At 41.0% G+C, this 50,941-nt stretch overlaps 1 protein-coding gene across 1 annotated transcript; it reads right to left on the bottom strand.

Moving 5' to 3' along the window:
* Nucleotides 1-1,809: 1,809 nt before the first annotated feature.
* Nucleotides 1,810-48,468, bottom strand: GTF2A1L (general transcription factor IIA subunit 1 like; the record flags this gene model as incomplete). Its single annotated transcript, XM_080913701.1, has 9 exons — nt 48,429-48,468; nt 46,207-46,308; nt 45,878-46,004; nt 29,831-29,886; nt 27,442-27,526; nt 20,666-21,207; nt 4,453-4,713; nt 3,743-3,832; nt 1,810-1,917 (listed from the first exon to the last, which is right to left on the bottom strand). Exons 1-9 carry the CDS (start codon nt 48,447-48,449, stop codon nt 1,810-1,812), a joined length of 1,392 nt encoding a protein of 463 aa, XP_080769827.1. The 5' UTR covers nt 48,450-48,468.
* Between the last annotated feature and the right edge of the window lie 2,473 nt (nt 48,469-50,941).

Below are 50,941 nucleotides of genomic sequence, written 5' to 3'. Positions count from 1 at the left end.
TTTTAATATAATATCCACATATAAGAGAAAGCATGCGGTGTTTGTATTTCTGGATCTGGACCACCTCACTCACAATAATTATCCCCAGTTCTACTCCTTTACCTGAAAATTTCATAATTCTATCCTTACAATGAAGTTTTAATAATTTATGAAGAAGAAAGTTGATTTGATGATAGATTAGTGGTAACTAAAGCTTGGGTCGAGCAGAGCAGGGTGGTAAAAGGAAGGTCGTATTTGATGCCTGCCTGCAGTAAATGTGTAGAAGATTATCCTACCAAACCATGGTAATATTATTAATGAATGGGATGTTAATCAAAAATAATGTAGGAAAGAAAAATATGAATACACTTGCTGGGAAATGGATCATATGAATAAAATATCACACCCGAAAGTTATGAGCATCGGCCTGACAGCTGGGTTCATGTCTTGTGTATGCTTGAATCACCTGAGTCACCTGAGAGGAAGCAACTTCGATTGAGAAAATGCTTCGGAAGATCCGGCTGTGAGCAGAAAAGTTTATAGAATAGTTTTCCAATTACTGATTGATGGGGGCGGGCCCAGCCCACTGTGGGTGAGGACACCCCAGGGCTGGTGGTCCTGGGTTCTATAAGTCAGTAGACTGAGCTGCCATGAGGAACGAGCCAGTAGGCAGCACTTGTCAATAGCCTCTGAATCAGCTCCTGCCTCCAGTTTCCTGTCCTAACTGTCTTCAAATGTTAAGCTGTAACATGGAAGTACAAGCAAAATCAATCCTTTTGTCTCCAAGCTGTTCTTGCAGTAAAAACACTAAAACATTCAGCATGTTTAAAAACAATAGATCTTAACCCACTAACCCAAACTGGAAAGATAGCTCAGCAGTTAAACAAAAACTGCCTGCTCTTCTTGGGGGCCCAAAATCAATTCCCAGCACCCACATGACAGCTAACCACTATCCATACCTCCAGATTCAGGAGATAGAGTGGTGTCTTCTGGGCTTTGTGGGTACTGCAGAAATGTTATACACAGACATGCATTCAAAAATATCTATACGCATAAAGTTAAAAAAAATCTTACTTTTAAAAAAGTGTAATCTGTCACAAAGTAGAATGAACTTTATGACCCCAAATTATATAACTTTTAATGAGACAGCATGAAGTCATATAGAGAATGCAGAAGGCCACCATGCTGAAAGCAAGTGTGATTTCTGACATACTTGCTAAACTTGTGTTGTGTGTGTTCATATATATTCAAAGAGAGATTTCACCTTCAAAGTATGTTCTGCAATGCGGATCCTGGCCAACAACCTTGAAAACCACCACCTCCAGTAATTTCACAAGAGCCTGGGCCCTCAGGCCCATGTGAGACTGGAGAGAGAGCACCAAGCTCACGATAATTTGGAGAACACTTACCTTTGTCTGTAGTCACCCCCGTCCCACCAACAGGAACACGGGCAACAGTGGTGCACTTTATCTTCTTGCTTCAGTTTACATTGACTTTGTTGGCACTTTTAAAAAATGAGGGGTGTGAGGGCAGGTGGGTGGGGCTATGGTTACAAGTGTGACACAGCTGAGTACTGTCACACCCAGTGCAATTGTGCTTTGCAGAAAAAGAAGAATGATGGGGGTGACAGCTAAAATGGAAAACAAACTAAACGGAACACTGTAAATGTGAATCTGCATTTGAACTATACTTTTATTTAATTCCATATAGTGAATTAAAAAAGTTAATCAACTCTTTGATGGACCACATATAAAGTAAGGATGTGGGTCACACATACAACATAGTAGTCCCACGTAGGTTCACAGAGGTGATGTACCGAGTCTCTGGCGCTTACCACTCGGCTTCACCAATGGCTTTTGCAAACACATAGTCTCTCCCTCCAAAGCACATGACACCGTCTTTCAAGTAGAATTTCCATCTGTTCTTGCTCCGATGAATCTGGCAAGGGAAAGATGCTCTAAGTCCATAAGCTAAATGATCACTTATATTCTTTAAAATAGCAAATAGGATTACGCTGAGCCTAAATGTAAGACCTTTCTCAGGATAAAGGTCTCACTCTTTAGCAAACATTTGAGTTCCCATAAGTCAAACACTAGCATAAGCTCTGGAGTAAGGGCTACAATCCGTATACTCACTGTGAGGACCGACTTTCTGTGTCAGAGCGTCAGTGAGTGGCTCCGCTGCCACTCTGACTCAGGTCTCTGGACTGTTCAAATCCAGTAAAAATGTAAAAACATTATACAAATGTTTTTGTGTGTATGTACAATCTATGTACATCCTCCTGGAAGATTTATATAATGTCTAGGTTTGTTGGAGCAGCCAATGCAATGTGAATGATTTTAAGTAGCAGTAGTACTGAATTGTTGAAAATAGTGACCAAAAATGAATCCGCATGCGTTCGGTAAACATGTAGTTTTTCAAATGTTTTTAATCTACTTGGTGGAATCCACAGAGAAAACTGCAGATATAGAGAGATGTCTGTAGACTTTAGTGTATGATGGGTGTAAAAACAACTCTTGACTTTGAAGAGTTTATATTTTAATGGAAAAGGGAGACCAAAGCCTGATCATTATCTTTTTTCTATCTATATAGCATGTTGGAAAGAACGAGACGACTTTGTAGAGAAATGGCACTTTATGCCAATTAAACACATCGTCTTCTGTTTCCTTCATGTACATCAAATCATGATTAAAAATACCAACATATCAACATTCACTTCATGCAGGCTAGGTTGCCAAGGATCTGAATGTCACATGACAGGCAGTGGCAGAGATGTGGGTGTCCCATGCATGTCCCTCACCCCTTACTCCTCTGCCTGCCTCCGGTCCCTACCGCTGCCATACAGATCATGAAGCCCCATGACCAAGGCCTGCAGCACCCATGGTGGGTCTCCTTGTATTTTCTTGCTACTCAGGCCCTCGCTATCGGCCACATCGCTGAGAGATTGAGTCCTGTGTTGCCAGCATCTGTGTTACCTGTCACACTGTTCTCACACCTGGGTTGCCTGCCATCTTGTCATGTGTGACTTTTTTTTATTCTGTAAGAAATACTGTGTTTGACTAAGACTGTTACCTCCTTAAGACAAAGATGATCATTTAGGGGCTGGGGTGCAGAGCCTAATGGGGTTTAGGAGTGTGACCTAATTCCTTTGCGCAAAGCACTTGCCCATCATCCGAGGTTCAATCCCCAGAGCCCGCTGAGAAGGGGGAGGGGAAGATGATCATTTTCATCTATCCCACACGGCATAGTAGAAGACCCAAAGTACACCCTCAAAACTTTACAGAATTGGGCTGTAGAGGTGGCTCGGTGGGTAACAGTGTTTGTTGTACGAGCATGAGGACCTGACTTTGAGACCCAAATCCACATCAGGAGAAGCTAAGCAGAGTGGTGCACACTTGTCAGCCCAGTGAGAGGAAGGCAAGCACGGGCGTGATCACGGCGTGATCACTGGGATCCAGCCAGCCTAGACCACTTGCTTAGCTACAGGCCAATGAAAAGGCCCTGTCTCTTAAAGGAAGGTATATAGTTCCTAAGAAATAATAGCAGAGGTTACCCTCTGATCTCTGTGCACATGGGCTTGCACACTGATACACACACGTGCACCCACACAAATGTGCACACACACAAAGAAATTCTTTACAGAATTAAACATCGGTTCCACGAGTCACCTGACTGCAAACTGGAGAACTCACCATCATATTTTCTCAACCTTCCAGCATAAGTTCAATTAATAAACTCACAGTCCAAAGTGCAGGCACAGTACCTTATCATACTGACAGACAATTACATTATCTGTGTCAAACAGGTCTGCCACATCCTGCTCACTGACATCATCTCCAGAATTTAGGGGATCCTAAAGATGAAAGATGATCACATTAAGAGATTTCATGATGCTTCAATTTTTTTTTAAAGATAGAAAGATATAGAAGTAAAGGGACCTGAAGAGACAGAATAGTTCTTCTGCTTTAAAGTCAAATAACCTAGCTTTGAATTCCAGCTTGACCACTTGATAATTACATGGCTGACCTTGGGCAAATTCTCCAATTCCCCATCTCTCAGATTCCTCATCTCTGAAGGTGACAAGTGCAATGAGACCGTAAAGATGGTAACTCAGATAAGATGTTACCACAGGCAGCCACAAGTGCACGAGCCCTCACAAATGTGATTGCCTCACTTTACCCAAATGTCATCACATTTATTAGACAAAGGACAAAGACTTATATTTCCCAAGCCTTCTACCAAAACTACTTAAAAAGCAACAAACATAAATCCAATCCCTAAATACTTAATACCCACTGAAATTACAATTTAAAGTTGAAATGTTAAAGGCCCTGCATACAAATCACCCTAATTTTAAAAGACCAGAGACAAGGTTGATCTTGATTAGAAATGTATTTGGCTGTGCAGTGCATGAAGGCACCAATCCTATTAGTTAATAAGCTAAGACTCAGCTCAGAGAAGCACCCGCCTCACCTCTTCTAGGACATCTATTTGATGGTCCTCGTTGTCACTGCTGTTTGCAGCTGAATCTCCATTTGATACGCTGTCCACTTCTTCCTCAAGCACCTTGAGGTCACCTGTGTCAATGATCCCCGGGAATTCATTTTCATCTGCATCCCTTATACTTCCCATCTCTTCAGTAGAGGAGTTATCGCCGGTTCCATCTATTTGAATTATTTCATTAATATCATCATCGGGTACCTGAACATTCAGATCCCTCTCAGAAGTACAGTTCTGCAAACAGAAGAGGCATGGTCAAGTTCTTAAGCTAAATGAGGCATTAGAACACTGAATCTGGAGTTTAAATGTCTAGTAAATACCACACGAGTAATCATTTAAACTTCTCTCTGCCTTCTGAGACCAATCTCTTAATGTGGGATTCTGGGATAGCTTTAGCATTTCTAACAACAACAACAACAACCAAAAAAAAGATTGCTTGATTTCAAGTTAAGTAAACGTACCACCAGACACCAGCAACAAATGAGCTCACTGCTTTCACCCCATGCTTGCCAGCTTTTATACATATGCCTTTAGACGGGGTGTACCTGCTGAACCTTAACTACTATACTCAATCACAATGGCAACTGAATGATGTAGAAAAGAACTGCTTCGTTCTTTTATTTAACCTGAGGTGCCTATTGTAGAACTGTTCATAAAGACAAAAGTAAAACTAAGACCGCCAAGTCATAGGAAGAGGAGCCTGGGAGTATTAGTGTCTTGGGGTTTCTGTTGCTGTAAGACAGTTTGGACACAGCAACTGCTATAAAAGAAAACATTTATTGGGGCTAGCTTACAGCTCAGAGGTTTTGTCTGTTATCAGCATGGAGGGAACCATAGTAGCACACGGGCAGACATGATGCTAGAGAGGTAGCTGAGAGTTCTACCCGCTCAGCAGGCAGCAGAAAGACATAAATCACTGGACCTGGTTTGAGCATTTGAGACCTCGAAGCCTAGCCCCAGTGACACACATCCTCCAACACCACCACACCTCCTAAAAGTGTCACTCCCTAATGGCCTATGGGAGGCATTTTCATTCAAACCACAGGTGTCATCTAATGTTTCTCCTTCAGATGAAGGAAACCTGAAAATGGATAGTGATGGTAGATGAACCCAGGTTACACAGGTAACTGTTACCTTTATCATTGTCTTTGAAACAGAGCTTACAAGCATCTGATAAATATTTTATATGCATTTTCTAATTTAAATCTAATTGCAACACCCTGAGATAAGACACTATGGTTCACAAGATCACAAAGGCAGCAAAGAAGGAGATGGAATTAAAGCCCAAGTTTGATTACAGAGACTTCACCTCAAGGGCAGCATATGTCTTCCTATTAGTCTGTCACAGGTGGCCTAGAGCTACCTAAAGTTTCAAGCTTCTTAACTAGAAGAGGTACTTTATGTAACCACAAATACTACAGAATTTGCAGCAGAATTCTCATGCTTTTTGACAAAATCAGGCCCTTAAACTAATCAAAATGTATACATATAAATAAGGAATTTGCATTACAGGCACGGCTTAAAAGGTATTTTAAAACCTGTGTTAGTGTAGGGAAATGAGCTAAGTGACAGAGGTATGCATTCAGCCAAGGCCTCTCGATGTGTAATATGTTTACAAGGGACTTATGCCCAATATAATTTGAACCAAGTTCCAAATGAGAAGTGATTTCTCAAAACTCATTTCTGTTAAGGAGATAATTAACACATACCTTCATTTTTTATGATGATTTTGTGGTTTTAATAATTTATTTGAATGAGTAAAAATGAAAATAATCTTAAAACTAATGGAGGTCCACACCTCAAATCTCAGCACTCTTGAGCCTGAGGTAGAAGGATCTCATGAGCTCAAAGCCAGTGTCTCACACAGAAGCCTTGATAATGAACAGCAGGTGTTGTAAGGCAGCCCGTGGACAGGAGGACACATCTTATCCAACAATGGACCACTTCGGCTCTCAGGGCTAAGTGCACAGGTACAAATTAAGGGCTCAGAAAGGACAGCCTGCACGTATCAACCTAAGAAATTTTGGGAATCTCCAAGGGCACTGAAAAAAGAAAGACTTCTAACAGGGCCTAAGACACTTTATTGTGATTGAGCAAAGGCACTTTCTCTGAGATGTACAGGTAACACAACTCTACATCTTAGTACATCCATTTATGATAAGACTTTAGCACAGATCCAGTAAAAGTATCTAAAGAGAGGACTGGTGAGATGCTCAATGGAAAAGGGGCCTGCTGCCAAGCCTGACAAACTGAGTCTGACCCTGGGACCCACATGGTAGAAAGAAGGAACCTACCTGTGTCTCTAACCCCACACAAACACTGAGACACATACCCACTCACATCATACATAGACACAAAATAATTTAAGTGTGAAAATATTTATGTAATCCTCCATTGCTGGTGGGATTACACTCTGGAAATCTGTCTGACCATTCCTCAGAAAATCGGAAATAGTACTACCTGACAACTCAAATATACCACTCCTGGGCATACACCCAAAAGATACTCTAACATATAACAAGGACACGTGCTCCACTATGTTCATAGAAGCCTTATTTATAATAGCCAGAAGATGGAAACAACCCAGATGTCCTTCAGTAGAGGAATGGATACAGAAAGTGTGGTACATTTACACAATGAAATGCTACTCAGCTATTAGAAACAATGACTTCATGAAATCCACAGGCAAACAGATGGAACTAGAAAATATCATCTTGAGTGAGGTAACTCAATCACAAAAGAACATACATGGTATGTACTCACTGATAAGTGGATATTAGGCAAAGAGCATGAAATACCCATGATACAACTCATAGACCACATAAACTCAAGAGGAAGGAAGATGAAAGAGATGCTTCAGTTCTATTTAGAAAGGGGAACAAAATAATCAAGGGAAGTAGAGGCAGAGAGAGACTCAGGAGGAACGGATGGGGGAGTGCAGAGTCAGGGTATGGGAGGAGATGGAGGAACTGTACAAAGGGTCAGGAAATTGAACAGAGGTGTGTATCAATGAGGGATGAGGAACTGGGAATAGCAACCAAAAATTTCCAGATACCAGGAAAGCAAGAGCCTCCCAGGACCCCACGAGGATGACATTAGCTGAAATACCCACAAACGAAAGGGTGACCTGTTGAGACCATATCCAGAGGTTAGGCAATGAGGGATGGGGCCAACTATCCATCTACAAAATTTTAACCCAGAATAACTCCTGTCTAAAGGAAATACAGAGACAAAGAGTGGAGCAGAGACTGAAGGAAAGGCCATCCAGAGACTGCCCACATGGGGATCCATTCCACATGCACACACCAAACCTAGACATTATTGCTGATGCCAAGAAGTGCTTAATGACAGGAGTCTTGATAAAGCTGTCTCCTGAGAGGCTCTGACAGATGTTGTCCAATACATATGAAGATGCTCAAAGCCAAACATCAGACTGATCACAGGGACCTCAATGAAGGAGTTAGGGGAAGGACTGAAGGAACTGAAGGGGCCTTATCTAGCATCAATGGGAAGGGAAGCCTTTGGTCCTGTGAAGGCCTGATGCCCCAGTGTAGAGGAATGCCAAGGCAGTGAGGTGGGAGAGGGTAAACGGATGAGCAGCCTCACAGAAGCGGGGTAAGGAGTGATGGCATAGGGGCTTTGCAGAGGGGAAACAAAGTGGATAACATTTGAAATATAAATAAATAAAGTATCCAATTTTTTAAAAAAATCTCAGTAAGAAGAGACAATCAGTGCCTTGCAAACACTAATCAAAGTAAGACTGAAAGGATGGTATTTGTGTTAGAACGCAGAATGTTACAAAAGATAAATAAGAATATTATCTAACAACAGAGGGTCAGTTTGACAGGCGTGCAATAATCCTAAATCTCTGTGCCTCTATCATTACTATTACTATTGTCTCAAGAATATTGACCAGAGACAGGGGTGGGTGTAGCCCAGCAGTGGTGCTATATTTATTATGCACTAAAGCACTGGGTTCCCCACAAACAAAATGAAAATAACTAAAGTTAAAGAAGTAGGTAAATTCACAATTGCAAGGCTTCCCAGCAAACAACAGAAACATTTATAATAACTATAAGAAACAGTACAGAAGACCAATGCATGCAGTCTATACAACCTAATCAGCATGTATAGAATATTCTATCCAAAAACAATCAAACAGCTTTTTATTAAGAACACCTAAGAATGTGAGAAAAGGCTCAGCACTGATTCCCAGAACCTGTGTCAGATGGCTCACAGCTACCTGTGACTCTGGCCTCTGTGGGTACCTGTATCTGCACACATGCACACACAAACCGGTGATTATAAAAAATAATAACAAAGCCTCTTTTCAAAAACTTCACATGACATTTACATAAAGATAATCTACATTCTAGCTCAAAATAATCCTTTCAAATACAGAACATAAAATGTATATCCTCTAGCAATAAAATCTAAAACTGAACATTATAATGAAAAATGGAAAAGAATTTTAGATACTTAAAAATTAATTAAGATAACTATGAGTCTCCCTGAGTAAAAGAATTTTAAAGAGTCGTATAAAACAACTTCTACTGAATCCAAATGAAAATAGGACAAAACTTACATACCTAAAACAGTGCCTGCTAGCGTTCCTTCTAGTCTCTACCGGGTATTCCTGACTCACTATAAAAGGAGCTGTTTGCCCCCCTCCTCATATCTTACTCTCCTTCTCTCTTCCTTCTCTCCCATTCCCCTTTCCCTCCCCCTCCTTTCCCTCCCTCCCTCCCCTTCCCATGCCCTAAGTAAACTCCATTCTATACTGTATCCATCCTATGGCTGGTACCTCAGGGGGAAGGGATGTCACAGCATGGGTTCCATAGAGGCACCCCCTTCCATCTCACCATGCCTTGCTCTACCAAACATAATCCTGGTTCTTTCTTTTTTATAAAACATAACATGGTTGCTGAGACTTGGATTTAGAAAGTTGCAGGCTCACTGCGGCTGACACATGGATTTTGCAGCCATTGAATCAATTGGTAAAAGCTCCCTACTCCGGCTGGTCAGTGTAAACATCCCCTGGTCCCAAAGCGGGGGTGTTGAGCTTACAGCCACCCTGTGTACGGACACGAGCAGCTGTCGTTCAATGCCTTCAATACTTATCCACCAACACAGTGAGAGGCAGAGTGGAGCTGAGAGAAGGCTCGGCAGCTAAAAGCATGCACCGCTCTTTTCACGTCCCAGTGCCCATGCTGGGCAGCTCAGGCGCCCATAACTCCAATGCCAAGGAACCTGAAACCCTCTTCTGGCCTCCACAGGTACCTGCAGTCATGTGCATAGACACACACAAACACATACAGAATATTGCAAATAAATCTTTAGGGAAAGTAGATGAAGTAGACAAATCCATGGACACCCAGACCCTACCCAGATGGAACTGTGAGGAAGCAGACACTCTGAGCAGACTGGTTATCAGTTCTTCCCTTGCATATCTATAGATCAACACAACCCAAAGAAACCCCAGAAACTAGGTTTCAATTTTGTTGTTGTTGTTGTCCATTTGTTTTGGGGTTAACAGTCTTGTCATGTGGAAATACAGAGAGGAATTAGAAGATTCCGAATGGTTTTGAAAAACAACAAATATGAAAGATTCCTCTGATAGCTGCTTAAACCTCCACAATAAAGACAATGCAGCACTGTCGACAAGCCAACAGACATGAGCTAAGTAGGGAAGAGTGCCCAGGAAGAAGCCAACACAGGACAATTCTCACTGAAAATGAACTGTTCCAGAGAACCAGCATGCTGTACATGGGGCTTTTTAGATGCTTCCACTCAGGGCCCCTTCATGACAGAACAATGTTTATTCAACCCCCACTATACAGATTCCAAAACTATTCATCAACCTGAATGCCCAACTGGTAAACCAGGATACAATCATACAGTGTATGTATTTGGATTTGTTGCTGGATGCATAGCACAGGGTAATCTCAAGCATGCTAAGAAACCTACTGCAATGGCTTGAATATGCTCAGCCCAGGGAGTGGCACTATTAGAAGGTGTATCTGTGTTAGAGTAGGTATGTCACCCTGGGCATGGCCTGGACACCATTCTTCCACTAGCAGCCTTCAGATGAAGATGTAGAACTCTCAGCTCCTCCTACTTCATGACTGCCTGGATGCTGCCATGCTTTCACCTTGATGACAATGGACTGAACCTCTGAACCTGTAAGCCAGCCCCAATTAAATGTTCTTTATAAGACTTGCCTTGGTCATGGTGTCTGTTCACAGCAGTAAAGCCCTAACTGAGACACATGCATACTGCAGAACTGCAGGTGACTGGCTTTCTGGAAAAGCAACTCCATCCTGAAAGAACATAGATATAGTGGAGGACTTTAGGGATTGACTACAAGTGGGCAAAGGGAGGCCTGGTCATAACTCAAGCCCAGATGACCTTGTTTTGTATAACTGCCTATGTTTGTCAGATTTCACTGTGTACCTAAAAACTGTACAAAACGTGAATTTTATTATGTTTAAATTATACGTCAAAAAATTTGACTTTTTTAGAGGAATTTATTAAGTCAGTCCTAGTCCTGACTCACATGCCAAAAGAGGCGTTTTGTACAAAATTAATTAAAGCTCCTCCAGGACTTAGTCAACTGAGAATGAGCTGGTTAAGTAATACAACAAACTCCAGGACTCCATTGGGAAACTGGGTTGGTGTAAAGGAACACTTGCTGCTAAAGCAAGAGGATCTGAGTTCATCTGTCAGCACCTTCTCAAGCTGTGGCTGCCCAAGCCTGTAACCCCAAGCTGAGGGAGGCCTAGTTCACTGGTTAGTCAGCTAGCTGAAAAATGGTAAGCTCATAGTTCAATGAGACCCTGTTTCAAGGGACAAGTGATTGAACTAGACACAGATGTCTTCCCCTTCTGGCCTTCCCATGGGTGTCTGCATCATCCACACCACCCTCCTCCCTGAACTCCCCTTCGAGCTTCTCCCGTCTTCTCTTTCTCTCCCTTTCTGTCGTCTCTCCAGGACAGTCCCAACTGAATTAAAATAGGATTGTTTTGTTAAACTAGGGAAGCTTTTTGTATTCTGAGAAAAAAAAAAGAATATTATAAACTCAAATTTATTACTAATAAACAGCCTTTTTTTTCATTTTTAACTTCTGTCTTCAGAAATAAACATTAGAAAGTTCACACAGCTGCTGACTCTGATGTCCTGCGTAGACAACCAAAATAGCCAGTAATGTTCAGCTGTGTTTACAGTGAATGCTGAAGAACAATGCACGGGACGATTCAAGTGTTCACATAGCCAAACATCTACCAACAAACCCTTCAAATAAAGTGTTATGAAGGGGCTTTCCATCCCTCCAAATAGAACAAACATCTACCCAGAGATTAAGCATTAGCTTCCAGAATGCTCTTTAGAAAGCTGGAAAAATTCAAAACTTAATACTTTGTCCACATTTTTTGATACATGTGTTGGAAAAAATAATTCAAAACCTTCATTTGAAAATCTATGAGCAGTGGTGCACTCTGGGATCCGGTCCTTTCCTGTCCAGAGAGAGGGCCACCAGGACTCAGGACCTGCCTGTAGACAGCTGAGTTCCCAGATCAGCCTCGCACTATCCAACCTGAACACACAAAGACAGAACAGAGGCACAGCCATCAGAACTCAATGAAGAGCCAAACACCCAAGAGCAAAATCCTTCCTGAGCCCATGAGCCCTCAGACCCTCAGGAGAGACAAACTGCAGACAGAGACAACAAGATCACAGATAACAAGATATCAAGAAAAAAGTAAAAGAACCTAAACTATGGAAAATAAAACAACCTGGCAACAGCAGAACCCAGCTTTGCCACCACAGCAAGCAGCAGATTTCCCAACACACCAGAAAAACAAGACTTAGACTTAAAATTATACTACATGATGATGATAGAGATCTTCTAGAAGTGCTTGAATAATTCCCTTAAACAATTACAGGAGAACACATGTAAACAAGTAAAAGCCCTTAAAAAGGAAAAAACAAAAATCACTCAGAGAACTACAAGAAAACACAACCAAACAGGTATAGGAACTGAAAACAGAAAGAGAAACAATAAAGTAATCACAAAAAGAAACAACTCTGAAGATAGAAAACCTAAGAAAGAAATCAGGAGTCATAGATGCAAGTATCACCAACAGACTACAAAAGATGGAATGTTGGGAGCCGTTGGTGCCTCACCAATAGATGGCACCGGCTTCCCGCCTATGACTCAGCTAACAGAGCTGTTGCCCAGCCCAAGAGACATAGTGCGCATATATCACAGACGTCACAGCCTGCTCTCAGGCATACTAATGAGTTACTGGAGAGTGCACCAATCAGGTAGCAACACAAGTCTCCGAGGCATATATAAGCAGTGCATTTTCCTTCCACGGGGCCCCCTGCTCAGAGTGCTGTACAATAAAGGTTGTTCGCAGAAGAATCCTGTTGTTGCACGCCATTCCTGCCGGTGGGACGTGGGGCGCGTGACAATGGAAGAAAGGTTCTCAGGCAGGGGCAGAAGACATTGACACAACAATAAAAGAAAATGAAAAAATCAAAAAGCTCCTAACCCAAAACATCCAGGTATCCAGGACACAATGAGAAGACCAAGCCTAAGGATAGTAGGGGTAGAAGACAAAAACTCCCAACTAAAAGGCACAGTAAATATCTTCAACAAAATCATAGAAAAAAACTTCTCCACCCTTAAGAACAAGATGACCATGAACATGCAAGAAGCCTACAGAACTCCAAATAGATTGGACCAGAAAAGGAAATCCTCCTGACACATAATAGCTGAAACACCAAATTTTCAAAACAAAGAAAGAATTCTAAAAGCAGTAACAGAAAAAGGACAAGTAACATATAAAGGCAGACCAATCAGAATTACTCCAGACTTCTCAACAGAGACTATGAAAGCTAGAAAATCCTAGACACAGGTCATACAGACCCTAAGAGAATACAAATGCCAGCCCAGATTACTATATCCAGCAAAACTCTCAATTACCATAGATGGGGAAACAGATATTCCAGGACAAAAGCCAAGTTACACAATATTTGTCCACAAATTCAGCCCTACAAAGGATAATAGATGAAAAAATCCAACACAAGGAAAGAAACTACACCCAAGGAAAAGAAAAAAAAAGTAATCATGCAAAAAAACCACACGAACAAAACTCTACCTCTAACAACAAAAATAACAGGAAACAACAATCACTATTCCTTAATATCTCTTAATGTCAATGAACTCAATTCCCCACTAGTAAGACATAGACTATCAGACTGGATACATAAATAGAATCCAGCATTTTGCAGCATATAGGAAACTCATCTCAGAGACAAAGACAGTACCTCAGAGTAAAAGTCTAGGAAAAAAACTTCCAAGCAAATGGTCCCAGGAAACAAGCTGGAGTAGCCATTCTAATATTGAATAAAATAGATTTTCAACCAAAAGTTATCAAAAAATATATAAGGAAGGACACTTTTTACTCATCACAGGAAAAATCTATCAAGATGAACTCTCAATCCTGAACATCTATACTCTAAATACAAGGGCACCCACATTCATAAAAGAAATCCTACTAGAATTCAAAGAATATATTGTACCAAACACAATTATAGTAATAGTGGGAGACTTCAGCACCCCACTCTCAGATCATGAAATGCACAGATCATGAAAGCAGAAACTGAACAGAGACACAGCAAAACTAGCAGAGATTATGAACCAACTGGAATTAACAGACATCTACAGAACATTTCATTCTAAAACAAAAGAATATACCTTCTTCTCAACACCTCACAGTACCTTCTCCAAAATTGACTATATAGTCAGTCACAAACCAGGCCTCAACAAATATAAGAAGATCAAAATACTCCCATGCATCCTATCAGATCACCATGGACTAAGGCAGGTCTTTAATAACAACAAAAACAAAAAGCCCACATACACATGGGAGCTGAACAATGCTCTGCTCAAGGATAACGTGGTCAAATGAGAAATAAAGAAAAACATAAGGATTTTTTTAAAAATTTAACAAAAATAAAAGTACAACATACCCAAACTTATGGGTTGCAATGAAAGCAGTACAAAGAGGAAAACTCATAGCTGTGAGTGCCTCCAAAAAGAAATGGAAAGAGCATACTCTAGCACTTGATAGCACAACTAAAAGCTCTAGAACAAAAAGAAGCAGATACACCCAAGAGGAGTAGATGGCAGTAAATAATCAAACTCAGAGTAGTAGAAATCAAACAAGTAGAAACAAAAAGACCTACATAAAGAATCAACAAAAACAGGAGCTAGTTCTTTGAGAAAATAAACAAGATTGATAAACTCTCAGGCAGACTAACTAGAGAGCACAGAGAGAATATCCAAATTATACTCAAGAAAACTGGAAAATCTAGAGGATGGACATTTCTAGACAGATACCAGGTACCAAAGTTAAATCAGGATCAGAGAGACCATCTAAACAGTTCCATAATATCTAAAGAAATAGAAGCAGTCATCAAAGGCCTCCCAACCAAAAAATGCTCAGGACCAGATGGGTTCAGTACATAATTCTATCAGACTTTCGTAGAAGACCTAATACTAATACTTTCCAAAATATTCCATAAAATAAAAATAGAAAGAACACTACCCAACTCATTATTCGAAGCCACAATTATGCTCATACCTAAACCACACAAAGACACTACAAAAAAGAGAACTTCAGACCAATTTCCCTCATGAACACTATTGCAAAAATACGGAATTAAATTCTTGCATACCGAATCTAAGAACACATCAAAACAATCATTCACCATGATCATGTTGGCTTCATCCCAGGAATGCAGGGATGGTTCAATATACAAAAATCCATCAACGTAATTCACCATATAAACAAATTCAAAGAAAACAACCACATGATTATCTCACTAGATATGGAGAAAGCATTTGACAATATTCAACATCTCTTCCTGTTAAAAGTTCTGGAAAATTCCGGAATCCAAGGCCCATTCCTAAACATAGTAAAAAGCAATATACAGCAAGCCAGTAGCTAACATCAAACTAAGTAGAGAGAAACTTGAAGCAATCCCACTAAAATCAGGGACTAGACAAGGCTGCCCACTCTCCCCCTACCTATTCAATATAGTACTGGAAGTACTGGTCAGAGTAATTTGAAAACAAAAAGAAGTCAACGGGTTACAAATTGTAAAGGAAGAAGTCAAATTTTGCAGATGATATGATAGTATACTTAAGTGAACCCAAAAAATCCACCAGAAACATTTTACAGTGGATAAAGAATTCAGCAAAGTGGCTGGATATAAAATTAACTCAAACAAATCAGTAGCCTTCCTCTACTTGAAGAATGACATGCTAAGAAAGAAATTAGGGGAGAGACACTCTTTACAATAGCCACAAATAATATAAAATATCTTGGTGTGACCCTAACTAAGCAATGAAGGATCTGAATGACACGAGCTTCAAATCTCTGAAGAAGAAAATCAAAGAAGATCTCAGAAGATGAACAGATCTCCCATGTTCATGGATTGGGAGGATCAACATAGTAGAAATGACCATCTTGCCAAAAGCAATCTACAGATTCAATGCAATCCCCATCAAAATTCTAACACAATTCTTTATAGAGTTGGAAAGAGCAATCTTAAAATTCATCTGGAATAATAAAAAACGTAGAATAGCAAAATCTATTCTCAACAATAAAAGAACTTGTGGAGGAATCACCATCCCTGACCTCAAGATATATTACAAAGCAATTGCGATAAAAACCGCATGGTATTGGTAGAGAGACAGGCAGGTAGATCAGTGGAACAGAATTTGGGACCCAGAAATGAACCCACATGTCTAGGGTCACTTCATCTTTGACAAAGGAGCTAAAAACATTCAATGAGAAAAGGACAGCATCTTCAACAAATGGTGTTGGCTCAACTGGCAGTCAGCATGCAGAGGAATGCAAATCAATCCTTTCTTATCTCCTTGTTCAAAGCTCAAGTGCAAGTGGATCAAAGATCTCCACATTAAACCAGGTACACTGAAACTATTAGAAGAGAAAGTGGGGAAGAACTTAGAACACATAGGCACAAGGGAAATTTTCTTGAACAGAACATCAATAGTTTATGCCCTAAGAGCAAGAATCGACAAATGGGACCTCATGTAACTGCAAAGTTTATGTAAGACTAAGGACACTGTCAAAACAACAAAAAGGCAGCCAACAGATTGGGAAAGAATCTTTACCAATCCTACATCTGATAGAGGGCTAATATACAATATATACAAAGAACTCAAGAAATTAGTCTCCAGAGAATCAAACAATCCTATTAAAAAATGGGTACAGAGCTAAAAAAAAAAAGAATTCTCAGTTGAGGAATACCAAATGGCCGTGAAGCACCTAAAAATGCTCAACATCTCTGGTCATCAGGGAAATGCAAATCCAAACAACCCTGAGATTCCACCTCACACCAGTCAGAATGCTAAGATCAAAATCTCAGATGACAGCAGATGCTGGTGAGGATGTGGAGAAAGAGGAACACTCCTCCACTGTTGGTGGGGTTGTAAGCTGGTACAACCACTCTGGAGATCAGTCTAGTGGTTCCTCAGGAAATTGAGCATAGTACTTACTACCTGAAGACTCAGCTATTCCACTCCTGGGCATATACCCCAAAGATGCATTAATATCTAACAAGGACACATACTCCACTATGTTCATAGCAGCCTTATTTATAATAGCCAGAAGCTGGAAGGAACCCAGATGTCCTTCAACAGAGGAATGGATACAGAAAGCGTGGTACATATATACTCAATGGAGTACTACTCAACTATTAGAAACAATGAGTTTGTGAAATTCCTAGGCAAATGGATGGAACTAGAAACAATCATCCTGAGTGAGGTAACCCAGTCACAAAGGAACACATATGGTATGCAGTCACTGATAATCGAATCCTAGCCCCAGAAAGTGCTGAATACCCAAGAAACAATTCACAGACCTTATGAAGTCAAAAAAAAAAAAAAAAAAAAAAAAAAAAGGCCAAAATGGGGATGCTCAGTCCTTAGAAGGGAGAATTAAACAATCATGGGAGGAAATGCAAGGTCAAATAGAGGAACAGGGTTGAAGAAAAGATTATTGAGAGGCTGCCTCACTCAGGGATCCACCCCATATGTAGCCACCAAACCCAAACAGTATTGCTGCTGCCAAGAAGTGCTTACTGGCAGGAACCAGATAAAGATGCCTCCTCAGGGGCTCTGCTAGAGTCATACAGATGCAGCTGAGCATGTGGCAGCTAACCATCGGACTGAACACAGGGACCACAATGAAGGTGGTAAAGAAAGGACTGAAGGAGCTGAAAGGGGTTGCAACCGTATGAGAAGAACAACATTATCAACCAACCAAACCCTCCACAACTCCTATGGACTAAAATATCAACCATTTGTCCAATGTAGGGGAATACCAAGGCAATGGGGTGGAGAGGATGATTAGGAGAGGGTGCAACTTAGTGAAGACATGTGGAGGGGGAGAGGGGGATGGAGTGTGGTGGGGAAAAGGGATAACATTTCAAATATAAATACAGAGAGTATCTAAATAAATAAATAAATAAATAAATGCTCAATGAATATCAAAAAAAAAAGAAGAAGAAAGTCTTTGAGCTCTATGTCAGCTGACACAACTTCTGGAATTACTACCTTCATCTTAGCAGCAGTGCAGGCCACATGCTGAAACCACATCACAGGCTGTCTGCTCAGACAGAGAAACCCATACTGTGGAGGGAACACCTCAGAGGCTCCGCTGGCAGGCAGGGTCTCAAACTCTGCCAAGTGCCAGCCCTACATTGTTACAAGGATGTCAGTTTCTCACTGGAAAATCAAAAGGCTCAAAGCATAGGAATTGTTTAATGATGTCAGTGTGTGAATGGAAATTAAAATCAAACGCCAGCTGCCCTCTAAAGCAACTGGTATTTTTATGCTGTCGAGTGTTAAAGGGATGTCAGTATCGGTTCTTCCACAAAGCCTGTGTGAACATGGAAATGTCAGCAGTTCTGTTTCAGACGGTGTAAGGAAGCTGCTTCAGCCTTCCTTCTCTAGAGCAAACCAGATGCACAATAGCCAAGATCCTCCACTCCACCGAGTAAAGTGCGGGAGAGGGAGGCTAGGTAATCCAACAACAAATAAAACAGGATTCCTTAGAATAAAGCTTTGCCAAATCCAGCTTCCAACCATTACAACTTAAGAAAAAACTGCATTATTCCAGCGGCTGTTAAGACAGAGCTCAAATTACAGGGTAATAACATAAAGCATAAGAAACCTAAATTATAGCTCAGTACCCACCCTTCAATCTACAACTAAATTACGTACAATCCAGTTGTTCAGAGGCAGGGTGACATCTCTTATCTGTCACAATATAGCTGCACTGGCCATTAACAGGCTATGGCACTAACACCCTGGGCCTGGGACATGCTACTCCCATTGGCCACGTGTGCTACTCAGACTTCCTGTCACTGTGACAAATACCTGAGAGAGACTGTTTAGAGGAGGATCTACTTGACCTCATGATTTCAGAGCTTTGAGTTCTCTGGTTTGGGCCTCTGGTGCACTGTGGATGAGGCCACTCACCTCGGCCACCAGGAAGCTGAGAACACGTACTCATGTCACTGGGCCTCCTCCTCCCTCCCACTTTGTCCCGTCTGTGCCCCAGACTAGATATTTCTAGCCGCATGCAGGGGACATCTGTTTCCCTGGAAACCGTCTCACGGAAAGGTACTGTTACTTATCTTTCAAGGTCAAAGGCAGATGCTTGAAGGACAGATGAGGAAGCCAGGAGGTGAGGGCTAAGAGACGCTACACTGTGGACTCACCCTGCCTCAGACTGGATGCTGCTGAGCACTTCCGGCTCTGCCGACTAACCCCACGGCTGCACATCTCCACACAGTACAGCACGGGCACAAACCATACCCAAACCTCGGGCTTAATACTGGTCCCAACGCTGTGTCGTATACCCCGGCCTTCTCTGGTCATTTTCTAAGCTCTAAATGTGGACTCCATCAGGGTTACCTGAATTTCAGAGAGAAACATTCCATTGCTTTCTCATCAGTGGTCAAGCTGAACTTTGACCCTACTGTGGCCTCAAATTGACCCTAAAGCAGCTTTGACTAACATCCCAAAACTAAGCTACTTTCTCCTATCAGAAAAACAAAACAAAACAGGATAACTAACAGAGAAGACTTCATCCTTGACCAGTGAACCTTAGACAAGCACAGGTTATATAAAACCCAGGGGGGACATGTCTCCAGATTACTAGAGGAAAGAAGCATAGCTCAGCTACTTCTTCCTCAAAACCAAATGTCATATTTGTATTTAGTTCCTAAGTTGTATGTATTATGTGGAAACTCTGACAAAAAATACCCAAAACTCAGATTTTAATCTTAATTCTTAATACTCAAACTTAATGCCTGGAACACAGGTCATGAGCATCTGAAATTGTCACAAACATGTCGCTTTGTTTCTCAAGGCCATCAGCCTCTTAAACTCTTATTACAGTTCACAGCACACTTTGGATGCAATCCATCACTGAACCCATTGTCCCTAGACGACAGGGACACTGTTCAGAATCTGCCTAGCATCTACCAAACCTGGGCATGATCTGAGCAACATAAAAGACAAAGAGAGGAGAGAGAAAGGGGAGGGGAGAAAAAAAAAAGGAGAGATGGAGAAAAAAAGGAAAGAAAGAAAAGGGGAACAGAGGAGGAGGAGAAGAGAAAGCAGGAAAGGGGGCAGCAAAGGAGAAAAATACTTAAATATTCTCAACATAAAATGCTCAGGTGGTCCTTAATTGTCACCTGATGCAGACTGGGAGCTATGACCGAGAAGGACTCATCTATTAGCTGAGCATGGATGGTGCTTTGGTTCTTATATAAGGCTAAACTGGACAAGTAGAATTAGCTGTAAGAGTTTATGTTTACAGAGCTGATAGAAAAATGACTTTAAATTTATTATATGATTTTTATTAATTCTTTAAGAATTTCATACAATGTATTTTTATTGCACTCACCTCCTATTTCTTCCCCTAACTCAGACTGACATTTGGAATTAGCCATGACACCACAAAAAAAGAAACCATTTTCTACAGGAAAAACAAAACATATATAATTCTGATAATCTTATACCTCCAAAGAAAAATTTGGAAACTCTAACCACAGGCCACCAGCTATGAACACGCCCTACCTTCTCTGACACACAGAGGCTGCTGGGCTCCTCTATTTTCCTCAGTTGCTTTACGGAGTCACATCCATGTGTCCTGTCTTTAGGGCCATGAAGCTGTGTGTCAAGCATGTGGGGGTGGAGAGGGCCCAGAGAGCCCTGTGAGAAAGGACCGCCATGCAGAGTCATGTTCGCTGACACACCAAGTCCTGGCTCCAGCCTAGCCTCTGTTAGAGCGACCTGAGGAGAAAACCCCACCCCCGGAAGGCTCGTGTACTGAGAACTGTCCTGTGGCCTCGGCTCGTTTCCAGGGAGAGCACTTTCTACGTGTTTCCCGTCCACTGGAGTGGAACGCACGACGGTGGGCTGCTGCAACACTGCTTCCATTCTGCGTGACTTCTCAGCTGCCACTTGAGGAGAACATGGCGGCAATGTTGGAACCGTGCCCTGTATCACTGAAGGCTGCCCAAGCTGCTGAAGGACCTGCTGAAACGGATGCTGCAGAATTTCTGTCCTCCCAGACATCGGTGTCACCATGACGGGTACATTGACTTTGTAAAGGTGACCTTAAAAGAGAAAATGAAACAGTAAGTACAATTCCCTTTCAATGAGTATGTGTGCAGCTGTGGTTGGGTATGAGAGTGTACATATGTGAGCATATATGTGTGTGTGTTTGTGTGTGCATGTATGTATGTGTGAATGTGTGAGTAGTGTATGTGAGCATGTGTGTGTTTGTATGTGGTGTGTTGAGTGTGTGCATGTGCATGTATGTGTGAGTATATATGAATGTGTTAGTATGTGTGGTGTGTGTGTGTGTGTGTGTGTGTGTGTGTGTGTGTGTATGAGAGTGTGTGTGCAAACAGCTCCAAGAAGCAAGCTGGAGTGGCTATTCTAATATCGAATAAAGTAAATTTCTAACCAAAAGTTATGAAAAAAGATAAGGAAGGACACTTTTTACTCATTACCGGGGAAATCTGTCAGGAGGAACTCTCAATCCTTAACATATATGCTCCAAATAAAAAAAAATCACCCACATTCATAAAAGAAATCCTACTAAAGCTCAAAAAATACATTTCACCCCACACAATAATAGTGGGAGACTTTAATACCCCACTCTCACCAATGGACAGATCAGGGAAACAGAAACTGAACAAGGACACTGCAAAACTAGCAAAGACTTTGAACCAACTAGAATTAATAGATATATACAGAACATACTATCCCAAAGTAAAAGAATACACCTTCTTTTCACCACCCCATGGCACCTGCTCGAAAATTGACCACATAATTGGACACAGAACGAGCCTAAATCAATATAAGAAGACTGAAATACTCCCATGCATCCTCTCAGATCACCATGGTCTACGGCTGGTCTTTAACAACAACAAAGACAACAAAAAGCCCACATACACATGAAAACTAAACAACGCTCTGTTAAAGGATAGCAGGGTCAAAGAAGAAATAAAGAAAAAAATTAAGGATTTTCTAGAATTCAACGAAAACAAAAACACAACATACCCAAACCTATGGGAGGCAATGAAAACAGTATTAAGAGGAAAACTCATAGCCCTAAGTGCTTCCAAAAAGAAACTGGAGAGAGCTCACATCAGCAACCTCACAGCACAGCTAAAAGCCCTAGAACAAAAGGAAGCAGATATACCCAAAAAGAGTAGATAGACGGCAAGAAATAATCAAAATTAGGGCAGAAATAGACCAAATAGAAACAAAAAGAACCATTGAAAAAATCAACAAAACAAAGAGTTGGTTCTTTGAGAAAATCAACAAGATTGATAAACCCCTAGCCAGACTAACTAGAGGGCAAAGAGAGAGTATCCAAATTAACAAAATCAGAAAGGAAAGTGGCGACATAACAACTGAAACTGAGGAAATTCAAGAAATCATCAGATCCTACTACAAAAACTTATACTCCACAAAATTGGAAAATCTGGAGGAAATGGATGAATTTCTAGACAGATACAAGGTCCCAAAGTTAAACCAGGACCAAGTAAACCAACTAAATAACCCTATAACACCTAAAGAAATAGAAGAAGTCATCAAAAGCCTCCCAACCAAAAAAAGCCCAGGTCCAGACGGGTTCAGTGCAGAATTTTATCAGACATTTATTGAGGATATAACACCAATACTCGCCAAACTATTCCAGAAGATAGAATCAGATGGAATATTACCCAACTCATTTTTTGAGGCTACAATAACCCTCGTACCTAAACCACACAAAGACCCTACAAGGAAAGAGAACTTCAGACCAATCTCACTTATGAACATTGATGCAAAAATACTCAACAAAATCCTTGCAAACCTAATCCAAGAACACATTAAAACGATCATTCATCATGACCAAGTAGGCTTCATCCCTGGGATGCAGGGATGGTTTAATATAAGGAAATCCATCAATGTAATTCACCATATAAACAAACTCAAAGATCAAAATCACATGGTCATCTCACTAGATGCTGAGAAAGCATTTGACAAAATCCAACACCCCTTCATGTTAAAAGTCCTGGAAAGAACAGGAATCCAAGGTCCATACCTAAACATAATAAAAGCAATATACAGCAAACCAACAGCCAACATCAAACTTAATGGCGAGAAACTTGAAGCAATCCCACTAAAATCAGGGACTCGACAAGGCTGCCCACTCTCCCCCTACCTATTCAACATAGTACTGGAAGTCCTGGCTGGAGCAATTAGACAGCAAAAGGAGATCAAGGGGATACAAATCGGAAAGGAAGAGATAAAAACATCACTCTTTGCCGATGACATGATAGTGTACTTGAGTGACCCCAAAAATTCCACCAGAGAACTCCTACATCTGATAAACAAGTTCAGCAAAGTGGCTGGATACAAAATTAACTCAAACAAATCAGTAGCCTTCCTATACTCAAAGGACAAACATGTGGAGAAAGAAATTAGGGAAAAGGTACCCTTCACAATCGTCACAAAAACTATGAAATACCTTGGTGTGACTCTAACTAAGCAAGTGAAGAACCTGTATGACAAGAAATTCAAACCTCTAAAGAAAGAAATTGAGGAGGATCTCAAAAAATGGAAAGATCTCCCATGCTCATGGATTGGAAAAATCAACATCTTAAAAATGGCCATCCTACCAAAAGCAATCTACAGATTCAATGCAATCCCCATCAAAATTCCAACCCAGTTCTTCACTGAGTTGGAAAGAGCAATGTGCAATTTCATATGAAATAACAAAAGAGCTAGAATAGCGAAATCCATCCTCAACAACAAAAAAACATCTGCGGGAATCACTATCCCTGACCTCAAGCTATATTACAAGGCAATTGTGCTGAAAACTGCATGGTACTGGTACAGAAATAGGCATGTGGATCAATGGAATAGAATAGAAGATCCAGAAATGAGCCCTCATGTATATGGTCACCTGATTTTTGACAAAGGAGCAGTAAACATTCAATGGAAAAAGGACAGCCTATTCAACAAATGGTGCTGGTCCAACTGGCACTCAGCATGCAAAAGAATGAAAATAGACCCTTTCTTATCTCCTTGTACAAAGCTCAAGTGTAAGTGGATCAAAGATCTCCACATTAAACCAGATACACTGAAACTATTAGATGAGAAAGTAGGGAAAACCTTAGAACACATAGACACAGGAGAAAATTTCCTGAACAAAACACCAATGGCTCAAGCTCTAAGGTCAAAGATTAACAAATGGGACTTAATGAGATTGCAAAGTTTCTGTAAGGCTAAAGACATCGTCAAGAAAACAAAATAGCAACCAACAGAATGGGAAAAGATCTTTACCAACACCACATCAGATAGAGGCCTAATATCCAAGGTGTACAGGAACTCAAAAAGCTAGACACCAGAGAATCAAATAACCCTATTAAAAAATGGGGTACAGAGCTAAACAAATCATTTTCAGTTGAGGAACACCGAATGGCCGAGAAACATCTGAGGAAGTGCTCGACATCCTTAGCCATCAGGGAAATGCAAATCAAAACAACCCTGAGATTCCACCTCACACCAGTCAGATTGGCCAAGATCCAAAACTCAGATGACAGCAGATGCTGGCGAGGCTGCGGAGAAAGAGGAACACTTCTCCACTGTTGGTGGGGTTGCAAGCTAATACAACCACTCTGGAAATCTGTCTGGCGATACCTCAGAAAATTGGATATAGTACTACCTGAAGACCCAGCTATTCCACTTCTGGGCTTATACCCCAGAGACACTTTAATACACAACAAAGATATATGCACCACAATGTTCATAGCGGCTCTATTTATAATAGCCAGAAGCTGGAAGGAACCCAGATGTCCTTCAGAAGATGAATGGATACAAAAATTGTGGTACATATACACAATGGAATACTACTCAGCCACCAGAAACAATGACTTAACCAAATTCTTAAGAAAATGGCTGCATCTAGAGAATATCATCCTGAGTGAGATAACCCAGTCACAAAAGAACAGACATAATATGCAGTCACTGATAGTGGGATGCTAACCCCAGAGGCTTGCACTCCCCCAGAAACAACTCACAGACTGTATGAATTCCAAGAAATAAAGAAAACAAAACAAAAAAAAATATTTACAATATAAGAAAACTTTAACTATTTCCATGTTACATTTTGTTTTACATGTACTTTAGCTCATTGTAACTATTAAGTTTTCAAGGCATACAACCAAACCTTGAAAAAATCAAGTACTGACTAAAAAATATATTCATATAGTTTTATATAAAAATTATGTTAAAATCTGATAAAAAAGTACTGACAAAAAATGTATAATTTTAAGCAAAAAATGTTTAAAATCTGTACATTTATCTTTGTTTTGTAAAATAAAGTTGTTTAAAAAAAAAGAGAGTGTGCGTGAATGTGAATGTGAACATGTGTGTGTTTGTGTGGTGTGTGTGTGTGCATGCATCTGTATGTATGAGTGTGTATGTGTGTGTGGTGTGTGCATGTGTATGGTGTATGTGTGTGCATATGTACACGTGTAAGTGTGTGTGATGTCCTTAGGTGTGCTCACAGACACTCGAGAAGGACATCACTGTATAACGCTGCTGTTCTCATCTTTATTTCCTTGAGGCCCGAGCGAGGCTAGAAGCTAGAAAATGGCAGTGAGCCTCCTGTCTTTGCCCCACACAGCACTAGCTTTCTTTGTGAGTGGTGGAGATTTGAACTCAGATGCTCAGGTCCTCTCACCCCATGCTGTCTCCCTAACCCAGTGTAAAACAATTCCCACTTCCTTACAAGAAAAAGAAAAAAGCAAACAAGCAAACAAAAAGCAAAACAAAATCTAACCAACGGTGTAGGACTATAAGTTAATGGTGGTTGTCTCTAGAAATTATTTCATTATATTAAGACTTGTATTTTCATCAATGAATATTCATTACTTTTAAATATACATACTTGTTTTCACTTTAACTCTAGCCTTTCCTCCCTATTTCTAGCTGACTTATTTTGGTCATAGAGGCCAGCATGAGCCTCCGTGGGCTCCATGATCTCCCTCGGTTTGAAAAGTGAAGGTTGCTAGCACACAGTGGAGCTTTAACAAGCAGTCATGGGAAATGTATTCCATGAACTTCAGATTTGCATCACACAAAGCTGTCCAAAAGAAGACTCTGTTCTTTTAAGCCTCTTTTCCTTTTCCTTTAAAACAACTCAAAAGGAACCTATTTTTACCACTGTATTAGACACTTAAACTTCCAGCAACCCAAGTAAGACTGGCACATTTTTCAAAGAGAAGGTGCCACAAGCCATGTCCTTTCCACTAAGCCATGAACTCTAGAGGAAGAAAGGAGGCAGAAGTTGGTCAGCTTTGGTCAGGTCTACAGGAAACAGAGATACACTCTTTCATTTTATATTGCTTAAGTTGAGGGGAATGGGGTACAAGCATCTCAGGTGGGGTCCCCAGCACTCACACAGAGGAGGGAAAGAATCAACTGACACAAACTGTCTCCTGATCTCCATATGCATGCTGGGTCATGTGCATATCCCCACCCCCACAGGCATGAATACATTAACAATTTTAATGTTCTGTTAATACGTTAAGATTTATTTATGTGCATGAGTGCTTGCCTGCATGTATGTATGTGCAGCACATGCATGCAGTACTCATGGAAGTCAGAAGAGCGTGTCAGATCCCCGGAGTTATGAATGGCTGTGAGCTATCAGGTAGATGCTCAGAATTAGATCCAGGACTTTTGGAAGAACAGGTGCTCTTACCACTGAGCTATCTCTCCAGCCCCTAATTTTAGATTTTAAATTAAAAAAACAACACATTTAAGCCAGCTAATTTGAACTGCAGACAGTATATACTAGGTCTCCATGAGTAGGAAAGAGAACTAAGAAGGGCCCCCAGGCCAGGCTGGGTTCCGTGTCTTCTATGCTGCACTGTTTTCCTAACAAGGGCAGCTGCTATTCATTTATACTTTAAGTCTTATTAGAGGTTCCTATCACCTCTACTGTAACATTTATTACAAATCGTGTAACTTTTTTAATTGGTTATTTTATGTATTTACATTTCAAATATTATCCCCTTCCCATTCCCTCCCCCTTCTCCCAGCTTCTATGAAAATGCACCCACTCCACACACCCACTCCAACCTCAACACCCTGGCACTCCCCCACTGGGGAAACAAGCCTTCACAGGACCAAGGGCTTCAAGAAGTGGGGAATAGTAAGGAGTTGATGCAATCAATATACATTAAATATATGTATGAAATTCTTGAAAAACAAATAAATATTTTTTTTAAATCACATAACTTAATGTCCATGCTAAAACCAAAGACCCTTAGAAAAGCTCTCACCAGATGCTGTGTGGAGGGCCATGCCTGCGGGCACGTGAATCGGATAGCCAGGAAAGGCGAAGTTGGCACCACAGCTGGCGGTGTTCTAGACATAAGAGGTGGGTATCACAACTCATAAAAGGACCAGAATTGTATCTTTCACCTCGTTATCACAGGGAGTCAAAGCCATGATTTTCAAGAGGACCACGATTTGACTATGCTTACCAATGAAAGCTGATCTATCTAACTAAAGAGTGCGTTAGTAACTGGTTCAAATCATTCCATCAAGGGAAATTCTACTGCAGTGTGAGCTGTGAGGCCGGTGAGTCATAATGGCCAAAATGGACATCATCGTATAACAGGGGCTCAATGCGCAGCCATGCCTGGACCACTCTTTTCAAGGGGTCAAATGTAAGAGCCATAACTGTTTACAAGAATCTTCCAGACTATAATTGATCTTTAGCTGTACTTTAAAGTAGATATATTAGAATAGATATAATGCATTTATAATGTATAAATTTATATGATTAAAAACCAACTATATCGAGGTAAAGGAACATTTTTGTCTATTAGATTTGCAAAAGTTCTTGAAAAGGCCAGATTGCTGTCGAGGATTCTGCAAAATGAATGGCTAGTTAGAACTTCATCACTGTGGAGAGTTGGATGTTGGAGATAGAGAGCCAAAATTCTCTTGGACTTTCCTGATTTCCCATAATAGCTGTGTGTCACCTGCCTGCTTCCCTTTGACCTATGGTTCTAACAGTTTCTGACTGACAGAACTTTTGAAACCTGTAATGAGGCCACTAGCTTCCCCCAACCCAGAAGCTAAGAATGTCCTAAAATAGCACCCAAATTCTACAACTGAGAACTTCCCCCCCTCCCTCCCCCCTCCCTCCCTCCCTCCCTTCCTCCCTCCCTCTCTCCCTCCTTCCCTCTCTCTCTCCCCACCCCACTCTCTCTCTCTTTCTATAACCTGCCTGCTTAATCTCCTAGTCATCTATTTACTGAATACACTGACTTGTGTCTTTTGTTCTGTGACTACTGAAGTTCACACACACATTTTTGTGGTAAACATTTCACTAGTAGCAGACTGAACCCATGTTCTTGGCCTATGGTCATTCCCATTTGGCTCAAAATGAATTCTCTCCCCTTTGAAACAAGAGCTATACTCTACTGTGGCATAAGTCACATGTAGTGCTGTTGAGGCTGTGATCGAAATTGTTTTTCTTGAACTATTTGTATAAGAGTATATGATAACTGGGACAACTCTTTGTAAGAACAATTTTGCAAATGCCATAATTTAAAATAGGCATGACCACTGTCTCAGAAATTCAACCTCTAGGAATTGACCTAATTATCGCACAAACGACAGGCATGTGCAAATATAACCAGTAATAATTCTACATGAGAAAATGGAAATAATTTAAATATCCCATCAACAAAGTATTGCTTAACTAAACTGTGGCAGTCTACTATGGTAGATCTTCATTTACTAGCAGCGAGAGTTCCTCATTATTAGTTAAAGAGGCAGGCCATGAAAAGAAGGGAGAAAACAGGAAGGAGGAAGCAAGTGAAGGAAAAGAGGGAGAAGAAGATGGCAGAAACAGTATCGGAAGCAATTTTACTGTGTACCCTGAAAGGTAATATGGCATTTCAAAGAACTACAATGATTATCTCTGAAGAGCAGGCTCACTCACAGTTTGCTTCTAAATTTGTTTTTATTTTTTACAGCGTAGTATGTCTGTAAATAAGGAAACCAATGTTTCCGTAAGTCTCAAAGACATAGATGTCCCACTGATCTCCTGTCAAAGCAGAGCTATTGTCAAGCAAACCCTCCCAGGAGTGTGATCTTAATAAAGATTCACATCCCAGGAAGGTAGTCCACGGGCAAGAACGCAGTGGGAAGTAGGTCGTGGATTATGACCATCAACGCCATGGTATGGGAAGGAAATGTTCATCTCTATCTGAAAACTACTCAATTTCTATAAACACATAAAATCTTATTATCTCCCTCCAAGTCATAGAGAGAAAAAATAATTTTCCTTCACCAAAGTAAAGTAAAAACAACAAAAATTGAGCAAAGCATTCTGCCTAATGAAAAAACATCATTCTATTCTTGAAGAAATGAAAATCAGGAAGAAAGATACATCAAAATTATGCACTTTAGGGGCACCGAGTATGTACTCTTGCATGGCACATTAAATCCCCACACACTATCATTTCAGGAATGGCTTAACTTTGATGCATAACCTCTCTTGAGGATGACAACCAGGAGACTCGTTCACTGCAAGGCTCCTGAGGCGTAGGATCCATTGCTGAGCCTCTGGTTTCCCACATCTCCCCCAATTCAGGCTGAGGGCCATGCACTCTATCTGTGCTCAGCCTTCTGCACCCCATACAAGCTACATACCAGGTCTTCTGGTGTAAAGCTTGGGAGAGTTCTGCCAGCTGGGATCAGCAACGATGCTGCACAGAAAACAAGGTGGGACACAATTATCAGAACTTACTTCTTTACATTGCCACATATAAGTAATTTTGTTTTTAATATAGAGTTTATTGAAATTAATTTTTATATGATATATTCTGATCACAGTTGATTATAATTTTTAATATATTCTCAATAGGTCATGTTAGACTAAGCTAAATTCTAAACTTACTAGCTCTGTCTGAGGGGAACGGTATTGAAGTTTCCTGGCAACTTTAAAGACTTCACAGTTGAATGACTTTAAGTCAACACCAACTCTCATTAAAATGAAGCAGACTGTACTTCAGAAATCCATAATGAAACATATAAATTGTCTTTGATAAGTAAGGAAGCTCTAATGCACCCCAACAACCTTTCACTGGGAAAGAATATTTTCAGAACATACTAGAGATGATGCTTATTGATTAAAAAGCACATAAGCCGAGACAAACAGCGACCATGAGTGGAGGGGTGTGGTAATGGCGCAGACACGACCTGCTGAGTAAGGGCACTGCTACCCTTTCATAAGCCCTGACTTCTGATCCTACGCCTGTGTCAAGGAGCTCACCTGTAACTCCCACTCCAGGGGGAACTGGTATCTCTGGCCTCTGCAGGCACCGGCGCTCATGTGAGAAGACATACTCACATACTTAGACACATAATTAAAATTTATACCTTAAAAAGAAGATGTGGTGCATGTATGCAATGAAATTTTAGAAAGAAAAGTAGAATTGTGATATTTGCAAGGAAATACGCAGAACTGAAAGTCCTTACATGATAACACAAAGCTACTCACAATGACAGATAGCTCATGATTTCTCTCATGGGAAGCCAGGATTTATGTGTGTTCACACATGCATGGCTGTGACATGTATGTGTATGGTGCCACCAGAAGGGGAACCATGAGTAAAGATCTTTGTGGGGGAGAGCGGGCAGTAGACTATTGACAGGAAAGCAGAAGGCAGGACTTCAGTGAGGGGGGCAGATGGAGACAGAGGTCAGAGGGGAGGACTGAATTACAGCAAAGGACAATGGCACATATGAATTAAAATGCATAATAAATTAAAAGTAATTCTTAAAAACATCACTTTGTCTTTAATAAAGGCAGGATATTGTTAGCTTGCTTATGCAGCCATGGACGAGAATGAGGTCAATTATGCCTCTATTTTCACATACCATGCCAAGAAAAACTGCCCCAAGGTCTGTTTTTTGACACCAGAATGGCTCCATCACATACAACAAACAGCTCAAAGATGACCATGCTCCCCACGTGAAATACACGTGAGACTGTGACTACTCGTTAACAAAGCACACAGTTATGGTGACCCTCTGCTCATCTGCGGCTTGGCTTATTAGCAGGCATTCTGTTGGAAAAGCCAAATGACAAACACCTGGAGTGGCAGGAACTCAAAGGTATTAATGTCATAATCATCTGGAGTGAGCAAAGCTGGCGCTGCAACAGCTCAAGACTGTGCAGATAAGGAATGCTCTTTGACATTTGAATCCTGAAGAAAACCAGCAACAGACCTTCTCTCCTAAGTTCCCTGTAAAAGCTCCTAAAGGACAGTTCTCCGTGTTTAAGGGGGTCAAACAAAGCAATAAGAGAACACACTTCTTCACAGACTCCAGAATAAAACCCAGAACTGACAGAGCTATAAAGTTCTGTGCAGGCCCCACTTAATCTTAATGCGAGGTTCACAAGTTCTACGTCGTTAAACTTGCCTGAAAATTTAAAATATTCAACTTTGTTTCATAACCGAGTAATTTTTCATTAAATATATTTTTTTGACTCAAATGAAATGTTATAATTTTAGATTCCATAGATGTATTCTAGGAACATTAAATTAAGAACAATAAATTTTATAATAACGCAAGAATTCAACTCTACAAGCATAATGTAAAAATGTTCAACATAATAATCTGGTTCAACTATATTAAAACCTGTAAGTACCTTTTTCTACTCCACAACCAAAATCCTGTTCTCATTTTGAGTTTATACAAATTTTAATACAAGAACCACATGTCTTAGAGTGACTACTGCTATGGAAATACCATAACCAAAGCAATTTGAGAAGGAAATGGTTTATTTGACTTTACATTTCCACATACAAGTCCATCACTAATGAAAGTCAGGACAGGAACTCAAGCAGAGCAGGAACCCAGAGGCAGGAGCAAAGGCCATAAAGAGCTACAGCTACAGGATTTCTTTCCATGGTTTGCTCGGCCTGTTTCATATAGAACCCAGGATCACCAGCCCAGAGATGGCACCACCCACAATGCGCTGGGTCCTCCCCCACCAATCACTAACTAAGAAATTTTTCTATATAGGCTTGCCTGTCTTGCAGAGCCATTTTCTCAGTTGAGACTCCCTGTGACTCTGCCCCCAAGTGAACTCTGATTGCTGAATAAAGATGTTGACAGCTAATAGCTAGGTAGAATAGACATGGGTAGGACTGAGGTTTCATGGGCGTGGGGGAGAGAAGGACCATGAAGAATGAGGAGAGGAAGGAGGAGAAGCAGCCATGGGTTAAGAGTCAAGAAGGTGTGGGTTTTGCAGGCTTGAGAAAGAAGAAGGTGCAGGAGGGAAAATGAGGAGCTGCCATGAGTTAACTGAACAATAAAAAAAAAAAAAAGTGGCCCTGTAGGCTGGCCAATTGCAGTTAAGAGCAGCCCATATGAAACACGGTAAGTGGTAAGTAGTAATCCAGGGTTATTAATAAGAAAGTAGATTCTAATAACATGGAGGTTAGGTATCTGCCCAGTTCTTGTGCTGATGAATGCTTATTGTAAATATAAAAGCTGTGAATGCGTCTTTCATCCAGGAATTCAATAAACCAACGGCTGGATATAAACTTCAGACTGGGATTCAAGTAATTCATACAACACAGCTTGACCTACTAGGCCATCTGGTCGATCCTTTCTTGATTAAAGCAAGCAGAAGCCAGCCAGCTTTCTCAGCAGGAACAGTACTTGCCACATAACACTGACTATATGAGCTTGATCTACAGAACCCACACACATATAAAGCCAGATGTGTTACCATGAATCTTAATAACAATAACAATAATAATAATAAACCATCCAGGATCTAGAGGCAAGCTAGCCTGAAGTACATAGCATGTCAGAAATAAGAAAGTCCCTAACTCAACAATGTGGAAGAAGAAAAGCAACATGAAACTTGTCTTTAGGCCTACACACACACACACACACACACACACACACACGCGCACACACACACACACACACACATACACACATACATGGACAGACATATATATTTAGATATATACTGTACACACATGGACATAGTAAGTGAATTTCTAAAATGTAACAGTTTACGAATAAAGGATTTTTTTTAGGAAAATAAAGACAAAGTGGGTTTGAGAAATGGTCCAACACTAAGAGTACAGTTCTTGAGTTCAGCTCTCTTACTCAGCTCCCTCTTCTGGCCTCTGCAGGCACCTGCACACACATGCATATACCCATACAAAGACATGCAGATCTACACAATGAAAAATAAACAACAAATTGTTTAAGGACTATGAAAACTTATAGCTGAAATCATAAGAGGGGATCTGATCACAAGCTTTGCCTCCACAAGCTTCTATAGGGTAAGGGCCCATCTCTCACCATGTCTGCTCAATATCAAACCAGACACTCTATCAAGGTCATCTAAGAAAAAGAAATAAAAAGCACAAAAACCAGAAATGAGAAAGCAAAATTATCTCTATCTGTAAATAATATGAACCAACACACAGAAAACGACTGAGTCCACAAAAAATAAATAAGTGAGTTCTATAAAGTTTTAGATTCAAATCTATTTTTTTAATTTTTATTGAATATTCTCTGTATTTACATTTCAAATGTTATATCATTTTCCCCACACTCCCACCCCCTCCCCTTGCTTCCATGAAGGTGTTCCTTCTCCCAAACACCCTCTCCCACCTCAGTGCCTTGGGGTTCCCCATATTGGGAAAACAAGTTTCCACTGGACCAAAGGCCTCTCCTCCAGTTGATGCCAGACAATGCCATCCTCTGCTACATATGCAACTGGAGCCATGGGTCTTTTCATGTGTGCCCATGGGTTGGTGTTTTAGTACCTGGGAGTTCTGAAGGGTTTGGTTGGTTGATAATGTTGCTCTTCCCATGGGGTTGCAAATCCTTTCAGCTCCTTCAATCTGTTCTCTATCTCCTTCGGTAGGGTCCCCATATTCAGTCAAATGGTTAGCTGCAAGCATCCTCATCTGTATCAGTATGGCTCTAGCAGAGCCTCTGAGGATGCATCCATATCAGGTTCCTGCCAGTCAGCACTACTTGGCATCAGCAATAGTGACTGGGTTTGGTGGCTGCATATGGGGTGTATCCCCAGGTGAGGCAGTCTCTGGATGGTTTTTTTTTTTTTTTTTAATCCCTGCTCCTCTATTTGTCCCTGTATTTCCTCTTGTGAGTATTTTGTTCTCCATTCTAAGAAGGACTGAGGCATCTACATTTGGTCTTCCTTCTTTTTGAGCTTCATACAGTCTGTGGATTGTTTCTTGGGTATTCTGAGTTTTTTGGACTAGTATTCACTTATCAGTGAGTGCATACCATGTGTGTTTTTATGACTGAGTTACCGCACTCGTGATGATAGCTCCTAGTTCTATCCATTTGCCTAAGAATTTCATAAAGTCACTGTTTCTAATAGCTGAGTAGTACTCCATTGTGTAAATATACCACACTTTCTGTATCCAATCCTTTGTTGAAGGACATCTGGGTTCTTTCCACCTTCTGGCTATTATAAATAAGACTACTATAAAAATGGTGGAGCATGTGTCCTTGTTATATGTTGGATCATGTTTTGGGTATATGCCCAGGAATGATATAGCTGGGTCCTCAGGTAGTACTATGTCCAATTTTCTAAGGAACTGCCAGGCTGATTTCCAGAGAGGTTGTATCAGCTTCTAATCCCACCAACAATGGAGGAGTGTTCCTCTTTCTCCACATCCTCACCAGCATCTGCTGTCACCTGAGATTTTGATCTCAGCCATCCTGACTGGTGTGAGGTAGAAGCTCAGGGTTTTTTTTGCAAATCAATTTTTAAAAGTCAATTGTGATGCAGGTGGTAGTGTTGCATGCCTTTGATCCCAGCACTCAGGAGAGAGAGAGGCAGGACGATCTCTGAGTTAGAGACCAGCCTACTAAGCAAGTTGCAGGACGGCCAAGGCAAGACAGAGAAACTGTATCTTGAAAAACCAAAAACCGAAATCAACAACAAAGAAGTCAGTTGTGGTTTTGAGTAAAAACAGCCTACCTTAAAAAAAAAAAAATCAAACTATGACAGCATTTTTAAAAGCAAATACTTGGGGCTGTGGGGTTGTCTCAGTGGTTAAGACTACCTTAATCACTCTTAACCTTGCTCTTGCTGAAGATCCAGGTTCAATTCCCAGAAACCCCATAGCAGCTCATCCCCATCCATAACCTCAGTTCCGGGTATAGTGCCTGTTTCTAACCTCCTTGGGCACCATCACACATGTGGCATACAGCCATACACATATAAAACAGACATTTATACAAATAAAAATGTAAAAATAAAACTTACACATAACGTCACTCAAGAAGGTTAAAAGATCTGTACCTCTAATACAAAGAGGTTTTTAAAGTGAAATTGAAAAGGATATGATGAGAGTGGCGTGCCTGCAATTCCTGTACCCTGGAGGCTAAGACAGGAGGATTGTAAGTTTGAGGGCAACCCAGGACACACAGTGTATGATTTAAAAGAGCATTGCCCCGGAATCTCATACATTTGAATACCTGGTTCCCAGCTCTGAACTGTCTAGGAAGATTAGGATGCAGGCCTTAGTGCATGTCACTGGGTGTGGTCTTTGAGGTTTCAAAAACACTCGTTCCATTCCCCGTGGATCTCTTTCTCTGCCTAGAGGTGTAGATCAAGATGTAAGGTCTCAGCTGTTTCTTCATTTCACCATTACGGAATCTGACCCTCTGAAACTATAAGCCAACTTACATGCTTCTCTCTTAAGTTGCCTTGATTTTGATGCTTTATCACAGCAACAGAAAAGTAACTAAGACCCACAGTGAGAGCCTGTCAAGGGAAGAAAGAAAAAGAGAAGGGAGGGATGGAAGGTAGACGGGAAGGAGATGGAGGGAGAGGGACTGACTGATTAAGCCAGTGGTTCTCAATCTCCCTAATGCTTCAGTCCTTTAACACAGTGCTTCATGTTGTGGTGACCCCAGCCATAAAATTATTTTCATTGATACTTCAATTTTTTAAATTTTTCTACTATTATGAATCATAATACACATATCTGATATGCAATCCTGTGAAAGAGCTGTTTGACCCCACAGGCTGAAAATCGCTGATTTAAACAGACACAAACAAAAAATACTTCTACTCATGAACTTTTTGAAGTAATTGATAAATTAAAATTGACACAGTACCCAAAATAACATACAAATGCTATTCAATCTCTACCAAAACTCTAATTGTACCCTAACAGAAATGGGGGGGATCTAAAGTTCTCAACCAGACCATAAGTAAATTTCAAAAATTGAGACAATCCAGAGAAAACTAAATCAAAGCTGGGTTGATGGTAGGTAAAAAGTCTGCTGTGTAAGCATGAGGACTTGCCTTTGGCGCCTCAGCACTCACCTGAAAGACAATGCACATGTAAGCCCAGAGCCCCTATGGTGGAACAGCAGGCCGAGGCAGGAGACCTTAATCCCCTTAAGATCAAGGGCCAGCTAGTCAGGCACACACAGTGGCAACGATTCCTCTCATAGACCTATTGAGGTTGAAGACAAACACCAGCACCTGAGCTTGTCCTCTGACCTTCATACCTGCATGGTCTGCTCATGAATATATGTGCACAGGCACACACAAACACACAGAAACTAAAAGAAAAGGAAAATCAAGGGTATCACATTTCCAATTTTAAGATTATACTACAAAGCCAGGCACAGGGTGTGTGTATAGCTATAGTTCATATTCAGGAATCGGAGACAGGGAAAGTTGCTTAAAATTTTTTTTAATGGAATTCAAGATCAGCCTGAGTCTGGTTTAGAAATAAATATTCTAATATTAATTAAAATTATTCCCTTTTTCCTTCATCTGTACTTGGGGAGCTGCACACCACACCAACCCCTACCCTACAGCCCTGCCTAAGTCCTAAGAGTCCTGCTCTAACAAGGACTCCTGCCCTGTCAGAGCTCTATCTCTTTATGATCTGCACCTACATTTGCTCTAACCCAGGACACACAGCTTCAACTGCCTGCTAGAAGACCTGCTCCAACCCAAGAAACCTAGGCCAGCTAACACCAGAGACAACCAGATGGTGAAAGACAAACACAAGAACATAATCAACAGAAGCCAATGAAACATCGTACCTTAGAACCCAGCTCCCCTTCTACAGCAAGGCCTGGATATCCTAACACACCAACACACCAGAAGAGCAAGATTGGGACTTTAAATCTCACTCATGAAGATGATAGAGGCATTTAAAGATGATATAAATAATTCCCTTAAATAAATAGAAAAAAACATATCCAAACGTGTAGGAGCCCCTAAAAAGGAAAGAAATAAATCCCTTAAAGAAATACAGGGTAATATAATCAAGCAGGAGAAAAAAAATGAATGAATCAGCCGAAGACTAAAAATGAAAACAGAAGCAATAAAATACACAAATGGAGGCACCAGAGGTGGAAAACCTTGGAACAAGAACAGGAACTACAGAAGTAAGCATCAGTAATAGATTATAGGAGATGGAAGAGAAACTCTCGGGCATAAAAGATACCATATAAGAAATTGATACACCATTCAAAGAAAACATCAAACTTATAAAATTCCTAACTCAAAACATTTAATAAATTTGGGACATAATGAAAAAACATATCTAAGAATAATAGGACTAGAAGAGAGTGATGACTAGCAGTTCAAAAGGGCAGAAACCATCCAACAAAATCATAAAACTTCCCCAACCTAAAGAAAGGGATAGCTATAAATGTAAATAAAGACTATAAATCAAATAGATTAGACTGGAAAAAAAGATCCTCCCACAATATAATAATCAAAATATTGAATGTACAGAACAAGAGAATATTAAAAACTGCAAGAACAAAAGGACAAGAAACATATAAAGCCAGACCTATGACAATTACATCTGATTTCTCAAGAGAAACTCTAGGATCCAGAAGATCCTGGACAGTTGTCATACAGACCCTAAGAGACCACAAAGGCCAGCCCAGATTACTATACTCAGCAAAACTCTCAATCACCATAGATGAAGAAACCAAGATGTTCTATGGCAAAACCAAGTTTAAACAATATCTTTCTATTAATCCAGTCCTACAGAAGATATTAAAAGGACAGTTCCACCATAGGAGGGAAACAACACCCAATAAAATACAAGAAATTAATAATCTCACAGCAAACCAAAACCAAAAAAAGAGACTCACACACAAACACACACACACACACACACACACACACACAGAGTAACACCTCCAATAACAAAATAACAGGTATTAACAACCATTGATCATTAATATTTCTCAACATTAAAGTGCTCAATTCACCAATGAAATAACTAATACACTGGATATGTAAACAGGATTCATCATTCTACTACACACAAGAAACACACCTCAGCAAAAAAGACAGACACTACCTCAGAGTAAAGAGCTGGAAAAAGGTTTTCCACACAAATGAATATATTTAAAAAAAAAAAAAACTAGAGTAGCCATTCAAATATCTAATAGAATATCCTTTCAACCAGAACTAATCAAAAGAGATGGAGAACGACACTTCATATTCATCAAAATAAAAATCCACAAAGATGAAGTCTCAATTCTGAATATCTATGTACCAAATTCAAGGGCATCCACATTCATAAAAGAAACTACTAAAACTCAAAACACACACTGAATCCCATAAAATAATAGTGGGAAACTTCAACACCCAACTCTTACCAGTTGGCATGTCATCAAAACAGAAACTAAACAGAGATTAATAGAAGTTATGAACCAAATTAATTTAACAGATATATATAGAACCATCCACCCAAAAACAAAAGAATATACCTTCTTCTCAACACTGTACAAACCTGCTCCAAAGTTAATCAAATAACCAGACAGAAAACAAGCCTCAACAGATACAAGAAGATTGAAATAACCCCTTCTTTCTATCAGATCACCACAGATTAAGGCTGGACTTCAACAACAACAGAAAGCCCACATACACATGGAAACTGAACAACTCTTTACTCAATGATCACTTAAAGAAGAAATAAAAACTTTTTAGAACTCAATAAAAATGAAGGCACAAGGTACCCAAACTTATGGGACACAAAGCAGTACTAACAGGACAACTCATAGCACTAAGTGTCTTCATAAAGAAATTGGAGAGATCTCATAATAGCAACTTAACAGTAAACCTGAATATTCTAGAACAAAAAGAAGCAAACACATGAAGAGGAATAGATGGAAGGAAAAGAGTCAAACTCAGGGCCAAAATCAACCAATCAGAAACAAAGAGAACTATACAAAGAATCAGAAAAACCAAAAGCTGGTTCTTTAAGAAAATCAACAAGATAGACAAACCCTTACCCAAACTTACTAAAAGATACAGAGACAGTATCCAAATTAACAAAATCATATATGAAAAGGGAGACATAACAACAGAAACTAAGGAAATTCAAAGAATCATTAGGCCTTACTTCTAAAGCCTATATTCAACAAAACTGAAAAGTCTAAATAAAAATGGATAATTTCTAGACAGATACCATATACCAAAGTTAAACTAAAACCAGGTAAACCATTTAAACTATTTCCAAACCCCTAGGGAATAGAAGCAGTCATTAAAAACTCTCCATTCCACACCCCCAAAGAAGTCCAAGGCCAGATGATTTTTAGTACAAAGTTCTACCAGGTTTTCAAAGAAGAGCTAATACCACTACTCCTCTAACTATTCCACAATAAGACAACAAAAGGAGATACAAATTGAGAAAGAAGAAGTCAAGGTATCACTATTCACAGATGATAGGATAGTATACATAAGTGACCCCCAAAATTCTACCAGAGAACTCCTACAGCTGATAAACAACTTCAGCAAAGTGGCTGGATATAAAGTTAACTCAAAGAAATCAGTAGCCCTTCTTTATATAAATAGGCTAAGAAAGAAACTCAGAAAGCAACACCCTTCACAATAGCCACAAATAATATAAAATATCTTAGTGTGACTCTAAGCAAGTGAAAGATCTATATGAGAAAAACACGAAAATCCCTGAAGAAAAGCATTGAAAATATCCGCAGACAAAAAGATCTCCTATAACCCAAAAGCTCAGATTACTCAAATACAATTCACAGACTACATGAAGCTCAAGAAGAAGGAAGGCCAAAATGTAGATGCTTCAATTCTTCTTAGGAGGGGGAACAAAAATATTCACAAGAAAAAATACAAAGACAAGGTTTGGAGCAGAGACTGAAAGAAAGGCCATCCAGAGACTGCTCCACCTGGGGATCCACCCCATATACAGTCACCAAACCCAGACACTATTGGGGATGCCAAGAAGTGCATGATGACAGGAGCCTGATATAGCTGTCTCCTGAGAGGTTCTGCCAGAGCCTGACAAATACAGAGAAGGAAGCTCGCAGCCACCCATTAAACTGAGAATGGGGTCCCCAATGGAGGATATCAAGGACTGAAGGGGTTTGCAACCCTATAAAAAACAATAATATCAACCAACTAGAGCTCCCAGGAACTAAAACACTATCCAAAGAGCACACATGGATGAATTCATGGCTCCAGCTGTATATGTAGCAGAGGATGGCCTTGTTGGGCATCAATGGGAGGAGAAGCCCTTGGTCTTGCCATGGCTCGATGCCCCAGTGTAGGGGAATGCCAGAGCAGAGAGGTGGGAGGAATAGGGGGAGAGCACCCTCATAAAAGCAGGGGAGGGGATGGGAAAGGGGGTTTCTGGAGAGGAAACCAGGAAAGGGGATAATAACATTTGAAATGTAAATAAAAGATATTCAATAATAAAAAAAAAAGATCTCCCATGTTCATGGATCAGTAGGATTAACATGGTGAAAATAGCCATCTTACCAAAAGCAATCTGCAGATTTAATGCAATTCCCATCAAAATTATGACACACTTTTTACAGAACTTGAAAGAGAAATTCTCAACTTCATATAGAAAAAAATAAAATAAAAAATAATACAAGGATAGCCTATACCATCTTGAACAATAAAAGAACCTCTGGATAAATCGCCATCCCTGACCTGAAGCTGTACTAAAGAGTAATAATAATAAAAACTATATGGTATCAGTACAGAAACAGATGTTTGATCAGTGAAATAAACCCACATAGCTATGGACACTTGATTTTTGACAAAGAAGCCAAATCCACACAATGGAGAAAAGAAAGCATCTTCAACAAATGGTGCTGGTCTAACTAAATGTCTTCATGCAGAAGAACGCAAATAGATCCATATTTATCTCCCTGCACAAAGCTCAAGTCCAAGTGGATCAAGGACTTCAACATAAAACCAGATCACTGAATCTAATAGAAGAGAAAGAGGGAAGTATCTTTGAACACATTGGCAAAGAGAAAAATCCTGAACAGAACACCAATGGCTCAGGCTCTGAGACCAGCAGTTGATAAATGGGACCTCATGAAACTGAAAACCTTCTGTAAGGCAAAGGACACTGTAAATAGGACAAAATGGCAGCCTGCAGATTGGAAAAAGATTTTCACCAACCCTATATCCAACAAAGAGCTGTTACACACACACACACACACACACACACACACACACACACACACATTCCACCACCAACAGCAGCAGCAAGACATTAATGAGTTGGTTTAGTTGCACGCCTGCCGGCCTCTCTGCCGACTCTGGGATCTGCACAGCAGTCCTCACCCGTGCAGCAGCTGCTGATCCACTGAGCCACTTCCCAGGCCCGAATCCATATTTAACAACAAAAAACAAATCTTGAAAACTGGTAACATAAAACATTCCTAAGAAGTGAATAATATAGCCAATAAATAAATAAATAAATAAATAACAGAGCGAACAAGTTTCAAAAACAGAACCAATGGATGTAAATGACTTATTCAATTGTAGATTTTGTTTCAGCTCGCTATCAGAAGAAATAAAAGGATTGTAGCAGTTTAAGTTATTTTAATCAGCCTTTGTAAAGCATACCGCATGAAGATACAATTAAGAAGTACTTCAGTTTTACAAGGCTATTCATTTCAAGTGTACCCAGAATGAAGACGGATCAGAACAGGGTCTGTAATGCACTTTTCTTCCTAAGCCTCTTCACTGTAAACTTCAAGGAAGAGAATAAGAAAAACTGTCTTATTTTAAATGTAATTATTTCCATTATTCTAACTTCCAAGGCAGAAGAATCAAAAACAAGGTGCTGAGTAAAATCGAGCTGGATCCAGCCTTTGCCAGCTTGTTTTGTGATTTAAATCACTGGTAATATTACCATCTTCCTGGTAAAACTGAGCACCACAATTGTGAATGACAAGAAAAATGACGAGTTTTTACGTGTGTTTTTGATGAAAAGACATTGAAATGCTTTCCTCCTCGTGCACACACCTTCTCACCAACCTCGACACAAGAGCTTCCGTTAACTGAGAACCAGAGGCTCTGCAGCCAAGCGTGGAAGCTCACTCCTGTAATGCCAGCTCTCAGCAGCTGAGGCAGAGGACAAGAGTCTGAGGCTAGCCTGGGTGACGACAGCGAGTTCCACCCTCAAAGCGGGAAGAAAAGTATTGAGATTTGCAAAAGTGCTAAACAGGGTGGTAGGGACGGGAATCCTGACAAAACAGAAGAATAAGAGACACAAGCACAAAGAAACAATCACGGGTAAAACATGGTCAGCCTGTCCGATTCACAAGGAAACTCCCATGACTCTGTGTGTGTGTGTGTGCATGCATGTGTGCCTGTATGGTATATGCTCATGTTTATGTGGTAAGTATGCAGTGAATACACATTTGTATGTTCACTATATGTTTGTATGTACGATATATGTACATGTGATGCATATCTGTGGTATGTGCATGGCAGATGTGTGGTATATGCATGTGTGTATGGTATATGTGTGTGGTATATGCTCATGTGGTATATGCATGTGTGTATGGTGTATGTGTGTGATATATGCTCATGTGGTATATGCATGTGTGGTCGGTGTTTGTGTGTGATATTTGCACATATATGTATGTAGTATGTTGCTGTATATACACATGCGTGTATACTTGCACAGGCTGCAGTATACATCTATCAGTCTCTGCCTTTTGCCTTTGGAGACAGTCTCTCACTGAACCTGCAGCTAGGCTGGAGGCCAGCAAGCCCCCACAATCCTTTTCTCCCCACCCCTCATGGCTCTAGGGTCAAATGATGTTCACAAGAGCACACACAGATCTTTACATGGGTATTAAGATTGAAGCTCAGGCCCTCATGCTTGCACACGAAGGCTCTTACCCACTAAGCCATCTCTGCCATCCTCCTATAACTGACCCTTACAGAGCCACACCTTAATTTTAAGTTTAGTAAAGAATTTTATGTTTGGTAATTCAATACTAACTTACTAATTTATCTCATTTTCATAATTGCTCCCACACTTCAACTATTTTTAATGGAAGGGGTGGGGCAGAAAGAACCTAGCTGAAGCCTGTCTCTCGCCTGCTGAGAATGAAGAAAGTCAGCACAGGCACTGGAGAGCGATGCTCGGAGCCTACAGGCACTGGCTGCCCTTCCGAGAACCCAGGTTCCACTGCCAGCACCCACATGGTGGCTCACAACCACCCGTAACTCCAGCTCCAGGAGACCTGTTGCTCTCGTCTGACCTCCAAGGGGTACCATACATATAATACACACGGCAGATGTGCTTGCAGACAAAACACCCATGCACATGAAATAAAAAGAATAATTTTTTAAAATTCTAGAAAAATTAACATTTTCTGTGAGGTTGCCAACTTAGGGATAATATTTCTTTTATAGTAACATATTTTTGTTAAAATAGCAATAACCCAGGGTTATAACCTTAATATGTATGACACCAGGTGGGACCTTACTCCTTTTCTGAGACATTTTCTGGAACCCTTAAGCAAGACTATTGACACTGTTTACAGAGAGATCTCCCTGTTCTGAAGTGTCACCACGTCAACTAGAATCCGGTCAGGGATTCCTTAGGAACCACCTGTAATCTAAGTACTTAGCAATACTTCGAAGATAAAAGCCTCAAACCCACCAAAACCTTGTGTATGCCTGCTACAGAGAAGGCAACGGGCAGCTCTTGGAGAAGCCCATCCCACACCTTCTCTCAGCCCTCACCATCTTAAGAAATGCTATGGTACAGGACCAGGGCGTGTGGAACAGGCTTCAGGCACCACACCAGGCTGAGAGGGTAGCCAGAGGCCCTGACACAGCCCAAGAAGCAGGCCAAGGTGGGAAAAATAATGCTTCCTGGGGGACAGAGGAACAAAAGGAAAGAGAAAGCAATAGCAAAGGCAGCAGGGAAGGACTCTGCCTTCGGAGGCACTCAGAAGGCCTGCCAAGTGTCAGCCATGCTTGGAATGAGGAGGTCACCTTCCCATTCCCTGGCTGGGATGAGGAAGGCCACCTCCTCCACTCCTTGTGCCCAACACATCTCTTGCTACTTACCACTGTCTTGGGCCTACTGAACACTGTAATATAGTTTGGTAAGATAAGTAAATGAATAAATAAATATCATAAAATAAATCGTCTCAGATCCTGACAGAACCTAGTTTCATCCTTGTTCTGGATTGTGTAACTTTGAATTAAACTCATTTGAAAGGATATGTATATATACACATGTGTGTGTGCACACCGTGTTTTCATTAACCAAACTCTGCCTCCCTCAGAAACTCTTTTCTGCACTGAAGCCAAGGATCCCATTTTTCCTGAGTTGAGGACCTAACAGGTCATCAGCCTGCAGTGAGTAATGGTGCAGAGCTGCATCTGTCCCTGTGTCTGTCCCTGTCCCACTGACAGACGCTTTCTTTTCATTGTGACTGACACAGTTTTCATAGAAGTTTCCAAACATACCAAGAGTAATCTAATCATTACTGACGGTGTAATCCAAATACCACCCTTCCTTGTTACAAACACTATTCTCACACACTTTAACTAAAACCAATAGAATCTATTCCTGTGTACACGCCCAGATGTGCATTCAGGCAACCTAGGGCTTATAGAAATCGGAAAGAAATAGATAAAGAAAGGTCAGATACATTAGTATTCCTTTGATCTTTTATTAGTCTTTACCAGTCTAAGTTGACACACACAAATTTGGACAATTTTTTTCTTAATGATGAAGCTCTAGATTTAGAAAATCCAATAATAAAACAAAAAGCATATAATTAATCCCTTGCTACTACTTTATATGGCCCAAACTATAAGGGGGCCCAAATTATCTCTGAATTCTTTTTTCCTCTGTTTTGCTTCCAATACAATAATGAATTTGTAATGAGCATAGAGAGAAGGTAGGGAGGGGAAGGAAGGAGAGGGGAAGAAAAAGGGAGGGGAGAAGAGAGAGGGGAGGAAGGGGAGAGAAGGGAGAGGAGAAGAGGGAGGGGAGGAAGGGAAGGGAGAGGAGAACAGGGAGGGGAGGAAGGGAAGGGAAGGGAGGAAACAAACACAAACCTTCCAGTACCTACCTTTCCCACTAGCTCCCTCAAAACACCCAGTCAGCTTCATAGAAATAACATCAGACATGCTAAACTTACAAACTATATCCCCTTTGTTTCTCTAGAGTAATGGTCATCAGTTTTACCAAATTAATTTTAAAATACTAGTTTTAACAACCTCAGTTCGTTTCTTTTCATCAACACTTACACTGTGTTCCTCTAATTGAATCATAGAAAGGTGAGGCCCTCTCTGCCTTAAGAACATTAGTTATCATGACTACAAGGCAGCAGCACATATGAATTTGTTCTGAACACACAGTCTGTTTTCTCTCCGACCTGTTGGCTGCAGTGTTGGCGGTAAGGGTAAGCCCTGTGGCAGCTGCAAAGTGAATACCGGTGCCTGAACACTATTTCGGAAGAAGTCCTCTGTTGCTTTCGATTGTAAAACTTTGGTTTCCCAGAGCTGCAATAAAAAAAAAATAATAATAATAAATTTAAAAAAGATATTGTTTAAAAACAATCATTAAGATTATGGGCTTTTTTTCCCCTCGGGTGTTTATAGTTTCTGTGGACAACACACAGAACACATCCTAACACTGCTGAAGGGCAGAAGTGTGACTTCTCAGGCTGTGAAGATGAAACAGGAGAGTCCTGGGAGCACAAACCTTCTTCAGGTCTTTCAACACCTGCTCCTCGATGCCTTCCTCAGCAAACAGGTCCCTCACGCCCTCCATGACATCTTCAATTACAGATCGGTAGAGTTTGGGCTACATGAAAGCAATTGGTAGAGGTTTTCATTCTTCAAAGACATGCAGATGCCCTCTCTAATCCTCAGTTTAAAGAAAAGCTTCCACAAGGTTAGTCAGCACATCTGATCGCAGTGCTGTGTGACTCCTTACAAACTGTATTAGCTGCCTGTAATCCCTCGGAGGCCCCCATCCAAAGGCTGAACTCAGGACTACAAGGACCCTGGGGTGATTTCGAAATGTGTGGCTATGCTTGCGCTCATACATCTTGGCTTCAGTGTGTGTAACTAACCTTCCTGCTTCTCTTTGAACAGGAAATTGAAAGCAGCTGAAAATAGGCCCGTCTTTTTCAAACTACCATTTTCACAAAGCAGTCACTATTAGTGAACTACCAGGGATCTAAAAAAGGCTCAGACCTTAGGATGGGACTGTCAAAAGCCTGCCCTGCTTCCAAAGTACACATGGGGAGAAGGCAGCTGAGAGCATGACCGGGCTGAAACACAACCGCATCCCTGCGTTCACATGAGCTTCCTGTAACAATCGTACGAGCATGAACAAAACCAAGACGGTGAAACCAAGCCACGGGACAAAATTAGCCAGAATCTACCCAGTCAGTCACCCATTGAACCAACAGCACAAGAAGCATGTGAAATATACTCAAGGGTTTGTGTGTGTGTGTGTGTGTGTGTGTGTATGTGTGTGTGTGTAAGTGGGGGGGGAGGGGAAGAGAGAGAGATAACATCCAGTAAAACAGGATTCCGGTTGCTTTTACAGTTGCTTACTTAATCCGGCCCAGATGAAAACTAGGCTTTCTTGGACTGCTTTTTCCATGCTTCCCACAAAAATACTCTCACTCCAGGAACGGCACATTTTAAACTAATCCTTCTAAAGATCCAGGGTAAGTCTATGAATAGACCAATCAGTAACATTTAAATGTTGTTCACAGGCAGACCCATTAAGACTAAGTGCCCCCAGATGAGCTGCTTCTTCTCCAAGAGTCTACCCTGATAAAGGTTTCTAAACTGGGGCTTCTGTTTTAATCCCAGCTAGACGATCGCACTTAAGAGCTGCAGGGGAAAACCCCCAGGGCTAAAAACATCTTTTAAGATCTGCCCTTGAAGTTAACAGAAGCAGTCCAAAAGAAGCCAATAAAATACAATTTTTCAAAAGCAAAGTAATTACTGAACATAGTCTCTCTTGTAGGACTGCCATTAAACTTTATATTGTGTTCTCTATATTATCTTTATTAAAACTATATATAGTCTGAACCGCCATCTTACCCTGTATCTCAAAAAAATTTTTTTCTTCATTGGCCATAACAATCAGGTAAAGTGGTATTCGTGGAAAGGTTATATTTGAGCATCATACTTTATACTTCGTAAAACAAAGTGAACAACATGAGTATGTCTCCAAAAATGGAGCCTTTTATGCTGTGTACACACATGTGTATACACACTGACTCATTGTCTTTCTGGAAATGTGCGTCTGCTGATACTGGTTTTGCCTTCAACTCGGGATTTTTAATTTGATGGAGGATCTAACAAGCGCCGTTTTGCCTGTAAATTCTCACTGTGAGGTTTAGCTGTCCTTATGGCAATGTTTGTGGGTTTCCTATTCAAGCATTAAGATGTTAAAGGACAAGGAAAAGCAAGAACATGAGACAACAACCCAAATCACATCACCTCTCATTCCGGATTAGGAAGTAATACAGCATGAACCAGCTAAAGAAAGGGATTAGGGCTGGAGGCTGCGCTGAAGGCACTGAGGTAGGATCCTGAGTGTGAAGCCAGCCTAATGTTACTTTACATGACCTAGGCAAAAAGAAAAGACAAGGAAGGAGAGAGGGAGGGAGGGAGAGAGAGAGGGAGAAGAGGGATGACACGGAAAGAAAGAAAAACCTGAGAATTTCCGAAACAGGGAGGAAATCGTGCTGAGTGAAGGTGCTCTGCCGGCCTCCACAGGATTTCTAGTGCCCTAACCTATGTGACCTCAGTTGGAGTGGGACGCACACTTTTTCAAATGAGATAAGAGCCCCCACGCGGCTGTCTTCTGTTTCCTGTAACCCATGATGAGAAGGGGGTGCCTATCAAAGTCTGCAGCTCGTCACGGAGGGTGTGGGCAAAGCCTACCCGCCTCCTTACCACCAGGTTGACGAAGGCCATGCCGGCCGCTCTGCGCCCAACCGTTTGCGCCTGCGTGGCAGAGGGCTGCCAGGCTCGCCTTTGAACCGTGGGTGCTCGTTGCTGTGCAACCGCGAGGCCGCTGGGGGCGGAGCTGAGTAGGGCGGGACAAGAAAGAAGGTTAGAGGTTGGAGGGATGAAGTTTAGGCGTGGCATGGGTGTGGTAAGGCGTCTAACTAGCTTTAGCAGAATTGGGTGGTGCCAGTTGCAGCAGCTTTACCTTCGAAGGATGTGGGGAGAAGAAAGAGGGCAATCCCTGCTTTCCCACGTCTCACTAAACACCACTCACAGCGGCACTCCATGCTGCCGAATAAAAACATGACAAGAGCCAGTCTTCTGTGACTGGTGGTTGAAGCGTGAGCAAAAGCAGCAGCAACTCCACCTGGGAAAGCGTTAAAAATACAAATGAAAGCCGGAAAGACGCTTGCTGCCAAGTCTGACCCATGTGCTAGAAAGGGAGTAGGGCTCTAGAAGCCTGTCCTCTGATCTCCATAGGTACATTTGTGCCATGGGCACACAGACAATCCATCCGTTAATATGCGTGAAAGAGATTAAAACAACTAAGGGTTCATAAACGTAAACCTCTCTGCCGAATCAGGGACTGACAACTAGCTGCACAGCATCATGGTGACTTCAAAATGGTCTCCAAATAGTTCTGATGGGCATTAAAATGAGACCCACTGTCCTAAGACACACTCCGTAGTGGGGCCACATTAAAATTACCCGAAGGTGCTTTTCCTTTTAAAGGCTTAGTGCCTGAGTCTCCCCCGTAGCATATGATTTAAAATGTAGCCTGAAGATGAAGAATTACTGTTTAAACCAAGTCCCCAGTGCCACCCTGCCTCCTCTGGTCTTCAGGCAGAAGTTGCCACCTTTCAGCTTTGTCCTATAATTCTCTCTGTCTCTCTGTCTCTCTCCTTCCCCCCCCCTTTCCCTCCCTCCCCCTCTCTCTCCCTCCCTCCCTTCTTCTCTTTCCTTTTCTCCCTCCCTCTCTCTTTCCCTCTCTCCCTCCCTCCCTTCTTCTCTTTCTTTTTCTCCCTCCCTCTCTCTTTCCCTCTCTCCCTCCCTCCCTTTTTCTCTTTCCCCCTTCCTCCCCTTCCTCTCCCTCCCTCCATTCTTCTTTCTTTTTCTCCCTCCCTCTCTCTTTCCCTCTCTTTCCTCCCTCCCTTTTTCTCTTTCCCCCTTCCTCCCCTTCCCGAACCCTCCCTCCTCCTGTCTCTCTTCTCTCTTGGGCTTGGAGGAACTTAACTAGTTAAAGGTGAAGACAGATTTAGGCACATGTGGCCCCACTAGCTCAAAGGAGAAAGAAACATCGACTTCCAGCACTCTGCCTCCAAACAGCTTTTCTAATCTGAAGATAGCTCTCGACCTAACAGATGGTTATGTGATGATTTAAAATCCCATTAGGGTTTAGAGTTGACTGCTTGCTTATTTGTGTGTGTGAGAGCAATAGAGCTGTGTGTGATTGCACACTCTGAATTGGCTTGCCTGGACCAGGTGTAAGCTTCTAGCAGCTGATTCATTTGGTGTCATTTAGAAGACTTTTCCTAAATTGAAAACTACTGGGAATTTCTTTACAAAAAGCCATTAAGTAAGTGTGGTGATTTTTAATGGTTATGTCGCTCTATGTGACAATTTACTACCTCAAATATACAAAGTGACTTACCTTTCACCCAAAATAGAAAAGCTAAAAGCAAGCATTGATTGCTTCTGATATTATAAAATCCAATTAAATTATTCTAGCTGGGAAAAAAGAAAGCTGAAAGGCTCTTGTTTTCCATCTCTCCTTGCAAGGGTTTCAGATTGTAATCCTAAAAGCACAGAATGGGTAACAATCTAACATTCAGTGACAGCATACCAAACAGTGTACTTCATCATCCATTATACCTTCCTCAAAGCTACGGAGTAGACCATGTGTAGTTTACATTTAGGTTTGGACCTTGGTACCCATAAGAAGTATGACTAACAATTGTTACTGCCTAGATCATGAGATACACTATAGAAAAGCTATACAACACTGGTTGAGCAATCTCAGTGACTCTCAGGTTGCCCTCTTGGGTATCTGAATGGTCACTGGTAGATGCTGCTTTGGTTTCTTCCCAGTAGTCAACAGTGACCATTAAAGGAAGCATGCTTGAATCCAAGGTCTAGGTTGTTACACCTTAGATATGAAATGTCTCAAAGGAACAGGTGTTAAGGCTTCATACTCAGTGCAGCAGCATGCCCAGGTATGAATTCCAGAAGCTGATTGGATTATTATGGGGTTTTTGTCATTATTCAGGCCAAGATATGTGACAGAAACAACTGATGTTGAAGAAGACTTATTTTAATCACAGCTTCAAACATTCTCTCCACTACGACAAAATGGTTCCGTTTGTTTCTGGAATTACTGGATTTGTTGGGATCGAAGCCTAGGCTCTGGGGAACCCAACAAGTTAGGTTCTGCCACCCACTGTCAGTGAACAGGGAAAATG

This window comes from Micromys minutus (genome assembly GCF_963924665.1).
Source record: "Micromys minutus genome assembly, chromosome: 3".
Lineage (NCBI taxonomy): Eukaryota > Metazoa > Chordata > Mammalia > Rodentia > Muridae > Micromys > Micromys minutus.
This window is presented reverse-complemented; position numbering and strand designations above follow the sequence as displayed.